At 42.1% G+C, this 51,287-nt stretch overlaps 1 pseudogene; it reads right to left on the bottom strand.

Moving 5' to 3' along the window:
• Positions 1-12,753: 12,753 nt before the first annotated feature.
• Positions 12,754-34,710, bottom strand: LOC101659976 (annotated as a pseudogene).
• Between the last annotated feature and the right edge of the window lie 16,577 nt (positions 34,711-51,287).

Here is a 51,287-nt window from a genome sequence, read left to right as displayed (position 1 = left end):
GGGGGTGGGGGTGGGGTGTTAAGTGGAGAGGAAATTTTTTGAGAATGATGAGGGCAATGAATGTACAAATGCGCTTTACACAATTGATGTGTGTTTGGATTGCGATAAGAGTCGTATGAGCCCCTAATAAAATGATTTAAAAAAAGTAAAAAAATAAATAAAAAAGAGTTGTACTAGCCCCCAATAAAAGAAAAAAAAATTAAAAAAACCAAAAAACAAAAAGCAAGATAGAGCAAAACCAAGCAACAAAACAAAACAACAAAAGCCAATGACAAAAAACCAAAAACACTGTTTGTTGGCCTTTAGGAGTGTTTTCTGGTCGAGTCTCATGGGGTACCAAACCCGGGCCCCAAAGTCTATTTTTGGTATTCCCTTGGGACTTCATTGGGTAAAGCTTTTTAAACATCTAAGAATTAAGACTGTGAGGGAAAAAAACCGATTACAATGACTGCAATTTCCCACATTTGCAAATGAATTTTATGAAACCATGTATTAGGGTTTAACCGTTGAAAATTACCTCTCAAAGTTTTAAGCGTAGAAATTTGAGTCTCTTGCTGAATAGTAACAATTTGCTTTTTGAGGGCAGCTTCCAAATAATTAACTTGAAAGGTGAGGTTGGTAGAACAACTCCAATACTTTTCTTTTTCTAATTCCCTTGGGTATAAAGTTGCATTACAAGGTGAGGCAGTAACACAAGGATGTTGATGTTCCTAATTACATTTTAAGGTTTGTCTTAAAGCTTGCACCACTTGTGGGTCTCCTGTCTGTTGTAATGTTGCTTTGAGGGCTTGCAAACTAGATGAAATTCCTTTATCAATAGCTGTCTGCTTTTTTAACCATTGAGTAATTTTAAACCTAACCTTGTCTACAGTAGAAGCCAAATGAATTGGTTCAGTAAGAGAAGCTGCAGCAACTGTTGATGTGACTCCAACGACAATGGCTGGTATAAGACACGCCAGCCATCACAGTAAGGGAGAGGTGCCTAGGGCACCGCTTTGCTAAAGCAGTTTGTAATGATTGATAAGTAGAGGAATGGGCCCAGTATCTTGTAAAATTAACCTGGGACCCAAACCTGGGCAAGCATTCATAAAGGAATAATATATGTAAAGTTCAGCTCTGTAGCATGTTGATGTGTAATGCAAGAAATATACTAACCGCTAGAACTAACACGTTCTTCCTTCTATAATAGTAAGATTATCTGAGTTTATGACAAATAAAAAGGGATGCTTTGTACAAGTCCTAACAGAGTCTGAAATGTTCTGGGTAAGTGATAAAGTAATGTTTCCAGAACTACTCAAATAACTTCTATGAGAAATGTTTCTCGGGAAAAATGGGAGAGTAATTCTCCACATTTTCACATGAATAGGGCTAGCTTGGTCTTCTCTATCTAGTTGAAGGACAAGTCCTGAAAGACCATGCTCAGACCAAGAAATTCTAGAATTCGAGGGCAGCCCAAAGGGAAGGCTACAATGGTTTCAGGTAAGCTGCCCATGGGGTCCCTGGTCTAGGGGAGCCCCACTGGTAAACACAGCAGTCTTACAAGGCCACTCCACTAAAAAGGACTGCCAGAATACATCGTGCTGCTGGTAGGGACAGCTGGGGGAAGGTCCACATTTACATAATGAGGTGGTGATAGTTGGGAAGAAGTATAAGCCTCTGTGGCATTAATAGAAATTCCTGCTATAAATGTTAAATTAGCATGATGCCTGGAATTTTAGGTTGACAATATAAATACGTTTGTGAATGAGTTGAATGCACCCTGGAATGGAGGTGTGGGTAGTCAAACATAATGTGGGACTTGAGGATGCCAACTTAACTGAATTAGTTTGCAACCATCTTGCCTTCCTATTACTGGCCCAAAAGGAGGAAGCCAGCCTCCTCCAGTCCATGCAGTATCATCAAAAGATATTGGGGGGTCAGCATCTAAGGGTGAAATAGTGGTGGGTCTGTAAGATGTACCCTTGGGTGGTTTGAAAGATTAAAAGGAAAAATATTAACATGTGAATTATCTTTCCTACCTGTTGACTGTTTTGAGAGATTACACTAAGTTTGCCCCAAAATTTGTTTTCAGGGGAGAGCTATGCCCAACAGTTTTTTGCACTGTTCCCACTTGTTGATACAGTATTTTTTCAGTTGTCGCCAGATGATCCCTGTTGCTTGTTGGGTTGGAGGTAAGGGCCCTCATTCAGCCAGGCGCAAATTCTGCATCCCAGGTATCAAGTGGTGGTCCATGATGAAACTCAACTACTTTTATTGGTATGCACTAGGTTCCTGAGGGAACAGAAATACAAATGAACCTCAGGTCTGGGTTAACACCGGAAGGGGCCCATCTCAGGGGGCTTTGGTTCCTGTCCTTATATATATATATATTGCTGGAGATATTTTGTGTGTGTTAGGTGGAATTTTCCAATGTCTTTAATAAGTGGGTTAAATTGTGGTCTAGATTTTAAAAATTCAGAGCATAAAGTACTCTAGCAATTCTTTCTCTGTGTGATTCCATGGGGGTAAGGGATTCCATCTTTTTGGTTTTTTTAGGTAGCTTTTCTTTAAAAAAAAATCATTTTATTGCAGGTTCATACAACTATTATCACAATCCATACATACATCAATTGTGTAAAGCACATTTGTACATTCGTTACTCTCATCATTCTCAAAACATTTGCTCTCCACTTAAGCCCCCAGGCATCAGGCTCCTCATTTCCCCCCTCCCTCTCCCCTCCCCACTCCCTCATGAACCCTTGATAATTTATAAATTATTATTTTGTCATATCGTACACTGTCCAACATCTCCCTTCACCCACTTTTCTGTTGTCCATCCCCAAGAGAGGAGGTTATATGTAGATCCTTGTAATTGGTTCCCCCTTTCCACCCACCTTCCTTCTACCCTCCTGGTATCGCCACTCACACCACTGGTCCTGAAGGGGTCACCTGTCCTGGATTCCCTGTGTTTCCAGTTCCTATCTGTACCAGTGTACATCCTCTGGTCTAGCCAGATTTGTAAGGTAGAATTGGGATCATGATAGTGGGTGGGGGGAAGAAGCATTTAGGAACTAGAGGAAAGTTGTATGTTTCATCCTTGCTATACTGCACCCTGACTGGCTCGTTTCCTCCCTGCGACCCTTCCGTAAGGGGATGTCCAATGGCCTACAGATGGGCTTTGAGTCTCCACTTTCCACACTTCCCCTCATTCACAATGATATGATTTTTTGTTCTGATGATACCTGATACCTGATCCCTTTGACACTTCGTGATCACACATGCTGGTGTGCTTCTTCCATGTGGGCATTGCTGCTTCTGAGCTAGATGGCTGCTTGTTTATCTTCAAGCCTTTAAGACCCCAGATGCTATATTTTTTGATAGCCGGGCACCATTAGCTTTTCTTCACCACATTTGCTTATGCAGACAAAATAGATTTTAAGGGGAAAAGATTAGCAGAGCTGAAGAAGGACTCATCGTGCTAAAGGGCTTACATTAGTAGACATGGAATCATTCTAAATTGACAGGACTAAAAGTAAAACAGAAGTTCACAATCACTGTGGGAAAATTTAACATATTTCTCTCAGCAATTGACAGAAAAACAAATGAAAAACAAGAAAATTTAATAAATAACAAACTTAATATAATGGATTTGTATAGGTCATAAAGCAATTATAACAGAATGCACATCATTTTCTAACACAGATGAACTGTCTACTAATATTCATATTATATGAAGGTCCTAAAGCAAATCTCAAGCAAATTTAAAAGGATTCAAGTCATAGGGTATGCTCTTTGATCACAGTGGAAAAATTTAGTACACAACGGTAGAAAGATAACTGGAAAATCCCCATGTGTTTTAAAATTAAGCACTATATGCGTACACAACTCATGAATCATAGAAGAAATTGCCCTAAAGTTAGAAAGTATTTTGAACTTTAAAAATATTCATAAAAATTATCATTAACATGCTGGCCTATTTTGTCTGATATTAAACAAAATTATATTGAAAACTTTTCCAAAATATTTACTTTTGGCAAAGACAGAATACATTGTAGAGAACTAATCCTGCCATTAACAGTAAGTCGGAAATTTGGATAAACAAGAACATTGATGGTGTTGGAGAACTGTCCAGGAATTCAGAAGTTTCCTAAGAGGTGGCATCTTAAGGGAATTGCATGTAGCCTTGCAGTCCTGGGGAGATAATAATTAGAACTGGAGTTCAAGACCCGCCAAAGTATAGATAGGGACCGTAGTTAATTAACTCGAAGATTTTCATGTTGGGAGTAAAGACAAGCTAGAAATAGCTAGCTGTTATAAAGCCTGAAACCAAGCCTGGTTTGACTCTGTTTCGGATTGAATTAAGGTGATCTGCTCCCACTCACCGTACTGTAATCTCAGCAAATCCTCAGAGAAGCTGCAGTACATGAAGAAGCATGAGGCATCAGGATTGGAGGAAGGCTTATTTAACAACTGTGATACGCAGATGACACAACCTTGCTTGCTGAAAGTGAGGAGGACTTGAAGCACTTGCTGATGAAGATCAAGGATTACAGCATTCAGTATGGATTGCAACTCAATGCAAGGAAAAGCAAAACCTCACAACGGGACCAATGGGTAACATCATGATAAATGGAGAAAAGGTGGAAGTTCTCAAGGATTTTGTCTTGCTTGGATCCACAATTAATGCTCATGGAAGCAGCAGTCCATGAATTCGAAAGATGTATTGCATTAGGTAAATCTGCCACACAGACTTATTTTGAGTATTGAAGAGCAAGGATGTTACTTTGAGGACTAAGGTGTGCCTGACCCAAGCCATGGTATTCTCCATTACATCATAGGCATATGAAAGTTGGACATTGAATAAGGAAGACTGCAGAAGAATCTATTCATTTGAATTGTAGTGCTGGAGAAGAATATTGACAGTACCCTGGACTTCTAAAAGGACAAACAGATTTGTATCGGAAGAAGTAAGGACAGAGTGCTCCTTAGAGGCAAAGAAGTCAAGGATTAGCCTTACGTACTTTGGACAAGTTGTCAGGAGAGACCAGTACCTGGAGAAGGACATTATGTTTGGTAAAGTGGAAGGGCGATGGAAAAGAGGAAGTCCTCCGTTGAGATGCATTGACACAGTGGCCCTACCAGTGCGCTCAGGCAGGGGAACAATTGTGGGGTTGGCACAGGCCCATGCGGTGTTTGGTTCTGTTGTGCATATGGTTGCTATGGGTTGATCTGGCTCGATGGCGCCTCACAACAACAACAACAAACACAACTCCTACTCTATCAATCTTCCTGAAGTTAAGGAAATTTTTCTCCTTATAACATCATCCTGTGTCTCAACCAATTGTTTTTTTGTACCCAATGTCTACAATTTTACACTCAAAAAATGATCGGTAATCTTGAGACAGAAAAACAAAGACCGGGTCAAATGGTGAAGACTGAGTGTCCGGACAGTTCTCCCAGCCCAGTACCAGAGGACACAGGGAACAGACTTTTCAGGGCACGCCATTGATGGTCCACGATTAAGAGATCTTTTTTTCTTGGAGTTAGGGGTACAGAGGAGGGCCTGCTCTGGATTAAATTTATGGGGAGGACACCCTGGGAGGACTGCCAGACCTGGGTCCCAGGGGAGAGATTACCAGACTTTTGCTCCACACTGAAAAGAAGATTGTAAATGAACACTGGGGAAATTTGAGACTTCACAGGTGCAATCCCTTCGAATGAGGCAAGACTAACAGAACTAGCATGTTCTAGCATATCCCGTTCACTACTGAATGCCAACTCAAGTCAACTAGTCCTGGACCAGTTGCCCCTTCAGCTAGAGGTGCTCCTGGATTAGCTGGCATTGGGTGCTAGTGCCACCTACTGGCTGCTCTGAAAACCCTCAAGAAGCAGATCTTTGGGAATGGGGTCGAATGCCATTGCATAGTCAATGAAACACGAGTAAACATCTCTCTGGTATTCTCTGCTTTGAGCCAAGATCCATCTGACATCGGCTATGATATCCCTTGTTTTAGGCTCTCTTCTGAATCCAGCCTGAACTTCTGGCAGCTCCCTGTTAATGTGCTATTATAATTGGTTGATCTTTAGTACAATTTTACTTGTGTGTCATATCAGTGATAATGTTCCATAGTTTGAGCGTTCTGTGGAGCCACCTTTCTTTGGAATGGACACAGATACCGATCAGCTGGCCAAGTAGCTGTCTTCCAAATTTCCTCGCATAGAGCTGTACATGCGTCCAGTGCTTCTTCAGCTTTCTGAAACATTTCAGTGGTATCCCACCGATCCTGGAGCCTTGTTTTTGCTAATGTGCTCAGTGCAGGTCGAACTTCATCCTTCAGCACCCTCCGTTCTTGCCCATATGCTACCTCCTGAAGTGGTGGACTAGTTGTTTCTGGTACAGGGAGTCTGTGCATTTTTTCATCTTCTCTGGATGCTTCCAGGGTTGTCACCAGTAGGAGAGGACTTGTTAGCCCCGAGGACAGAGGCTCACAGGGTGGCTCGTGACCTGGAACCCACTGAGCTCGGGTTGAGATCAGTGTCCCCCAAGACTGGTGCTGACATGGAGAGGAAGCGTGCACAGTGGACAGTCTGCCATCGCCGTGGCTGCCAAATGTGGAATCAACGGCTTTGAAGTCTGTTGGGGGTGTTCGTTTCATTATTATTATTTTTTTCCATTTCACTTTTCTGGGAATTCTTTTCAATTGTATTTTGTCAGAGAAGCATTGGTTAATGACATGCTGGATATAAAACAAATCGCCCACAGCTGGTTTAAGCAGCACTAGGTTAGACAACTAGGAATTTTGGATGCGAGGAACCGCTGGCCCTGGGGAGCTGCTGATCTGAGTGCAGTACTGGATGATTTTACAGCAGCGGATGGCGAACCCTTTGGGTTCCCAGAGAGGATGGTTATCCAGACGGCTGTGGGAAGAGATCGTGGGGAGCCAACTCTGAAACCAAGTGTGATGTTGGGGAAGAGATGTCTGTGGGGGAAGATGTCTGTTGGGGAAGAGGGGCTGTGGGTGGGTAAAGGAAAGGAGTGATGAGGACTCTCAGGGAAGTCCCAGCACCCAAGCTGGAGGGACAGCAAGCTGTGGACATGAGGAATGAGCCAGGGGTTTCCTTTAAATTCAGGTGCCCTGCATTAGTCTGGGTAGACTACAGAAGCAGATCCCTAGACACTCATATGTGTATTATAAAGAGTTTTATATACCAGAGAAATTGAATATTGAGAAAACATCCCAGCCCAGTCCAGATCAAGTCCATAAGTCTGATGTTAGCCCATATGTCCAATACCAATCTATAAATTCCTCTTCAGACTCACACAACACATGCAATGATGTCAAATGTAGGAAGATCACAGGCCAGTGGGTGGAAAGTCTTGTGGATCCAGTGGCAGTGTAAGCATCTCAGTGCTGGCAGGAGTCTCCACTTGGCTCCTCCAGCTCCAGGGCTCTAGCATAGCTCCATGTATCTTCTCCACAGGCATGTCTTGTAGGGGGTGAGCATGTGTCCTGCCTTCAGTGAGCTATTTATCTCCTTAGCACCTCCAAATGAGGTCATCAAGCTGTGATCTGATTGACAGGTTAAACACTACCCCTTCACTCTTTTTTTTTTTTTTACCCCTTCACTCTTAAGTCTCCAATTGACAACAGGTTACATAACTACGACATGCTCTTTCCCCCAAACTGTCTAGGCCAGTGGTGGCTTCCCTCCAGCAATGGACTGGACACAGCAAGAGGAACAACTGGGCCAGCTGACCGATGTTGCCCGCTGTGGCTCTTGCCATTTTCCTAGACCACAGCACACTGCTATGACCCCGTTGTCGTCTCTCAAGTCAGTGAGGACACTCTGGGGCTTGAAACCCTGCCAGGCTGAGGGTTGTGGGCTGCGAGGCACTACCCACCCACGCGAGGAGAGGCTTGATGGCATTTTTGATGTTGCCAATGGTGGCCTGGCTGAGCAGCTCCCTGAGACAGTGCTCAGAAAGCTCTGCGGGGCTCTCCCTTTCCTTCTCAGAGGCTTGGAGGGGCAAGGGGATGGACTGTGGAGACACCAAGCAGGATGAGCCAGTGAGGTGAACGATTCTGGGAATCTCCACATAGTCCAGGCCACATGACCGGGCAGGCTAAAGGTAACCTACCGGGCAGGGGTGAAGGCCCTCGAGCAAGTGAGAGTCTGCAGGGCAGGGGGGAAGCTCCCTTTTCACAAATCCTCAAGGCTAGGTAGAACAAGCTCGGTAGGAGGGATTCCTGAGCACCAGGGGCCTGAGAAGGCACAGACCAGGAGCCCGGTGGCCCCTGGCCTCAGGAAGGCAGAGCAAAAGAGCAGAGTGGGAGTGTGGGAGAACCAGGGGAAGGGAGCAGAGTGAGGTAAGAAAACTGCAATAACTGGCTCAGGTGTGACTCAGTGGTACCGAGTCACAAGATTCCACCTCCCAGAACTGAGCAGAATTAGGATCCTCAAACCCTAGACTTCCAACATCACAGAAGGAGCGCAGCGCTGAGCTGTAGCCACCGGAGGGCACATTTACGTTTCCCTGCCAGCCTCCAGCAGCCAGGCTCAACGGACCAAGCGGGGTCAGCCCGTATAACGCTCAGCCAAGGCGGGCCAGGATTGTTGACTTTGCTTCTATCCCATTTCACAGAGGGGAAGACCAAAGGTCAGGGCTGGGAGTGAAGATCCTGCTGAGCGCCTCCCAGGTAAAAACCCCCAGTACCTGCAGCTCCTCTCTGAGTGGCTGCTGTTGCTGCCTGGCCAAAGGGAGAGGGAAGGGTGGGAGGGGAAATCCTTAGTAATAGGGCCCATGAGAGGCAATTTTCAAACTTCATTGGCCTGCTACTTCTAAAGGCAACTAGACTCTGGGATCTTTGTGCCCAACCAGCACACCCGGGCACCCTGGGAGTCCAGACCATCACTGCCCTTGCTCTGTTAGCACGTGGCAGAGGGCCACATTCAAGATGCCAACAGAGCCAGTTGTGGGCTCACTTGCAGAACAAGCCATGCAGGCCAAGACCGCTGGCCCTGCAGCTGGGTTTAACCGAGCAGCCTGGGAGGGCCCGGATGCATCAATACCCCCAGCCCCACCCCCGACCATCTGCTCACCTCTCTGCCTCCTCCACGTGCTGCAGATTGAAACGCAGCGAGGGCACAATCTTGTCCATGTGCTGCGGGTCCCAGATGTTGGCCTGCAGCTCATCGTTCACCGTCTTCCTCACCACCCCTTGCAGACCTTTGATGCCTGACATTCAGAGAGTCCCCAAACCTGAGAAGTCCAGCTTTGCAGGCAAGAAGAGGGGGATGCACCCACCCATCTGCTCCAGGGGTCATCTCCTGGCTGGGTGGCTTCTTGTGCCCATGGCTCATCTCAGGTACGCCTAGCCTGCTCTGATCCTGGCACTCGGTATGAGATCACTCAGTAAGAAGGTAAACACGGGCTTCCTTGTGTTTACTCCCTAGTCTGCCATGAAGAATTTTCCACATTGGCACCACATCAAAGATTCAGCTTCTAGGGCTGACTGGCACTGGTCTCTCTCTCTCTCTCAGTCCCAGAGCCCTTTTCAAAGTTACCATTCCAGTCAGGCACAACGTGCCCGGTAAGCAGGTGGGCACGGGCTGACATTCTTTGGACTGAGCGGGAGCCCTGGTGGCGTAGGCTTGGGCTGATAACTACAAGGCACCACTGGCTGCTTTGAGGAAGGAAGAGGAAGCTTCCTACTCCCATAAAAAGGTACAGAACCTTCCAGGAGCCATTTTCCCTATCCTACAGGGGTTCTCTGTGTTGGAATCGCTCAATGGCAGGGACACTGGTTATGTTTCAGGAGCGAACATCATATGGTGGGAAATAGCTGGAACTGTTCACTAGCGATGAGCACAAGCAAGTTTGGGTTTACCGTGCTTCCCGGCTCCTCTGCCTTGCCGGTACCACTCGGACCTCATCCATCTCCAGGGTGTCGGTTGCTGCCCGCTCCATCTTTAACACTCGCCCAGGTTCATCCCAAGTAGGATTCTAACTATGATAGCTCAAAGCAGCAGCCAGACATCCCGATGAGGCAGAATCGAGGGTTATGACACTTTATTCTGGGGACACTTTATTTGGGGGCAAAGGTGGGATGGGGATCTGAAGGAGAAGCAGAGAGTGGTCAGGCTCTCAGGTACAAAAGGCGTTTGGCTGGGGCTGGAAGAGCTGGAACAGGAGGGGAGATGGGGAAACAGTATTGTGGGGCCACTACTGCGCTCTCCCAGCTCCCTCCCCTGAGCTGGCCCAGGGTCAGCTTGGCTCTGCAAGAGGCAGTCCTCGCCACTGGCCACTTCTCTCTCTTTCTCCTGTTTTAAGTCATTCCCTCTTTTTCCTGATTCTAAAGCAGAGAGCTGAGAAAGTGTACCCCTGTGGTCACTACACGGAGCCCAGTGGTGTTAAACCCAGCAGCTGTTCTGCAGGAGGGGGAGGCGAGACATAGCCTTTGGCCCCGAAGAGTCCTTGAAGACAGAGCTCTACATTCGACTTTGGTGAGTCGTGATGGAGCCTTAGAAGCTTGTGAGCAGCCGTCTGTCTGAGGTCCAGCTACTGGTTTCTCACCACCCAGAGCAGAGCAGGGTGCAGACTGAAGGAAGTGAGCCCCGAGGGCTGGTGGACCACGTGAACTAGAGCCTCCCCTCTTGGGAGACCAGAAGAGAGTGATGGTGCCTGGCTCCCACGACAGCCTGCTCTGGATCGGGATCACAGTGAAAGACTGGACAGAGTGGGAGAAAACAATATATAGAACATAATTCTAAAAAATCATAAAGCAGACGAGATGTGCCGGTCTGATAGAGACTAGTGGAATTCCCAAGGCTGTGGTCTTTAGACACCCTTCAAACTGGAACCAGCCCCGCGGGAATCACCTTTAAAAGGGTTCACCAGGTCGCTACTCCGGTCTGCTCGGACCTGGTGCTTTCCGTCCCGCCTAAGCAGGCGTAAGCTGGACAGTGAAAAAGGAAGAACTGATAACAGACCTTCGGACGGCGGTGTTAGCAGAGAGTAGGAAATATAGTGTGAATTGTGGCACCGTTTCTGTCTGTTTGACATGCACTTGCTTGTCGTGGAAGACTCCGACTCTGTTTCACTTTCACTTTGGCTCTCTCTCTTTTTAAAGCCACTCAACCACTGTTTAGGTTGGAGGGATAAGGAGTCTGGAGAGATTTTTTTTTTTCCCTCAAAAGAAACATACTATATACATTTACACAATCCATCTCAGCAAATGAAATCCACAAGAATATCTTTTTAAGCCCTTCGTACAGGTCCTTTCTTCATCCCTCCCCCGTCCCTGGCCTCCTCCTAATCATCAAATCTTGTCTACTGGTGCATAAGCACATTTGTTCTTCGTTTTCCTGTATAAAAATGGTGATCTTAAATATTTATCTTTGTAAGATTGACTAAGCTTGCTAAGCATACAGACAGTTCTCTTGGTTTGTCCATGTCTTGCTGTGTTTAAGAGAGTAGTCACTGTTTTTCATTGATGCATACAATTCCCTAATATGAATGTCCCAGAGCTTGTTTATCTGTTCCTTTAGAGTTGGTGTTTTTGGTCATTTGCATGTTTTTTGCTTTTATAGAAATTGCTGCAAAAGACATGGGTGTGCATATGGTTGTTTGTGTTGTGTTCTCGTTTCTTTAGGGTGTATAGCCTGTAGAGAGAATGCTGAGTTATAAGGTACTTTTATTTGATTGTGTTTAAGGAAGTGAGTGCCATACTGATTTCCATCGTGCGTGTATAACAGTCCCTCCAGCAATGTAAAAGCATTCATATCTCTCCACATCCTCTCCAGCATTAATTATTTATTATTTCATTGAATTTTGCCAAAGGTGTCAGTATGAGGTGAGATGTTATTGTTTAACTTATATTTCTCTTAATGCTAATGATGGCAAGTATTTCTGGATGTCACCTTTGATAAATTATCTGTTCATATCTTGTGCCCATTTTTCAATTGGGTTATTTGTATTTTTCTTGCTGAGATGTAGTTTTTTAAAATAGATTTTGGAGAATAGTCCTTATCTCATGTCTTATCACTGAATTTTTTTTCCCAGTCTATGGGTTCTCTGTGGACTCTTTTGATGATATATCTTTTTCAAAATAAAACACTGACAGTTTTATTTTAAAACACTGATTTCCACTTTCTCAAATCGATGGTCTCTCACACACACACAAAAAGATTGGCAAGTTCTTTCTAATCAAAGTGTAGAGTGGGTGTAGATGCTGAAGATTCAACTGCCCAGGAGGCACATGTCTGCAGGCTAAAGATCTGCATTCAAAGCACCCCCTGTGTCACCCCTTCCCCCCAAACTGAACCACACTACACCCAGGAGAGGCACAATGTATTTCCCAGTAATTCGGTCCCCAAACTGGATTGTGTTTTCTAATGTTCAGCTTGGGTTCTGGATTTAATTGGGCATGAATTTTCCTCAGATGCAATCAATCCTGGTGGTTCATAATACCTTTCTTTCACTCAGCTAGAACAAAACTGCTAAATTCACATATTGTCTGTTAAAAACAAAACAAAACAAAACAAAACACCAAAAGCACTCAGGAGATCATGTCACTGAATATACAGCTACCTGGATTAGTAAAGGCTTGCAATTTGGATGTAAGCTGATGGGGAAGAGAGGGCATCTCACAGGTGGCTTCTCCTCAAGAGAAACGGGAATCTCAAGCTGATTACGAAGAAGTATGGAAAGATGAGTACTTTAACTCAGAGATGAAAATCTAAGCCTCTGTTGAGCAAGTGTGTCTGTGTGTGTCAGGAGACAAGGAGCCAGGAGGGATGACTGAAGTAGGCATCATGTCTTCCAGTTTCCTTCCATGGTGTCTGCTGGCAACAGCAGTGCTCAGAGATGGCCACTACTACTGCATCTTCCAGCTGAAGAGAGGGCATCCTTTGTGGGCCCCCGCTGCCACAGTGATGCAGAGGTTCCTGTCGCAGGTCCTGAAGTTGAGCATGAGGGAGTAACTGATGACCACCTGGATGATGTGTAGCACTGTTTGCAGGACATGAGGGAAGCTCAGTATCTGCTGCCCAACGGGTTTGTGTGTCTCCATAAGTTTGGTCCCCTTTGGTCCCGGGACAGGCTTGGAATTATTTCAGATGTGACTTGAGTCTTGCACAACAAGCTTTCTTAGTCTGTCTTGAGTCCTTCATAGAACATAGAGTGTGAAAACACTGCCACCATAGCTCCAGCCATTTCTCTAGCTGTCTTGATGACCAGTTTCACATTCTTAAAACGAAAGTAGAAGGTCCCAGGCATCATCATGCTACCCTCTCCCCCACCATGGGACTGACTCTGAGGCTTACGTGGTCGGGTGTTGGTGAGGAGGTGCCTTGCCACTGATGGGAATGTGTCATTTTGTCCAGGAAATGTTGGGTCACAGAGGGTCCTTTCAGGTCCAGTCCCATCACCTCTTAGCAGAGCCTTTCCCCATAACCCCCCTTGATGAAATTTTTTGATGCGCACAAATTTAGTATTTTCAGTAGGCCCGGTTCTTTATTTTGTCTTACATAGTGTGGGCAATCTTTATTACGTCCATTAGTGTATTTATACCTTATAATTGCACAGTTGTCCTTGTATAATTATTTTGTTTCTCTGATAAGATTTATTCCCAAATATTTTGTCTTTTTGTAGTTATTATAGATGGCATTGTTCTTTTGAGATTTTTAAAAGTATCAACAGCCTTAATATAACAAGAATCCAATTGATTTATGTATGTTGAGCTTATAGTCTGCTAGGCTTGCCAAATTTTTCAATTAGTTGGAGCAATTTTTTAATTGAACCCTTGGGGTTTACTGTATATAGAATTATGCTGTCTGAAAATAAAGAAATTTTTATTTCTTCTGTGCCTATGTGGATACCTTTAATATCTTTTTGATGTCTTATGGCTCTAACGAAAACTTTAAGGACTCTATTAGATAAAAGCTTTGATGAAGGGCAACATTGTCCGGTTTATGTTCAAAGAAGAAATGACTTTGTTTCCTCTTTATTAATTGAGATGCTGGCTATGATTTCACATATATGGCGTTTATGGTGTTGAGAAATTTTTCTTTTCATACCCATTTTATTGAGTGCGTTGATCAGGAATGGGTGTTGAATTTTATTGAATGGCGTTTCTGCATCAACTGATATAACAACATGGCTCTTTTCTTTTGTTTACATGGTGAATTACATCAATTGTTTTTCTTTTCTTTTTCACAATTCAGGCAGTTTATTGGGGAGGCCAATAGGTTACCACAAGTCAGGATCAGCAAGCAGTAAGGATATAGTCCGTGGTCTCCTCAGCCAGCAGCCACGTCTCTCCCCCAGTCCTCAGTTTCTCAAACACACGGTCCCTGGCCTTTGCCACCAAGGGCCAGGAAGGGCCTGTGGCTCTGTCCCACAGTTCAGTAGTCTTGGGCCAGAGGAGAAGAAGGTACTCCACAGCCTCAGCGTGGCTCCTCGGAGCCTCTGAGCCACAGTCCCTGATGCACCTGGTCTTGGTGGCCTCTGCCACTTCAGATACAGACCTTGAGCGTGCTCTGTCTGCCAAGGTCCTTGGGGTTTCCCTCCGATTGTTTTTCTAATACTAAACCACCCTTCCACATTTGGTATGAACCTCACTTGATCTTGATGTATTATGTTTTTGATGGTTTTGAATTCTTTGGGCTAGAATTTTATGGAAGATCTTAGCATCTATATTCATTAGCGATTTTGGTCTGTAGTTTTCATCTCTGGCGATGTCTTCTCCTGGTTTACGTTATCAGAGTATAGTTGCTTCATGAAGCGAGTTTGGCAGGATACCGTCCATTTGTATATTGTGGAATAGTTTATATGATGTCAGTATTGAGTCTACTCTAAATGTTTGCTAGAATTCCACAGTGAAACCATCTGGACCTGGACTTTTTGATGTTGGGATATTTGTTTTTATGACTAGACTTATTTCTTCTCATTTTACAGGATTGTTAAGATTTTCTATATCATTCTGTGGTAATTTAGGTAAATAACGAATTTCTAGGAATCAGCCCATTGATAATAGATTTTCAAATTTGCTGGAGTGTGAGTTTTCATAATATTGTGCATTATTTTGTTTCTCTCACTTGATTCTGTTTTAATATCTGTTTCATTTCTTATTAGCATTATTTTTCCCATTCTTTTCCTTTGCTAGGCTTCCCAGTGGTTTATGAATTTTGTTAATATTTTAGAAGAACCAACTTCTTGTCTCATTGATTTTTTTCTATAACTAAAAAAATTGATTCATTATTTCGGTCCTAATCTTTATTATTTTTTTTCTTGCAGTATCTGATGGTTTGTCTTTCTGCACTTTTCTCAATTGTTGTAGTTGATGTGTTAAGGTGTTTATTTTATTTCTTTCTGCCTTATTGATGTGTGTGTAGTTATTGCTTTAAATTGCTTTTGTCATATCCCGAAGGGTTTGATATTTTCATTCTCATTTGTTTCAAAGAATTTTTTTATTGTGTTCTTTATTTCTTCAATTACTCAGTGGCCCTCAAGTAACGTGCCATTTGGTTACCATGTATTTGCTTTATTGGAGTTGATTGTTCTAAACATTATGACATGAAAAGATGGTTAGTCTTATCTCAATGTCTTTGAACTTATTGATGCTTACTTTATGACCTGAAATCTAATCTATTTTGGAAAAGCTCCTGGGGTGCTAGTAAAGAGGGTGAAATGTTCTATATACTCATATTTCTATGAGATCAAGTTGATTAATTGTGCTATTTAACTTTCCTGCTACCTGTGTTGATTTTATTTCTGGTTGATTTATCTTTAGTTGGAAGTGATGTATCGAAGTCTCCTAGTATTATTGTACAATGATCTGTTTATCTCTTCATTTATGTAAGAATTCAATTACTGTATTTTGATGGTCTCTCATTTGATGTGAGACCATTAATGGCTATGGTTTCGTGTTCAATTAAAGCTTTCATAATTATATAGTGACCTTCATTGTCTCTCATTTTATCATTAATTTTGATGTCCATTTTGTCTGAGATTAATATTGCTACTCCAGCTTTCTTTTGACGGCTGTTAGCTTGTTATATTTTTTCCATCCTTTGATTTTTAATTTATGCTTATCTTTATATCCAAGGTGTATTCCTACAAGCAGTGTATTAAAAGATTCATGGGTTTTTTTTAGCCATTCTGTTAGTTTTCATCTTTCAGTTGGTGAATTCTGTCCATTTACATTCAGGTTGTTATTGATAAGTATGATTTAGTTAATGTCACTTTGCTATTGTTTTAATGGTGTTACCGGTTTCAGTTCTCATGGTGATTTTTTTGAGCGGTGTTTCTTTTGTTTCTTAGTTGTCTTCTTGCTGCTTTATCATCATAGTGAAATGTTATCTATGATTTGTTGCTTTAATTTATTTAGTTCCATTTCACTTTACGTATTTCTTACATAGAATATTTTTCCATAATAATTTATATTCTAATTTTTTAGGATGCTGTCTGTTGCTATCAAAGCATTTCTGTCCACAGAATTCCTTTTAATATTTTTCATAGAGGTGGTCTTGGTTTTACAAATGTTTTTTTTTTCTCTCATATTTGCTGGATAATCTTAGTAGGTATAGGATTCTTGGTTGGCAGTTTTTTTTCTTTTGAAAATTTGAATTTATCATTCCATTGCCTTCTTGCCTGAATAGTTTTGGTGGAAAAGTCTGAACTTCTGATCACCTGGCCTTTATATGTAATTTTCCTTTTTTGCCAAGTTTCTCTCAGGATTTTTGCCTTGTCTTTCATATTAGAAACCTTGATTATTCCATGTGGAGGTGATTTACTTTTAAGGTCCATTCAGTTTGGAGATCTATGGACTTCCTGCATAGTTATTTTATGCTCTGCCATGATGTCAGGGAAGTTCTCCCTTAATATTTCATTGACTATTTTTTCAGTAGTTATAATTTCTTCTTTCTGCTCAGGGACATATATCAGGTTCCTGTTGTTCCTTGATGATTTCCCACAGTATTCTTAGATCATCTTCAGTTTCTTGGTTTTTCTTATAACCTGGTCTTGTATTTTGTTCTTGAGAGATTTATCTTCTAGATCACTGATTCTTGATGTCAGTGTTTCTTATATTGTTGTTTTGTTCTTTCACAATGTTGTCCACTTCTAATATTTTGGTGTTGGCTTTTTGTGTTTCTGTTTGACATTTTTCTATTATTTCTCACTTTTCATTCATTTTGCCCGTATGTTCCTTCAAGGCACTTCTGAGTTCTTGAATTAAGGTCCATGCTTCCTTCCAATCTTTATCTAATTTTTCCTTTCTTCATCTAAAGCAACTGGTGACTATAGCGCTAATCTCCTCTTGGGAGAATTAGTAGTCCATTCCTCCTCCAGGAGCTCCTCTGGACCCACGTCTCTCTGTGGTGTTGCCACTTGTTGTGTTAGTCCAAGTTGACTAGAGAAACAAATCCATAGAAACTCATATGTGTATAAGACAGAGTTTTATGGAAAAGGTAATTGTACATTAAGAAAGCATCCCAACCCAGTCCAGCCCAATCCTATAAGTCCAATATTAGCCCATATGTCTGATACCGATCCATAAAGTCCTTTTCAGACTCACGAAACATGCAATTACACTAAATGCAGGATGATCACAGGCCAGTGGATGGAAAATCTTTGAATCCAGTGGTGTTGTAAGCATTTCAGTGCTGGCAGGGGTCTCCATGTGGCTTCTCCAGCTTCCAGGGTTGCATCAGGTTAGGTCCACGTGGCTTCTCCTTAGGGATGTCTTGCAGGGAGTCAGCCTTGTGTCTTTTCAGTAGAGCATCTCCAAGGGAGTGAGCAGAGAGTCTCTCCCACCTCAGGGAGGAAAAAAACCAGATTTCCGAGAATTCTCAGGAGAGCACTGTGCCCACACAGAGGCCTCATTGGCTATGATCCAACTGATAGACTAGACTCCACCCCTTCACTCTTAATCTTCTCAAGTTCCAAATTGACACCAGATTATGTAACTACCATATTTGTCCTGTTTTCTCCTATTTCCACATGTGTGCAGACATCGACTGCTGCTCTAAGACATAGTGCTTTTATTGGTTCATTTGGTTTTCACGTTTGACTCTGAATTCAATTACCTCCACACACCTGTTTCAGAACCTGGGTAGTCAAGGGTGGCCAGGCAATTCCACACCAGCCTAGTCTCATCGTGGGTCAGAGTCAGCAAACAGATAAGGGCTCCATCAAAGTCCTGGTTTTGAGGGTGGTTCCCAAGTCACCAGTGGCTACCTGGAAATTACTGATCAAACTAGTGCATGAGGGAGAGAAGTGACTAATTAGAATAGCATTCATCAAAAACCATCTCCTGTGGGGCCTGTGTGTCAGTGTTGAGCTGAATTGCATGGGCTTGTGGGCAGGCAGATGTTAGCACTTTGAGTTATGGGCCCGGGAAGACATGTTCACTCAACTCTCCTGATACCTGCCTTATTGATTCTGCATCAGCTTGGAGATGGTCAGCTCTCCTGATCCTCTGGGAAACTGACAGTCCAAACCCCACGAGATCCAGCCTAAATGTTGACAGCCATTTCACTGAATACCCGAGTCTCCCCAATCCGACAGATGTGCAATGAGGGACCAGAGCCCTCCTTGTCTTGGGGCTCAGAGGCCTCTGTGTCCTTCTGACCAGATTTCTACTCACCCTCTCTCCAGTTGTGCTGGGGGAGCTGAATTGATCAGCGGTAGCAGAGGGGGAGGATACTATACACTCACTAACATACAAGGTCCGGATCAGCTGGTAATCCCGGAGACATCCTACCAGGATGGAACAAAATCTATTTATGTCCAACCCCCTCCCCAATTCTTTTTGTCTATTTCTTCCTGAAACACCTTCAGCAATTGTTTGGTTTTCTCAAAGGGGAGTCGGCACTCAGGCTGTTACAGACGTTCCACAACTTCAACATTTTTTCCTTGGAGAAGGATTAAGAGACATTCCCACTCCACGGCCCTGTTGTTCCTTCCATTGCAAATTCCATTTTACATAGAGAGAGTGTCCAGTTTTTTAGCAGATTGTGAGAGAAAGTTTCTTTGGTGACAGGTTGAATGAAGCTTCATGTTTTATTTCCATGGGAACAATGTTATTCAAGGGTAGTTGGATTTCTCAAACATTCTTTCTATTGTAATGCATTCTGAGTCAAAACTTGTATTTCTGAAAAAAAATATACACAATCAGCTTTGGTCTAATAAGCCTAAAGGAAATCTAATTCTATGCTGTAACATCATTTCAACAAACATTTTGAAGCATTTAATATTTTCTGTCATGCTATCTGTCACACATGGGGGATGCACAGGAGAACATGGTAATAGGGGCTGGATGAAGCATGTTGTTGTTATTACCATCCAGTCATTTCTGACCTATTTCAATCCTGTGCACACCCTAAGGAAGCACTGCACGATCCTGGGCCATCCTTATAATTGTGTGAACCCACGGTGCCAATCCATCTCATCGAGAGCCTTCCTTTCTTCTGCTGCCCTTCTGCTTTACCAAGCATGATGTCCTTCTCCAAGGACTGGTCTCTGCTGACAATATGGCCAAAGTATATGAGATGAAGCCTTCCCATCTTTGCCTCTAAGGAGCGTGCTTGGCCAGATTTTTCTCCCCAAGACAGACTGATTTGTCCTTTTGGTTTGTCCATATACTTTCAGTATTCTTTGCCTGCACCACAATTCAAACACACCAGTTCTTCTCCAGTCTTCTTATTCACCGTCCAACTTTCACATGGATGAGGCCATTTAAAATATCATGGCTTGGGTCAGGTGCACCTTACTCCTCACAGTAAAGTCCTTGCTTTTCAACACTCTGAGAAGGGCAGTATATTTACCCAAATATATGTGTCTTTTGATTTCTTGACTGGTATTTCTGTGAGCATTAATTGTGGATCCAGGTAAGATGAAATCTTTTACAGCTTCATTCTTTTCCTCATTTACCGTGATATCACCCCTTGGTCCCGTTGTGAGGATCGGGGCCTTCTTTACATTGAGTTGTAATTCATACTGAAGGCTGCCATCCTTGATCTTCTTCAGCAAGTGCTTCAAGTCCTCATTTGCAACAAACAACATTTTATCATCTGCAAGGTTGTTAGTGAGGCTTCCTTCAATCCTGATGCTGCATTTTTCTTCGTATAGACAAGCTTCTTGGATTATTTGCTCAGCATGCAGTGTGAATAAGTCTGATGAGAGGATACAACACTAATGCACACCTTTCTTGATTTTAGATAATGCAGTATGCCCTCGTTCTGTTCACACAACTGCCTCGGTACATGGGCAGGCTATGAATGGCAAATTCAAGTGTTCTGGAATTCTCCTTCTTTTCAATGCTGTTCATACTTGGTTATGGTCTATATATATATATATACCATATGTTATATATACACACCATATGATATATAATATACACCATATGATATATATATATACACCATATGATGTATATATGTTATATATATATAACAGAAGATCCCAGAACATATCCTGGTATAGTAAACCATGTTACTGTCGGCCTCAAAATGGTCAATACCAGTCCATTTCAGCTCCGTAGTGCCTAAGGTATCTATGTTTATGTGTTCTATATACTTTTTGATGACTTCCAGTTTTCCTAGATTCATACTTTGTGCAATCCACCTTCAGATTATTACTATATGTTTGCTACTATTTATTCTCATTCTCAGTCATGTACTATCTTCAAAGAAAGATCCTAAAAGCTTTTTTTTGGTTGCCATCCTTGTCCTTAGGAGTGACCATATTTTGAGAAGACAGCTCTTCCTCTGTTGTGCTTTGGGTTTTTTCCAACCTAAGGGACTCATCTTCTGGTATTATATCTGACAATGTTTTGCTTCCATTAACAAAGCTTTTGGTATATCTGACAGTGTTCTGCTGTTCTACATAAGGTTTTTAGTGGCTGTGTTAGGCAGCATTGCCTAGAGAAACAAACTAATGGCTCTCATCTATGTACAGGAAAGAACTTTATATCAAGAAGCAACTTTATATTCCAAAGGATGCCCTAGTCTTGTCTAACTCAACACTATGGATCTGATGCTAGCTAAGCATTTTTCAGATTCATGGAGGTGTAGGCTGACGATGTACATAGATGAAGCAGGAAGCCGGGAGATTACAGGCTGGTGAGTGCAGAGTTACATGGATCCAAGGTTGGTGGAGGCTCCCATAGCTCTCTGGATTGGACCGTCCTCATGGGGCAGTTCCTGGAGGTCCACACCATCCCAGTGAAATTCCAGTGAGGAGGAAGGCTGAAGCAGCAGAGAGGAATTGACTGTGTTCTGTCTTATGAAAGGCCCAAACCCCAAGGAGCTGTCATCTGGCTACCACTTAATTGACAGGTTGAACTCCATCCTTGGCCACGGTTATCTAGTTGACGCCATATCTATCTACCATAGTGGCCTTTCCTCAAAGGTGGAAAACCTGTACTTGTGGACAGTCTGTTACTTCGTGGTGGTCTGTTCTCAGTGTAGAAGCTCTGCAGAAACCTTGAGTGACCCATCTGATATTTGAAATACTGGTGATACAGCTTCCAGTGTTACAGCAACGTGCAAGCCACCGCAGTATGACAAACCCACACACAAGTGTTGGATCAGTTAGTCCCGGTAGGAGTTGATTTTATTTGGGTTTAAAATTAGTTGTGATTGTGGAAATTCAGAAATATAGACAGATTAGGTGGTAAAATTGATAAGGTTTGATGATTTTAAGAGAAAAAGTACCAAAGATGATATCTAGGGTTTTATTCAGCAGAACTAGATGAGTAATGATATTTATTGTATTCAAAAATCTCAAGAAGAGGGTTTTATTTGTGGGTGTTATTGCGGATTTATAAAGATTGGCAGGGCTATTTTTATTTTTACATAAAGCTGGGTGGCATGGTAAGCATTATAACCACAAATGCATTTAATGGAATTATGAGAATGTGGGGTTTGCATGAGCTTTTCTTGTTGGTTTTGCCACATGTCTTAGTTATCTAGTGCTTCTGTAACAGAAATTACACAAGAGGGTGGCCTTACTGAACGAACATTTATTTTCTGTCAGTGTAGAGGCTAGAAGTCTGAATTTAGGGGACCTGTCCCAGGAGAAGCCTTCCTTTCTCCGTTGGCTATGGAGGAAAGTCTTTGTATCTGCTAAACTTCTGTTCCTTTGTCTTTTATTGATACATATTATTTTTGTGGCCTGGCATCTATCCTCCCCATCTCTGCTTGCCTTTGTGCTTAATCTGCCCTTTTGTATCTCAGAGAGATTGATTGAAGGCACACTGTACAGTAATGCCCTTCATTAACATGTCAAAGAAAATCCATTTGCAAATTCGCTTTTACCCACAGGTATTCTGAAAAACCAACTTGCTGCCACAGGGTTGTTTCCGGCTCATAGTGACCCCATAGCAGAGAGTAGAATTGCCTCTGTAGGTTTCTGAGGAATAGAAATTTTTACAGGAGCAGGAACCTCATTTTTCTCGCCTGACAGATAGCTTTGAATAGCTGACTCCCATGTATAGGGGTTAGAATTTGCAACATTTTAGGGGAACGCAATTCAATCCATAGGACCCGGTATTATAATTTTGGTACGTCATGTTTTTTTCACAGAGATGAACTGAACTTCTCTTCCAAACTCCCAGTTCACAGTAGGGGATGTTTGAAACGCTTGATGGAATGGAAGGCCAGGCCAATGGAACAGTGTGGTCTGCAGTGAGACTGAGAAATATTAAGTCTTAGTCTTGCACCGCTCCCCCTCCCCCTTGTAATTCTACCCCCTTTCAGAACGGTTTAAGATCAGCCACTCCAGTTGGAATACCTAGAGCGTGTACAAGTATGCATTTAGTTTAAGAGCATGGTTGAAATGACAGGATTGGGTGATAATGACGAGTATGCTTTAGGTTGGGAGAGTTCCAAACTGAGTCTTCAAACAGATTGTGAGTGAAAGTTTATTTGGTGGCAAGTTGAATGAAGATTAATATTTTATCTCCATGGAACCAATGCTATTTAATGGTAGCTGATTTCACAAACATTATTTCTATTAAATGCATTTTGAGTTCAAACTTGTATTTTTGAAAAAAAGAATGATTAGCTTTAGTCCAATAAAGTTAAAGGAGATTTAATTCTATTTTGTGACATCTCAGTAAATGTTTATTGAGCATTTATATTTTCTATAATATTAGCTGTTAGGCACTGAGAATGCAGAAGGGAGCATCATGACCGGGCTGAAAATCCTCTGTTGAAATATGTTATTAGTTGCCATTGAAGGCAGGGAGGGGCAACCTCCTTTAGGGGGTTACGTAGGTGTGTCCTTTATGGAGAGCACTGTACTGGGGGTTACATGGTCATGCATCATATCCTGACTGTCTCCAGGAAGTCCCTGGACCAATCAGGGCCCCATTAGATTGATCTTCTCCCAATCATGTTTATGGGACAGTTTTCTTTTGACTTCCTATGTCCTTTATAAAGGATTGTGATCCATAATGATATTGTGATGTTAGGTTTCTTGGGGTTTGATGCATGTGAACTTAACAAAAAATTCCTACCAAAGTTTACAATGGACATTTGAGCCTTTTTCCATTAGCCAATAAGATTAAAATCTAAATGCTGTGCACCCTACACTTCCTCATTTATTAACCATCTTTTAATTTGACATTTCATCTATTTTGCACACTGATATACACCTGGCAGTAACAACAGAAGTGGTAAATCTTTACAAAAGCAGGCAGCCTCGTCTTTCTCCCGCAGAATGGCTGCTGGATTCAAACAGCTCCCTTCCCCTTTATTGGCCAAAATGCGTAACTCACTCTACCACTATGGCTCCTAATCCAGGGAGGAGATCTAGAACAGGAGCTGTGTTGGAGATCTCAGTCCTGAATTTGGCACAGTCGAGAGTCTACTGAAGAAGCATAAGACTAGCCGATGGGTTCCGGTAGACAGTGATTGAGGACCATAGCCTGGCCATCCTAATAGAATTGCCAGCCTTAATTTGAGAGGTGGTGGATAGCACACACCATGACATAGGCGGAAGAGAAGGCTAGATGTTGACCAGCCAAGTTTTATACTAAGGGTTTGGCCAACACCTGAGTAAATTTAGGAGGCTGTGATTTGACATGATCTTAGCTTAATCATGTGGTTTCTCCGTGTTTCATTGAGGTGACAGATTCCAGGTTAGGAAGCAGCTTGCTTAGTTAGCCTAGGGGAAAAGATGCTATTGCATGAAATAAGGTTTACAAAAATGAACTCTCTTAGTAGCATCCAGGAGAAAGGTGACAGAAAGTTATGGCATGAATTTTATTACTGTAAATTTTAAGAAAGTCAGAGATGAACTGTTTGTGTTTTGCTCAAATCACCTCCATGCATTTGCAGGCGGACTAGAGTGGAAATGAAAACTGGCTTTTTGAGAACGACAGTCACCCATGCGAGCAACTCGCGTCTACACAACAAAGAGATGTGTGGAATATAGTAACCGCTCCCCCTGGACAGGGCCTGGGGTTTGCTGTGGCCGGAGGTGCGAGTGCGGCAGGAGAAGCTTCGCGGACGCACGACTGCCACCTCCGGGTTTGAACCAACGGACCTGGGGTTCCTTTTCTTGTTAATTGCTTGATGCTGGTCGTCATGGCTGCTGTGCTCTTGCTGACAAGAGAGTATCTGCATATTTTAATTTTACTCCGAAAAGGAGATAGAGCCGTTCCAGAGGTGGGGCGGGGGGCTGGATCGTCCTTGCAGTTCCAGCAGGTGCCGTGGTCCGCGGGGACTCCACTCGGGGGTGGACCTGAGATGGATGCGGTCTTTAACTGTGCCCTTATTGGGTTCTGTACACTCGTCGAGTATTAGAGCACGTCCTCACAGACGCTGTCCATGTCAAATCGCGTGGGGATGAAAATTGAGATCGGAACTGCAAGGGACCAGCCTAGAGAACGGCGGAGTGTAACAGAGGCAATTTGTTGCACGTGGCTGAGTGGGAAACGAATGAGGAGGAGGAAGGGAGCTGGTGTGATTGCAAGAGGTGATGGGGGAAAAGTGCCTGCAGGGAGGTGACCCAGAAAGATGACTTACTGAAGCAAAGGGCGCTTGCATGATATTATCTCAAAGTTCACCTGCCTCCTTGAGGTTTATGAATGTCCTTCCTAATTTTCATACACACATCCTACCATGCACCTGTGAAGATTTACAGCCCCATCTATGGCACTGTTCATAGATCTAGTAAACCCTTCGAGGTCAGGGACACCTTCTTATTCCTCTCCTTTTCCAGAACTAACTGTTTAATCCTGGAATAGCTGAGGTAATCCATAAATATGTCTGCAGTAAAAGGACACCTTAATGACTGGACTCTGTATTTGGCAGCCAGGTTATAGAGATAGAACCCCACTGCAGATACAATTAGAGGGTAGGAAGCAAAGGCCTCGTAAGAGTCATGGTATATAGAGAGAAGGGGTCAGAGACAGATACAGGAAAGATGCGTTTTGAGCCTGTTTGCACCACTCCTAGGCTTTGTGACTTTATTTACTTATTTATTTTCAAAACCATTTTGTTGAGAGCTAATGCAGATACTATGTCATTGAATTGTCCAATTGCATTGAGCAGTTTTGTACAAGTGCTACCACAATCGGCTTTAAACCCTTCTTTTCCTTCCTCAGCTCCTTGGCATCTGCTCCCTTTTACCCCCGCCCACCCTGCACTGTATCCCGCGCCATGAAACCCTTATTTGACCCGCTGTCCCTATAGTTTCATCAGTCCTGGGTTTACCTCAGATTTTCCAGGCATTAAACTGTTAGTTCTGGAAATGAGTACGAATGTGTCGCTGACCACAAAGAGTTTACAGGTATACTGAAAAACAGATAAAATGTATAACAAAAATTCAAGGGGTCACCCCCAATGGTATAACATATCTGAGATAAACCCCAATATGAACAAACAAAACCCCCAAACAACACAGAAAATGTTGAAAACCAGAGCAGGCCTAGCAGGCATTGGGCAGGGGTGGGGTGGGGGGCTCAGCTGACAAGGTTTTAATTTATCGTTTGGATCTTCCATAGTCATCTCTCCCATGCACTCTGTTTAGTAACCCCGTTCCTCCCACCCCTCTATTATGGACCGAGGGAGATCACCGGAGGCTTATTTCCTATGTAGTTCCCACAGATGTATCTTGGCCTCCCACTGTCATCCATGGCCTTGTGCAAACCAGAGTCTCACAATTCAGGCTCCTTCGACTTCGGATGATATGACTTGCAGTCCTTTGGTGATTGATGCTGGTGTGCTTCTTCCATGTGGACCTAGTCGACACCTCACTTAGATGGCTGCATGTTTGGAGACAAGCTTTTAAGACCCCAGACATGATTTTATCTGATAGCCAGGAACCATCTAAGTTCTTCACCACACTTTGCTTTAGCACCATATTTTCTGTGTTCCCTTCCTGAGGGTGAGTACTGTGTAAGACCACGATGTAAGAACTAATTATTCTTAAATTGGAGCTAGGACTCAGTGTGAGCCCAAAACTCATTCCTGGATCTATGTTTTTTTTTTTTTTAATCTATCTTTAAAATCTTCTTTGTTAATTGATGGTTGAGAGTCTTATCGATGATCCCCGTTGGGGCTTCACAGTCTTCCATTAATAATGTCTTTGATGATCTCCTGGCACTAATATTTTAAAACTCTGTTGAGAGAGGGATATTGGGCCCATACAGGTTAAGTCTGTATCCCAGTACGTGAATTATTCACTTGTACAGAATAAATCCTTTCTGGCTGGATGCCATTTACACAAACAATGGGGGTTAATTATCAGGGAAATTTATAATATTCATTGAGAATGTCAGTCACAGATCTGCCAGGATAATAGATATCTTAATATATCATATAGAGGTCCTCAAACTTTTTAAACAGGGGGCCAGTTCACTGTCCCTCAGACCCATTGGAGGGCCAGACTATAGTTTTTAAAAAAAACTATGAACAAATTCCTATGCACACTGCACATATCTTATTTTGAAGTAAAAAACAAATAGGGCAAAAACATCCGGCGGGCTGGATAAATGTCCTCGGCGGGCCGCATGTGGCCCGAGGGCCGTAGTTTGAGGACCCCTGATAGGGCATGGATGTGGCACGACCTTGTCTGTCCGTCTACCAACAGTTCAGCCATCTTGGGACAGCTGTCTTCCACTTCCTCAGACACCATGGGTTTTCCCTCTAAGTCCGCAGGTTACAAATGTGTCTGAGGTAGAGTTCGGTTCACCCAGTGTGTTTTCCGGATCGGATCTCACTGATGCAGCCTCTGGAGCCTGCCATGCACCTTGAAGATCCAGGATTCAGTGGCCCAGAGTTTTTCTCCTGTACCCGGCCTTGGTCCCCAGGATGAGCCCCCAAACCTGGGTCAGTGTGGCCCATTTGTTGCATACCACCAGGGACACTCCCCACTAGGGTCCCATAAAGCATTTTCTTTCATTCTTTCTCCTAACTAGAGGTTGGTCCCCCCCTTTTCCCTACCAACAGTCACACATTTGTGTTCCCTTTTCCCTCTCCTGACTTGATTTCCCCATCAGTATCCCTCATCCTTCTGATAGGGGTGTCCACCTGTCCGAGAAGACCTCATCATGGCGTTGCCTGGCAGCCACTCAGTAGACAACATCCCCTTCCCCTCTCTTAACATTTGGATCCCAGATGATGTGAGGTGCCCTCCGGCAGTGCCTTCAAGATACATACCTAGAGGGATGCTGTGTGGTTCACGGGCACCGGTCAGGCTGTCTACCAGGCTGTGTGGCCGTGCTACTGCAGTGGAGTCATCCCACATTTGTTCTTTTGTGATGGATGAACTTTGCTCAGCACGACGTCTTCCGGATCCTGCCATATCACGAGGTATGTCATGGTGTCATGGCGGTTTTTAGGGATGTGTAGTATTTATTCCACTGGGTGTACACACTAGGGTTATTTATTTATTTTCAAAAGTTCCATTGTTGACTGATGGGAATTTAGGCTGTTTCCAATGTCTTGCCATTGTGAACTGTGCTGAAATGAACATGGGGGAGCATATATCTGTTCGTGACTTGTTTCTTATTTCTTTGGGGTGTATGCCCAGTACTGGTACTGCTGGGTCATAATGCATTTCAATTGCCATCTGTTTTAGGAATCGTCATATCCCTTTCCACAGTAGCTGTACGTAGTTCCAAGCCCACCACTAGTGGTGACTAAGAGTTCCAATTTCACCACACCCTCTCCAGCAATTTTTGTTTTCAGTTTTTTAAAATATTGGACTACGATTATGGGTGTTAGATGGTATCCCGTGGTTGTTTTGGATTGCATTTCCTGATGGCTAGTGAACGAGAGCATTTCCTCATGTGTTTGCTAGCCATTTGAATGTCATCTTCTGTGAATCGTCTGTTCAGGTCCTTTGTCCACTGTGGTAGTTACATAATTACATGTCAAGTGAGATATAAAAAAGAGTAGGGGTGGAGTTTAGCCTGTCAATCTGGTCACAGCCTGATAGTGCCTCCTTGTGGGCATAGCCTTCTCATAAGGAGGGTCCTGGGAACCTCCCCTTCACGGTTCTGCTGGCTGACTCTGACTGCTGCCAGAGCCAGTGCCTTTGGATCCACATGACTTTACACCCACCAGCCCGTGATCTTCCTGCATTCTGCATCATTGCATGTGGCTGTGTGAGTCTGAAGAGGGACTTATGGACTAGTATCTGACTTATGGACTTGGCTGGGATGTTTTCTCAATATATAATTACTTCTTGATATAAAGCTCTTTCTTGATCATATATGAGTGTCACTGGATATGCGTCTCTCATCAACCCGGCCTAGCACACCCACCTTCTGGACATGCTATTAGTGGGGTGAAAGCTTTTTTCTAATTGTAGGCTTGTAGTATATGCTAGATTTTAGTAACTAGTCCTTTATCTGTTAAATATCATTGTTAAATATCTTTTCCTAATCTGTGGACTCTCTCTTTATGAAATCTTTTGATGTACCCAAAGGTTTTTGTTTTTAATAGGTCCCATTCATCTATTTTGTCTGCCAAGGAGTGTGTTTCCTTTCTTATCTCTGGTAGCCAATGCATTCCCTGGAGTGGGACACTTCGATTTGTCCCAATTTTCTTAGTGATGATCCTGATAACGTTGGGTTTTACATTTAGCTTTTTGATGTACCTTGAGTTTGCTTTTGTGCCTGAGGTGGGATATGGGTCTTGTTTCCTTCTTCTGCAGATGGATATCCAGGTTTTCCAGCACCATTTATTGAAGAGGGCATCTGCTTCCCCTTTAATACTTGTTGGGCTTTTGTAAAAAGATCAGTTGTCTGTACGTGGATGTTTTTATTTATTTTCTGTCCTGATCCATTGGTCTGTGTATCTATCATGATCCCATTACCAGCCTGTTTTGACTACGGTGGTTGTGTAGTAGGTTTTGAGGTCAGGTAGTGCGAGACCATCTACTGTGTTCTTTTCTTTGCCAATGCTGGGGATCTTCCCTCTCCACCTGAAGATGGTAATTAGTTTTTTCATTACTTTAAAGAATGATGCTGGCATTTGGATCAGGATTCCATGGATTTGTAGATTGCTTTAGGTGGTATTGACATTTTCACAATATTGAGTCTTCTGATCCATGAACGTGGGCTATTCTTCCATTTGTGTAGGTCCCTTTTGATTTCGTGTAATAATGTTCTGTAGTTTTCTTTGCATGGGTCGTTTGTTTGTTTGGTAGGCTTATTCCTAGGCATTGCAGTTTTCGAGTGGGTATTGTGAATGGCACTGTTTTCTTGAGGTCTTTTTCGGTATACTCACCACTGGTATTTAGGATTCCAATTGCTTTCTGCTTGTTAATCTTGCATCCTGCTACTCTACCAAACCCCTCAATTGTTTCCAACAATCCTATTATGGACCTGTTAGGCTATAAAATGATACTGTCTGCAAATAGTGAAAGTTTCACTTCTTGGCCCAGTCGTACGCCCTTGATTTCTCGCCATTGTCTTATGGTACAGGTTGGGACTTCCAACACGATGTTGAATAGGAGCGGGGAAAGGGATCTCCTTGTCGGGTTCCCTTAGTGGAAGTGTTTTCAGCTTTTCGTATATGGCCTTTATTGTGTTGGGGATTTTCCCTTCGAATCCTCTCTTCTTGAGAGCTTTGATTAGGAATGGGTGTTGGATAGTGTCAAATGCTTTTTATGCCTCAGTTTATATGATCATAGGGTTTCTTATTCTTTTTCTTGTTCATTAACATTCATTGTGTTTCAAATGTTGAACCATCCCTGTGTCTCTAGGATGAATCCCACTTGGTCATGATCTATTATTTTTTTGATATGTTGTTGCATTCTATTGGCTAAGATTTTGTTGAGGATTTTTGCATCTGTGTTCATGAGAGATACTGGTCTGTAATTCTCTATCCTTGTGGGGTCTTTGTCCAGTTTTGGTATCAGAATTATGCTGGCTTCAAAGAGTGAATTTGGGAGTTTGCTGTCCCTTTCAACATTCTGGACGAGTTTGTGTAGGATTGGTGTCAGCTCTTCTATAAATACTTGGTGGAATTCTCCGGTGACGCCATCTGGACCGGGGATGTTTTCAGTTGGGAGTTTCTTGGTGACCTTGTCTGTTTCTTCTCTTGCTACGGGTCTGTTCAAGTTCTTAACATCCATATGCATTTATTTGGGAACAGAGTTTTTTTTTCTTTTAGGATTTGTCACTTTAGGTGATGTAAATTAATTAATTCCTCTTTGGATTAGCCGGGGAGTCTGTATTTGAGAAGAAAATATTAAATATTTTATATCAAAATAAGTACAAAAATAAGTGTTAACAAAATTACAAAAGCTGTCAAAACAGTGTCGATATGTTCTGACTCAGAGAGTATGAAATCAAGTGGAATTAATAGCATGACTCTTAGAAACACAAATCTCTAAATAGGAGTTAATGAAATGTTCAAGGTGAGATGTTTCTTTTATGCCAATTTGCTCACACGGAGACAGGTTCAGCCTTGATGCAAACAAGAGTGGAGACACACTGAGGAATCCTGGGGAACACCTGAATGTTGGGACAACGAGGTTTATGCATGCACCTTAGTTATGTATCTGCACACATTTCACTCTCCAGTTTTCTCATATAGAAATTATGAATCATAGTGCCTCAATTGCGGGACTGCTGCAAGAATTTGAGCGTGGTTTGTCATGTCTTCAACACACATACAGCTAGACACTTACCATCAAGGTGAGTCCTGGTGGCCTTACATACAACAGAGCACACTCTTGCCCACTCCATTGTCTCCCGCACTATCCATCTTTGCAGCTAATGTGTCAATCATCTCCTGGGTAGTTTCCCTTGTAGTTTCCTGGTACTCTCCTTCACCAAGTATGATGCCCTCCTCCAATGATCGATCCCTCCTGATGACATGGCCCACACGAGTGAGTTTGACAATGTTCCGCTGTGATCCCTAATGTTTCTGTTTCCTATTTTGCAGAATTATATCATCGGGCCTTTCTTCCAAGTCTGCTTTAGGCTTGAAGCTCCACTGAAACGTATTGATTATGGCGAACCCTGTCGGTATTTGAAATCACGATGGCCTGGCTCCCAGCATTATAGCAACGTGCCAGCCATCACAGTAGGACAGACTGACATGTGGATGATGGCTGCAAATATAACAGGGCTCAAAAATTCGTCGTTGTTAGGATTATTGAATTGGTTCTGACTCATCACTACTCTTTATATGACAGAAGACACTTCCTGTCCTGTGCCATTTGCACATTCCTTGCTATGTTGGAGCCCATGGTTACAGCCATTGTGTCCATTCTGCTCTCACCGAGAGTTGTCCTTGCTCTCTTTCACCGCGTTTTTACCTGAGCAAGCATGATGTCCTCCAGGGACTTATCCCTTCGAATAACATGTCCAAAGTGCATAAGGCAAAGTCTCACCATCCTTGCTTCTAAGGAGCATTCTGCCTGTACTTCTTCCAAGACAGATTTATTTGTCCTTCTGGCAGTTCATAGCACATTCAGTATTCTTCCCCAGCACCGTAGTTCACATGAGCCAATTCCTCTGTGGTCTTCCTTTTTCAGGAGGTGACTGGAGACACCAAGCCTTGGCTCAGGAGCAATTTGTCTTCAAAGAGACACGTGCTTTTTAACACTCATGAATCTAGGTTCTCTGAATTTTTGCTCAGCATATAGATTGAGCATGGTGAAAGGCTACAACCCTGATGCACACCTTTCTTGATTTTAAACAACATGTGATCTATTCTGAACGCTGCAGTCTTTTCAACAGTCTACTGCTTTCTGGTAGATATTTAAAAAAAATTTTTATAAATTATTTTATTGGGGGCTCATACAACTCTTATCTGTAATCGATATTTTTAATTTGTAGTTATTTTCCAGAAAATACTCCACTGGCACTACTACCTTTTCCTACATTAACGTCTCATTTTTCAAACTGCACTGATATTGAGGATTCTTGTAGAGGGAAGTGCTAACTAGTCCCATAGGAGGGAGGCAGAGCATAAAGTAAAGCAATAACGTTCCCAGAAACCTATTTAATAATGTAACAGCCAATTCTGACTCACGTATCTCTTCCCAGGCAACTTCTTTTTGACCTATGACACAGTTATAACAATACCTGCTGATGGTGAACTCAAGAGAGAAGACTGACATTTATTTTATATAAAGACTTTCAGTTCTTTTGCTATTTTTGCTTTGATTTATTATTAACTATTCATACTTTTTCGTAGTTAACTGCCTTGAAAGGTCTGCTGTGGACTCGTTGGAGGTGCCCTAATAAAGAGAGAAAAGCTTAGGTCAGAATGAGGGAAGACCTCCAGGGTCCAGGTCCTGGGTCCTGGTCCAGCTTGCTTGTTAGACTTGATATGATCTAGCAAGTACTTTTCGACCTTGTGAACTCAGTGTCCTTATATCTAAAAAGAGTGGGTGGGATATGAAATGAAGTGGGTTTAAGATATCTCTGATTGCCTCAGTTTAGAACACAGCAATGTGTATCTCCTTTTGTGTATGCACAGAAGAGAGCTTAACCCAGGTACGGAGAACTCAGACCTATTGCTCTGTGGGGTCATGGAGGAAAGGCAGTATCGACCAGGAGCAGCATTTATAAGACTGAACACTAGGTGTCTCTCCTGCACTTCTTTTTTAGCAGCAGGCCGCAGAGGAGGGGCTATTACAGGTGTAGGCCTCACATGATTTATAATTCTGAATATTTCACCTGTGCTTACATTCTTCTCTGATATGTGTCTCAGTCTTCTGCTAATTTTTGCTCCCTGCTTGAACCTCGTTCTCCTGCCTGATTTCCCCAATAGACTAGGGAACACAGCTCCTCGATTGTCATTGTTTTCTAGAGTCCCACTGTTTGTTCCTTTCCTTCAAAAGTTCTCAGCACATTGTAGCCCTCAGTCATGTTAAATCACTGGATCCTGAAAAGTTCCTGTCAAAAATGTTGGGTCATCCACCAAACACGTAGGGAGTTTTGCGCCTTGTTTGTGATAGGGGAGACTCAATTGACACTGTTTGTTCCTTTCCTTCAAAAGTTCTCAGCACATTGTAGCCCTCAGTCATGTTAAATCACTGGATCCTGAAAAGTTCCTGTCAAAAATGTTGGGTCATCCACCAAACACGTAGGGAGTTTTGCGCCTTGTTTGTGATAGGGGAGACTCAATTGACATGGAATCTAAGTCTGTTTCAAACTCAATGCTGTGTTCCTGATGTGGTTAGAGGGTCTTTGGGGGAACATGGAAATTCCCTAAGGCATAATGAATGCTCTCTTTTATCTGCCAGAGTGGGTAGGCTGGATTATTTTTCTTCAAATAATAATGAAAAAAGGGTATGCATGTTTTGTGTTTCTTACTCCATTGCCCCCATTTCCTGCCCCCCTCACCCCACCCCTGCCCCTCAAGGAGGGCACTGCGGGTCCTGTTGTGATTCCAGTGTGAGAAGAGGAACGAGGCCCTGGTCATTAATACATTAATTGCCTGAGTCTTGGGGCACTGCTTTGTTTTGTCCTTGGGGGACTTTCATTTCTGACTGTGGCAGCCTCACATCAGCCTTATTTGTTCTGGGCCAGTTGGGCCCGAGAAGATTCCATGAATAAGAATAGCTTAAAATTGAGTGGCTCCAACCCAGGGGAACTCTCTGTAGTCTGACATATTGGCTACCCCTGTCAACCTTGTCATTCAAAAGGATAGTTAACACCTTTTTTCACCTCACCAAACAAAATTATCCTTTCAATTTTATTGGCTTGGCTTCTTTCTCTCTCTCTCCCCCTCTCTCACTTTCTTTGGGAATCAAGGTAAATTCAGCATCCAATCCATCTACCTGCAAATAGGTTTTTGGCACCACCTGCATCAGGAATGCCAGGTTGCCCTATTCTAAAAGGTTTTCTTGAATCTCCAAGGCTTTGCCTATAAATTTGGTAAAGGCTTTGTCTTTTTACCCATTGAGATGTTAAAAAACAACAATATCCGAATCTCAGAAACTTGCATGCCCAGGATAATGATGAGGTGATTCGTCCCTGCAATGGAAAGCCTATGAGTCATACACTTTGTAGACGTGGGAGCATGATGCATGTCTTTTTCACTTGTGGGGCACATGGAACGAACCCTCTGGATTATTTTGCAATTTTGTCAGAATTTTTTTGATGAGAACTTCCATTGAGTTATTCACAACACTCCGAATGATACAGACCGCTTTATCGCTTACCTTACAGGTTCACCTGTCTCTTCTGAGGACACTTGGCTCTTCACCTCCTTGCCTAGATTGAGGCCCAGGCTGCCTACCATTCTCTGTGACTGGATCTGGGCTGAGTGTTGTTGACCAGTGCCAGGCTGGGTGAGTTTGATGGGGGCTCCAGGTGACAGTCGCACAAATCCCCTATCTTAAATCCGTAATAACCACCTTGCAAAGATTCACCTGCGTGAATCATAACAAATGATGGATAACATTGCAAAGAATGGGACTTCTAGGACACCGATTGTGCTCACGAAGACTGTACACATGAGTAACTAATGTAGTGGAGTTGATGCCGGCGTAACCTTTCTTGTAGGAGTATGAATAGAATTCTATGGCTGCAGCATTGTCCTTCAGGATAGAGCCTCCAATGCTGTTCTTTTTGATTTTGATTTTTTAAATGACTAAGGTGACACCATTCCACTTCAACTTGTCATTCCTGGCATTGTCAATCATATGATTCAAAATGCTCAATGCAAAGTCAGTTTCTTTCCCTAATGTCTAGGAGAGTGGTTCTCAACCTTCCGAATGCCACGACCCTTTCATCCAGTTCCTCATGTTGTGGTGACCCTAACCATAACATTATTTTTGTTGCTACTTCATAGTTGTAATTTTGCTACTGTTATGAATTGTAATGTAAATAACTGATATGCAGGATGTATTGTCATTATTACAAATTGAGCATAATTAAAGCATAGTGGTTAATCACAAAACAATATGTAATTCTATATTGTGAAACATTTATTTCTAATTACAAATAAATGAGATTTTGTCTTGAAGCATGGTGTAGCATGGGGAAGTCTTCACACCGGGTACTTGTATGTGGGCATATCTGCATGTGGATGGACCTGCCTGGAGACGGATAGAGGAGCGGTGTCTCGGTTCCTAAGACCATCAGAAATATGTGTTTTCTGATGGTCTTAGGTGACCCCTGTGAAACGGTCGTTCAACCCCCAAAGGAGTCTCGACCCACAGGTTAAGAAGCGCTGCTCTAGGATATGGATCTTTATGCATTTCATTTTTGGTTACTTCCAGTTTTCCTAGTTCATACTCCGACAAGAAAGATCGATTAGTAGACTATAGTTCAAATGTACACACCAACAACTGAAGCCAGTGATGAAGAAATTAAAGAATCCTACCCACTAATGCAGTCTAAAATTGATCACCCATGCAATCAAGACGTATAGCTGATGCTTGAAATGCAAAAGTTCAAAACAAACAGGCAAGATCGGTGACTGAAAAATAGGACCTTGGTGATAAAGCAGTGTTCGAGATAACAAGATAGTCCAACAATTATTTGGTGCAAATATATCTTTTAAACAACAAAGGTAGTGACTATACACCTGGATCCTGCTAGATTGATCATACAAGAATCAAATCTACTACATCTGTGAAAAGAGATGACGGAGCAGGTCATTATTGTCAGCCAGAACAAGGCAAAGGGCTGATTCTTGTCCATATACAAATTGAACCTGAAGAAAATGAAATGAATCCTGAGAGAGAATAAATAGCTCTCAGTATCTCCAGCTCAGTTTAGAGGCAGTCTCAAAAATAGATTTGCCACATTGAGCACTAATGACAAAAGACCCGAAGACTTGTAGGATGACCTGAACAAGGGACGGGGTGACTGACAAGAGAGGAAAGAATGAGAGGCTCAAAGTGGATGTTAGAAGAAGACCAAAGCTGGCGCGTGATTGTGGAGAAGCTAAGGGACTGGGAAGAAGTGATGAAGTCCAAGGCTGAACAGAAAATCCCGAAGGGCAGCTGCAGGTTACCAAGGAAAGCAGTATACCGAAATAGCCAAGCAACTGGAGTTAGAAAACCAAAGGGAACGAACATGCATGGCATTTCTCAAGCTAAAAGAAATGAAGAAAAATTCAGTCCTCAAGTTCAATATTGACAGATTTCTGGACAAAACACTGAATGACGACAGAAGATGGGAGGATGACACAGAGTCACTGTAGCAAAAAGAACAGCTTGGTGTTCAGCCATTTCAGGAGGTAGCAGATGGCCAAGAACCGATGGTTTTGAGAGAAGACGTCCACATCACACTGAAGGCCTTCATTAAAAACCAACATTTAGGAATCAATGAATACCATTAGAAAATTTCCAGTAAATTGATACAGTACTGGACTTCTTACCCATCTATGCCAAAAGAGAACGTGTGAAGAAATATTGATGTATTTGAATTAGGGTGTTGTCAGCCAGGAGAAATAAATAAATCTCGGACGATGGACAAGCAGAATACCCCTTGAAGGCTAAGATGATAAGAATTTGTTTTATGTACTTTATTGATAGATCATCAGGAGGTTCGGGTCCCTGAAGAAAGACATCATGCTTGGAAAAATGGAGGGTCCTTCACAAAAGAAGAGAAAGACTATCAATGAAATAAATTGAAAAAGCAACTGCAACAATGGGCTTGAATGTAGCACGAAGGATGAGGCATGACTGGCCAAGTCTGTTGTTCACAGGATCACTGTGAGCTGGAACTGGGTGGATGGCGCCTAACAATAAGAGGATTCTCCTTCATTGACTCATGAGGCAATGTCCTGATACACTGTGGCCAGGGGTTTCCAGGTAAGTTCCATCTCCTGGGTACATCATGTCCGCCGGAACCAAACCCTGCTGGGTCCTGCCCCTTCTCACAACGCTGTTGTGTTTGACTGCATTGCTGCAGCACCGTGTTAATCCGGCTCGTCACGGGTCACCCTCTACTTGACCCAACATGGTGTCCTTTCCCAGCGACTGCTCTCTCCTGCTGAAATGTCCAACGTACTCAAAATAAAGTCTCGCCATCCTAGTTTCCGAGAAGCGTCCTGGCTGTCCTTCTAAGACAGATTTATTTTAGCCTCTGGCACTCCACGGAACTTTCGACAGCACAATTCAAACACATCGACTCTTCATCAGCCTTCTTTCTGTATTGTCCAGCTTTCACATACACATTGAAAATATTAAGCTTGGATCAGGCGCACCTTAGTCCCCAGAGTGATAGCGCTGCCCTTGTAAGGAGGCCTGCTTGTGGCAGATTTACTCAGCACTATACGACTTTTGATATGTTGGCTGCTGCTTCTGCGAACATTCATTGTGGAGCCAAGCAATATGCAACGCGTGACGATTGCAATCTTGTCTTTGTTAATCACCGTGTTATCTTTGGATCCGGTTTGAAGGTTTGGTTTTCTTTACTTTGAGTTGAAATCCATACAAAAGGCAGCTGTCTCTGATTTTCTTCAGAGGGGCTCCACGTCTGCCTCACCTTCAGCAAGCAAAGTGGTGCATCTGCCTGTCCAAGGTGGTTCACAAGCCTTCCTCCCATCCTGATGCTGCGTTCTTCTTCATATAGTTCCTTTTCTCAGTGGACAACTAGATCCACTTGGTTAAAGGACACAAATCACGAGGCCATGTTGCAATAGAGATCACTTGTTTCTAGAAGGGGGAATGAATTTACATGGCTGTCAAGCAGCGTCTGGTTCCACTGAATGAAGATGTGGCATATCTGCTTCTGTGAAGACTTACAGTCTACAGGGCATGGCTCGTCCCTCGAGTCAGATTGGACTTTGTGGCATTGAGTTTGGGTTGAGCCTAGAGCCACTCCTGGTAGGAAAAATAAAAAGTCAATGCTTTTGCAGTTTGGGTCAACAGTTAATATTTGGTTTTGTGGGTAAGGAAAAGGGCCTACCATCAAATATGCCTAATGATTTTTCTTTTAAACAGTAGCTTCAAAACTAGAACCAACGCGTCAGCAAGAAGCAACGGTCCCCGTGTAGTTATTAGAACAATCCTGCTCTCTCTGCTTGGATGAAGAATGGGAACTCTCCTTCTCACTGAGCATGCCCTGTAGTTCCTGGGGGAGTTAGGAAGCATGGCTATTGTTAATTGTCATCGCACTGATCTGGATTCATGGCAACCGGGTCTGTGTCGAGAATTGCTCCATATTCTGTGACCTTTTGGAAGCAGGTTGCCAGGCCTGTCTTCTCAGACACTTCTGTGTGGATTCTAACAACTAACCTTTCAGCTCAACCGTTTGGACCACCCAGCATCCTAATTTAGGGTGAGAGTTGCTTTCAAATCAGGATCACAATGCAAAGGCACTTGCCTGTGTGGAACAACACGTCATTGTGTATGTGCGTGGGCCCAGAGGCAGTCCTACTAACCGAACAAGGCAATGCTGCATGGCTTCAAATCAGAAGAGGAGTGTGTGGGAGTTATATCCTCTTACCTTACGTGTTCCATCTGTGTGCCGAGAAATGGATCTGAGAAGCCAGGCAAATTGAAGGAGGACTGGACAGGATTGGAGGAAGGCTTAGTAACACCTTGCGATGTGCAGAGGACACACCCTTGCTTAGGCAAAGAAAAGAAAAATTCTCACAACTGGACCAATAGACAGCATCGTGATAAACAGAAGACGGAGTTGTTGAGGGTCTCCCTTGGCTTGAATACAGTCAGTGCTATGTCTTGTCTTTGTTAATCACCGGGTTATCTTTGGATCCAGTTGTGAAGAGCTCAAAGACTCGTAGATTGGGCACATCTGCAGCATGAGAGCTCTTTGAAGTGTTGAAGGGCAGGGATTTCACTTTGAAGAGGAAGGTGCACCTGACGTAAGCCATACACCACATATACACCTGTAAAAGTTGGACAATGAATAACGAAGACAGCAGAAGAATGGATACATTTGAATTATGGTATTGGAGAGGAATATTCAAAATAAGATAGACTGCCAGAAGAGCAAACAAATATGTCTTGGAAGAAATATAGCCGGATGTGCCTCAGAGTCGTGGCTGATGAGGCTTTGTCTTACATACTGCCCGTAAGAGCCCAGTCCCGAACCCATGCTTAGTAAAGCAGAGGGTCGGTGGGAAAGAGGCAGACCGTCCAGGAGATGGATTAGCACCAGGCCTGCAGCAGGCCCGGCAGTGTTTCTTGCTGTCGGGCGTAAGCATCTTGACGAGCCGGAGCCGACTGCACGGCGTGTATCAGTCGCAAGTCTGAGTGCTTCCTCCGCTACCGCTTGAATCATCCCCTCGCAATGAATCAGTTGGTTTTACCATCTATTTTGGACAGTGGAATATATTTTGTAATTATATGTTACAAGTAAATGCTATATGGAAATTAGTGGCATTGAATGTGAACAAAAAAAAGTAGTATTGTTCCAATCTCTAGATGAGGCTTTCATTCTATATGAAAAACAGAATAAAATTTTACAATGAACAAACTGAAATATGTTTTAGTGAAGTTAAAGCAGTATATATATGTACACACACACACGCGCATTGTTGTTGTTAGATGCCAATGAATTGGCTCTGACGCATAGAGACCCTGTGCATAACAGAACAAAATACTGCACGTCCCGTGCTAGCCTCACCATTGCTCCTATGTTATACATATGCTGATATGTATGTATATGTTTGTGTATATATATGCATGTATGTGTGAATGGTATTTTATATATACATATATCAGGAAAACAAATAACTTCAAATACAGAATATTAAAGACGGGAAGACATGCAGCTCCCTCTCCCATCTATTTTGATCTAAGGCTTTTAGATTCCTTTTTTTATTACCATTAAACACTGTTCCTGTCACACTCTGTCATCCAGGAATATTTTCAAATTTCTACCTTTCTAGACCCCTTTTGTTCTTTATTACCATCCTGTTTTCTTGCCTGTGCTGCGATTTTAACATTTTCTCAAGAAGTTGAAGGTAATCGCCTGTGCCCCTTCTTTCTTAGTTTCTTATTGCTTTTATAATAGAAATACCACAACAAGTGGTCTTAAATAACAGAAATTTATTTTCGCACAGTTCAGGAAGCTAGAAGTCCAAATTCAGGGCCTGGTTCTAGGGAAAGTATCTTTCTTCTTCTTCCATCTCTGGGGCAAGGCCCTTTGTTTGATGAGCTTCTGTTTCTCTGTTCCTTGGCAAACGTGACCAGCCATTTCTCTCGTTTACTAGCTGTTCATGTGCCTCATCTACCCCTTTCACATCCTAGAAGTAATGGGTTCAAGACAAACTCTGCATTGAGTCAAAGGTTGTTAGCAACAACAAGCAACAACATAATATCTCATAACTGGTGTCAGGGATTTCCACATGCATTGTGTACTGGTATGTTCCATTAACAGAAAAAAGACCAGAAAACGTGGTCACGCAATAAATATTTGTTGAATAAGAGAATATTGGATTTTTCTGCCAGTATGGCAGCTAGAGTTCAAACTTTTAAGTAATTGGGAAGATAAAGATGTAAACATATATTCACGCTGATTGGCGGAGAAGTTAACATAAGCTTTCATACACTTAAATATGTAAGAGGAGATCTAAGCATTTACAAAATTTTCTCTACCTAAAAATAATATTTATTCTTGAACTGGAATTCTTTTCAATTTACTTCAGTACTGCAGTCTTCCCAGCCCTGACTTTGTTAATGTCGTCACCATTACCAGTGAGTAGATTACAATACGTATCTATCTTTCAAACCAAATTTTTGTCTGTGTTGTGAAAGCTAAAATTAGATGGAGCAAGGATCAATAAAGTATCCAGCCAATACTCTCATGGTAAAATGAAATGAATCATAAGAAATGAAATGACATCTTCTGACAAATGCTGAGACAAATACTGTTTCACAAAACCTCAGGTTGTCATTTGAAATTGATATTGTAGGGAAACTCTAGTTGCCGAATGAACTTTAACAGATAAATCTTTCATGGCCCAGGTGTTCACTAATTTGATTTCTAAAGGTGCCGGGCATTCTGAAATGAAATGTACCTTGAGCTTTCCTGACTCACTTACTGATTCATATCTCTGTTTTTGTTTTACCTTTAGCACACAATGTGGCTAAAAAGGATTTTAATTTTAGACTTAATTCTCATATTTACTTAAAAGACTAACTACTATTAATTTATTTCCTTCCTCCAGACAACTTTTAGAAAGAATTCATTATTGGGTGTGAAGACATTACACAAAAAATGAAATTATTCAACCTGAAGCCTTTGGCAATAAATAGATTTTTATGCCGCGTTTGATACAGATGCATTTAGGAGTTTTGAAGGACATCAGTCATTAGGTGCGTCAAAGCTTGACTCTTCATTAAGTATGCAGGGTTGTATTATAATTTGTATTAACATGTAATATTTCCCTAAGGAGGGTAACAAGAGATGGATTTTTTTGAGAGTCAGGATTTATTTAACGTGACTTTTTATAAACAGTTGAGAAAAATGTATTTGGAAATTATAGAGGTTTTTTTTTTTTTGGTGCCAATTCAGAAGCCATGTAAATCAAGAGTAGATGATAAACAACCAGGGATCAGAAGCATTTTTACATACTTATAAAATGACTGTAAGTGATTTTTAAGCCCCTGATTGAGGCAAAAGGAGACTGGGTAGGGCAGTGACTTAAGCATTGGACTGCTAATCACAAGGTCAATGGTTCAAACCTGCTGGCTACCCTACGGCAGACAGATGAGTCTTTCTGCTCTGTGGTTTACAGTCTCTGAAACCCTAAGAAGTGCTTCTACTCTGCCCTAGAGGGCTGTTATGAGTCAGTATTGACTCGATGGTAATGGTTTTGGTTTGGGGTGAGAAAATCAGTTTGCACTTTACCGTTAACCCCAAAGTTGGCAGTGCAGACACATCCAGCAATGTTGAAGGAGTAAATCTCTTGTGATCTGTTTCCATTAAGATTATACTCAAGAAAACGTAGGAAGCAGTTCTATTCTGCAACACATATGACTACTATGAATCAAAGTTAATTTGATGAGAACTGACAACAACAACAGATTGTTTTTAGTAGCTTGAGCTTGGTACAATGGGCTAAAACCCTGTAAGATGGGGAAGAGCTGTTTCACTTCATCAGCAGAAGAGGGATTCTAAAGTCTTATTGAAACTGTCCTTGTGAGATTGAATTTTTATTGTTTAATTTAGATGAATCCACATGTTCAAAGGCCAGGGAATCATTTGGTACAAGGACTTCTCATTGACTTTAAATTCAAGGATGAACCCAGCAACTTAGCAAGTATTCTGATTGGCTGGAAGTTAATGCCAAGGCAGGCGCACATATTTAATAACTCCTGTGTGAGGCCTTCTCTGGTCGCATGGCGGTCAGTTGTGTCCAGTCACCTGGTACTTGGCAATGAGCACCTGTTTGGCATTTTTAAAATGAATATAAATGAAGAACAAGAAAAATATTTTTGAACTGGGAATTTTTAAACAAGGTGCAAAATTTTTAAACAGGTGGTTTTTTTTGGTTGCAATTACTAAGTTTCTACCCAGGCTGAATTTTAACTGCATGTCAATTTGTGTTTCTAGTTTATCTAGAGACACCTAGAAATAGTACCATTTGCCTCCATATATAATGAACCAAGGGGCTTCAAAAAGTTTATGTAAAAAATGGAACTAAAAGACAATGGAATTATTTCATGAACTTTTTGAAGCCTCCTCATGGACTATGCCCCCATTTCTCATGATTTTGCTCAGAAATGTATTTCTTGATCCATATTAAAATGAAGATTCAGAATCAGTGTATGAGAGTAGAAGTACAAATCCTCAGCCAGGGGTCACACTGACTCAGAATTCTGATTTATTACTATAGTTTAAAAAGAACAAACAATCGCATCACTATTCATTTATTTTTCATGCATACAAAGCACAAGGATTGAGAACATCGGTGGAGGTCAGTGAAACACAGGTCTTCTTACCCATCCGCCCGGATTCCAGAGGTGTGAAGGCTGCAGGTGAGGACTTGCAAGGAAGTCAGGCCAGGATAATTGGGATGCTGCCTTAATCCCTCCACACTGGGGACTATAATGGTCGACCAGAGACCCAAAATATAGTAGACAGAGAGTGTTTTACTCTCTGCATGGAGTTGTCCTACTTTTAATTTTCTTAATATTAATTCTTTTGTGAACATAGAGATGGTTTATTATTATGAAATAAATACTGAGCAAACTGAAAATTTTTTTTTCGTGTCAAGGTCTCAGTTTATTGTTACGCAAACTGAAAATTTAAACATTCACTTATGACTACATAAAATAACTATTTTGAATAGGTTGATACACTCCTTTCTCCAGGTGGTACATGATTTGCACTTGACTGTGAGTTGGCCTTGACTGGATGACAGTGAGTTTGGTTTTGATTGACCTAAAGGTTTATGGTTTAAACTCACCCAGAGATGACACTGTGGAAGAAAGAGTCTGAGTATCTTTTTCTGTTGATGATGCAGTCAAGACCATTGTAAGGAGCCCAGTTGTGCTCTGTAAAGCATGGGGTCACCATGATTCAGAATCCTCTCGAAGACAAGTAACACAATGTGCTTCTTTCACTCTTTCCAGTGCTGTAAGATCCACCTTCAAAGTGGATCGTGTGACACATAGTCTAAGGTAAACACAAATCTTTTCTCAGTTCATGTTGCATCATAAAGATATGTCAATATGTTTAACTAGCCTTTGAAAACACAAGTTGTACTGTCTTCCTAGTGCACAATCATTATCATTTAGATATACTAGAATTTGTGTGATGTTTTCCCGAGATTGGAGTTTCACTTGATACCAATAGTCACTATTTCACATAGTTCTGCTGCTCTCATCCTTGCACACCAGTCTTCATGTCCATCGCCCAGGAGTTTTCAGGAAATGTGGACCAGACACATAAGGGGAAGAGTAGGACGAATCACACCCACGTACCACCCAGCCCCAACAACGACAGACTTGTGGCCAATCCTCTTGTATCTGTATAGGCAATTTCGAAGCAAATCTTAGACATTATTAACAGGTAAATATTACCTCTGAAATTGAGGTACTCTTTTTAAAAAAAAAAAATCATTTTATTGGGGGCTCGTACAACTCTTACCACAATCCATACATCCATCCATTGTGTCAAGCACATTTGTACATTTGTTGTCATCATCATTCTCAAAACATTTGCTTTCTACTCGAGCCCTTGATATCAGCTCCTCATTTTCTCCCCTCCCTTCCCCTTCTCCCTCCATCATGAACCCTTGATAATTTATAAATTATTATTATTTTTTCATCTCTTACACTGACTGATGTCTCCCTTCATCCACTTTTCTGTTGCCCATCCCCCAGGGAGGGGCTTATATGTAGATCCTTGTAATTGGTTCCCCCTTTCTCCCCCACCTTCCCTTTCCCCTCCTGGTATTGCTACTGTCATTATTGGTCCTGAGGGGTTCATCTGTCCTGGAGTCCCTGTGTTTCCAGTTCCTATGTGTACCAGTGTACATCCTCTGGTCTAGCCAGATTTGTAAGGTAGAATTAGGATCATGATAGTGGGACGGGGAGTGGTGGGGCGGAAGCATTAAAGAGCTACACGAAAGTCGTATGTTTCATCAGTGCCACACTACACACTGACTGGCTCATCTCCTCCCTGTGATCCTTCTGTAAGGGGATGTCCAATTTGCTACAGATGGGTTTTGGGTCTCTACTCTGCACTCACCCTCATTTACTATAATATGATTTTTTGTTCTTTGAAGCCTGACACCTCATGGTCACACAGGCTGGTGTGCTTCCTCCGTGTGGGCTCTGTTGCTTCTCAGCTAGATGATTGCTTGTTTACCTTCAAGGAGGCACTCTTAAAACTATAGCGACTCTGCTGCTATAGTACCTACAAAATATCACCATCATTTCTCAAGACGTGATGCTATTTTAGAGAGTAGATTTAGAGATGTGAATTTTTGCTTCTTAAAGAATATTGCTTTTTAGAAACATTGATAAATTTTTTATTTTGACACCAGCAGACAGGACTTTCTTATGGTAATCTTTGGGTGGCACAGGTAGTTAAGCATTGGACTACTAGGTGAATTGTTGGCAGTTGGAATTCACCCAGAGACGGTTAGGAAGACTGGTCTGACAATCTAATTCCCAAGGGTTATCACCTTGAAAACCCTACGGAGCACCTTGACTCTGCACACTTGGGTTTGACACGAGAACTTAGCAACTTGATGGCAAATAACAACAACATTTAGATGCTCGCTGAGAAGTCACACTTTACAGAACCAATACCGAACACTGGAAGGCAGTGGTGGGAAGTGGCTGAGTGCTGAACTTCCGGGGGCCGACTTTCTAGCTGTGTACCCAGGTTCCGCCACTTACTATTATTATATCTGTGATGATATGATCTCATTTTTGGCAATACCAATTACCCTTGGATCTTAGGCATTTTTTCCACTAACTTCACTGCTGCTTATTAATTTGCCTTGATATCATTTACTTAAAAGAAATTACATAGGTATCAAATTAGAGTTGTATTAGTTGCTAAGAAAGCAAAATACAACAGGGATTAAAGTTGCTCCCAGCTTTTGCTTATTATAAACAACACTGCAACAAACACATTCTAGGAACGAAGCTTTCCCTCCGTTTTGATTAGTTCTTGAGAATCATTTTCTACAGAGGGGACTAAAAAGTCAAAACACATGGCACGTTTTGAGGAGCGTCTCCATAGAGAAAATCCTGACTTGTTTTTTCCAAAGTATTGATATTCATTAGCACCACCATCTGCATATCTTTGCCTACCAGCTTCATTGCATTTGTGAAGTATTGGCTGTCCGTTGGTAAAGCATTATTATTATTATTTTTTTTTTTGCTGACCCTCTAGTAGTGATACTTCAAATTGTTTGATCACTAGCAGAAGGGGATGTTTTCCTCATACGTTGACTTATTAATTAATTTCACCTGGCCTTCTGGGAAAGAATAAGTGAAAAGTCAAAAAGCAATCTAGGAGGAACATCTGAAGAGAGAGCAGATCAAGGAAGAATGTCAAGAAAGAACAGATCAAATGAAAGCACGCAGAGTGCTGAACCCTGTTTTGCATCAGATCAAGGGGCTAGAAGGGCCCTACCTTGTTTCGTAAGCTACGAGAACAGTGATGTGCTCTTCAGGGACTGAGCTGATGGGAGAGATGCGACCTTTGCGGAAATAGAGTCTGTGCCACTCACCCAGTAGGGGGGACCGGAGGGCTTCAGAGGACAGGGAGGCTTAAGCACAGAGAAAGCAGCGTTTGGAAAGGCACAAAGGGGAGATTTTAGGCAGTTCGCCCTTGCTTTGCTTCAGGTCAAATCCTCACTACGCCTCATCCACATAAAGGCCATTTTCTATAAGCAGCTTCCAGGGTGATATTTCGAAAATAAAAATGTGGACAACGCTGAAAGTGTCTGCCTACTTCGAGTTTTAGAACCTTGTGGTCTACATGTGATGAGAAAATTTGTGAAGCAATACAATATTTCGGAAATTTATGAGGAACCGCGCTGCAGGCTGATGCTCAACTGTAAACCATCGTTTCTCTAGAATTTACAGCTTACGTGGGATCTTGGGGTCAAGACCACCTAGTTATTTCTTGGTATGATGGCTTATTGGTTTGACAGAGATTTTAAAACTACTTTGTGCTATAAAAAGATGGTCCCGCTCATTTTACAACCTGAACATGGACGGAAAATTGCGGAGTGTAAAAATGCAATATTTGTCGACAGTTTATTATCTGATTTTCAACCAAGTAAGTATTTACTGACAGTATATTTTGTGTTCAGCACAAAGCTAGGTGTTTTTGGCATTTGGGAAATATATATACTGTTTGGGCATCTATCTATCTATCTATCTATCTATCTATCTATCTATCTATCTATCTATCTATCTATCTATCTTTCATCACTTGTCTTTCAGTTAGTTTCAGGTTGTACTGTGGTGGCTTACGTGTTACTGTGATGTTGGAAGTGATATCATTGGTACTTCAAATGCAAAAACCCAAAGTGAATGGTTTTAGCAGAGCTTCCAGATTAAGAGGAAAGGAGGAATAGGCTACCTACTGCTGAGGAATGAGCCACCTAAAACCTCACGAATAGCAGTGGAACGTGGTCAGATACAGGACAAACCATGAATAGCAGGCAAACATGATCAGATACAGTGCCAGAAGATGAGCCCATCAGGTAGGAAGGTACTGAAAATATGACGGAGGGACTATGCACCTGGGAGGACAGACAGTGTTTTTGTAGGGTGGATCATCGTATTTAGGTTAAAATGTGACACCTGGTCTTTTGATCTCCCTTTTGATCCAAATGTATGCTTGTTGTTATTTTTAGTATCTTCTGCTTTCTTTTTGATTGAGGTTGTTCTCTGTTTTAGTCTGTCATTGATGTTTTTGTTTGGATTTTGTATGTTTTCCTGTACATACAATTTAGGATAGTTATGTCTGTAGAGACAACTGAATTAATAGTTTCCTAGTCCGAGTGGAGGTTTTTAGGAAATGGGGATCTAACAACAATGAGTATAAGGAAGAAGATATATCCTAAAATTGATTGTCGGTAATAATTACACAACTCTTTTGAATATGATTGAACTGTTTAAAGGTATGATATGTGAATTATATGCCACTGAAGTTGAAAATAAGACCGGGAAAGAGATGCTTTCCAAAAGTAGAGTGAACCATAATGACTGTGGATTGAGGAAAGTCTTGGGAACCCTCATTTGCTGATGGGGTAATGACTTACCATGAAGTGAATCACCTGCAAACATTTACTACTAACTGGAACTTGGAAGGTACTAAGTATGGATCTTGGAAAGTCATGTTGTCAAACAGGAAATGCAATATGCATAAAGATCAGTATTCCAGGCAGTATCATGGTGTTCACCTATTGGTCCAATTGTGAGGATTTGCTCTTTTTTATATTGAGTTATATTAAGGCTCCAATCTTTAATCTTCATCGGCAAGTGCTTCAAGTCCTCCTCACTTATAACAAGAATGGTTGTGTCATCTGCATATCCCTGATTTGTTAATAAGACTTCCTCCTATCCTGATATAATCTTCATATACCCTTTCTTCATATAATCTAGCTTCTCTGATTATTTGGCCAGAACGTAGATTGATGTTACAGTCGAGATGTTACAATCAATTGATGTTACAGTTAAGAGGGTACAACACCGATACACACCTTTCCTGATTTTAAACCACACAGTATTCCCTTGTTTTATTCACACAACTGTCTCTTGGTCTGTGTAGAAATCTCACATAAGCACATTAAATGTTCTGGAATTCCAATTCTTCTCAAGGATATCCATAGTTCTTTATGATCCACACAGTCCAATGTCTCGGGATAGTAAAAAACAAAGACATAAGACAAGTAGACATTTTTCTGGTATTCTTTGCTTTCAGCCAAGATCTATCTGCCAACATTTGCCTCTCAGTTTGTCGTACAGTGGTGACCTCTGTGTTGCTGTGATACTGGAAGCGATGTTACTGGTATTTCAAATGCTAACAGATCACCCAAAGTGAACAGGTTTCAGCAGAGCTTCCAGACAGAACAGACAATTGAGAAGAAGTGGGCTACCCACTTTGGAGGAAGTAGCCTCTGAATATGCATAACTTCAAAACATTGTCAGATACTGCAGGGCTAATGCAAGAAAGCGGGACATTGTCAGAAGTAGTGCTGGGGGTTGGGCCCCCTGGGACAGAAGTCACTTGAAGGTGACTGAGGAGGAGCTGCTGGCTCAGAGCGGAGTTGGCCATGGGGATGTAAGTGAGGTAAAGCCTGTGGGAGTGGAAACTTTGGGATCTCTTATTTTTGAGGGGAATGACTCATGTAAAGAGAAACAGATGCAAAAATCTGCTAAGGATCAGCATTTGGAATGTGCAAAGTATGAATCTTGGAAAATTGGAAGTCATAAAAAATAAAATAGGATTCATAAAGATTTATATGCTAGGCATTAGTGAGCTGAAATGGACTTGTATTGGCCAATTTGAATCAGAAAAATCATATTATTTACCATGCCGGGAATGACTCAAGCAAGAGGAATGGGGTTGCAGTCATTGTCAAAATCAATCTTGATGTACAATGCAGTCAGTGATAGGATTATATCCAGTGTTGGGATTTAGCCAGTTTGAATTCGTTCCGCAGAACTGATGCCTGATTTTGTGTTGAGTTCAGTGAACCAGTTGTTAAAATGGAACTTGTAATCAGGGGCCTCTGAAGGTGGGTGCCTGGTGAGCCACCCATTGTGGGAATCACATATTTACATTCCAAGACATTGGACTCTGTGGATCATAATAAACTATGAGTAGCCTTGAGAAAAATGAGAATTTCAGAGTACTTGATTGTGCTCAAGCAGAACTTGTACATAAACCAAGAGGCAATTGTTTGCGAGAAGAAAGTGTGGAGAAAAGACTGCAATTGTCAAGGATTTTATCTTGCTTAGATCCACAATCAATGCTCATGGAAGCAGCATTTAAGAGATCAAGAGATGTATAACCTTGGGTAAATATGCTGCACTAGACCTCTTTAGAGTATTGAAAAGCAAAAATGTGACTTTGAGGACTAAGGTATGCTTGACCCAAACCATGGTATTGTCGGTTGCCTCATATGCATTTGAAAGTTGGATATTGAATAAAGAAGATCTTAAAAATTGGAGACCTCTGGATGGTGGTGCTGGAAAAGAAAAGTCAAAGGACAAAGGGCTGCTAAAAAGACAAATCAGACTCAGAAGACATAAAAGGCAGAGTGCTCCTTCGAGGCAAGGATGGCAAGATTTCGTCTTACATATTTGGGACAAGTTGTCAGGAGAGACCAGTTCCTGAAGAAGGGCATCATGTTTGGTAAAGCAGAGGGGCAAAGATAAAGAGGAAGGCCCTCAAGGAGGTGGATTGATAGATACTGGACCAATTGTAAGGATGGCATAGGACCAATCAGTGTTTCATTTTGCATATGGACACTATGGGTTGGATTCAACTTGATGGCACCTAACAACAACAACAACAACATCTATTTGAAGTCAGAAATGTTATCCCTTGTTGCATCCCCTCTTCTGATTCTGGCCTGATTTTCTGGAAGTGTACTGCTGCAACTGTTGTTGGGTCATCTTCAGCAAAACTTGACTTGCCTGTGATATCAGTGATACTGCTCTGGAACTTGTGCATTCTGCTGAGTCACCTTTCTTTGGAATGGGTGCCACTATGGACCTCTTCCAGTCAGTTTGGTCAAGTGGCTGTCTTCCACATTTCCTGGCATTGACAAGTGAGTACTTCCATTACTTTATCAGCTTTTTGAAGCATTTCAATTGGTGTTTCATCAATTCCCGAAGCCTGGTTTTTGGCTCATGCTTTCAGTGCAGCTGGAACTTCTTCCTTCAGGAACATTGGTGCTATTTCTTCAAATGATTGATGTAGACTAGTTCTTTTTGGTACAAAGACTGTGTTCTTTTCATATTACTTTGATGCTTCCAGCATCATTCAATATTTTGCCAAAAGAATCTTTCAAGATCACAATTCATGCTGATTTTTTTCTTCAGTTCTTTCAGTTTAAGATATGCCAAGCATTTTTTTTTCCTTTTTGGATTTTTAACTGTAGGTCTTTGCACATTGTATTATTTTACTTTGTCTTCTTGAGCTGGCCTTTGAAAAATTTTTCTGTTCAGCTCTTTGACTTTATCATTTCTTCGATGTCTCTTAGCTGCTCTATGATTAAAAGCAAGTTTCAGAGTTTTATGACATCCACTTAGATTTTTTCTTTCTTTCCTGTATTTCAATGACTTTTTGATTTCTTTATGAAGGATGTTTTTGATGTCATCCCACAACTCATCAGGTCTTCCCTCAATGCGTCAACTCCGTTCTTAAGTTCTCAAAATTCAGGTGGTATAGACTTACGGGGGG

Source organism: Echinops telfairi, unplaced genomic scaffold (assembly GCF_000313985.2).
Source record: "Echinops telfairi isolate 266 unplaced genomic scaffold, ASM31398v2 ScPeMD7_9;HRSCAF=40, whole genome shotgun sequence".
Lineage (NCBI taxonomy): Eukaryota > Metazoa > Chordata > Mammalia > Afrosoricida > Tenrecidae > Echinops > Echinops telfairi.
Note: the sequence above shows the minus strand (reverse complement) of the source record. Positions and strands in the feature narration are given on the sequence as shown.